Source organism: Vigna umbellata, chromosome 3 (genome assembly GCF_029865625.1).
Source record: "Vigna umbellata cultivar VRB3 chromosome 3, Vumbellata_1.0, whole genome shotgun sequence".
NCBI classification, from domain to species: Eukaryota; Viridiplantae; Streptophyta; class Magnoliopsida; order Fabales; family Fabaceae; genus Vigna; species Vigna umbellata.
The window spans coordinates 4,375,617-4,436,564 of NC_142167.1; the positions used below are offsets into that span (position 1 = coordinate 4,375,617).

At 30.4% G+C, this 60,948-nt stretch overlaps 3 protein-coding genes across 3 annotated transcripts; 1 reads left to right on the forward strand and 2 right to left on the reverse strand.

Annotated features, from left to right (window-relative positions):
* Nucleotides 1-3,470: 3,470 nt before the first annotated feature.
* On the forward strand, nt 3,471-5,709 carry ASML2 (activator of spomin::LUC2). Its single transcript, XM_047300297.2, has 4 exons — nt 3,471-3,941; nt 4,289-4,426; nt 4,548-4,706; nt 5,170-5,709. The coding sequence occupies exons 1-4, from the start codon at nt 3,513-3,515 to the stop codon at nt 5,251-5,253; spliced, it is 810 nt and encodes a 269-aa protein (XP_047156253.1). The 5' UTR covers nt 3,471-3,512; the 3' UTR covers nt 5,254-5,709.
* Nucleotides 5,710-23,014: 17,305 nt separating this feature from the next.
* LOC124827275 (LOB domain-containing protein 4-like) lies at nt 23,015-27,498 on the reverse strand. Its single transcript, XM_047300299.2, has 2 exons — nt 27,159-27,498; nt 23,015-23,673 (listed from the first exon to the last, which is right to left on the reverse strand). Exons 1-2 carry the CDS (start codon nt 27,333-27,335, stop codon nt 23,302-23,304), a joined length of 549 nt encoding a protein of 182 aa, XP_047156255.1. The 5' UTR covers nt 27,336-27,498; the 3' UTR covers nt 23,015-23,301.
* Nucleotides 27,499-51,588: 24,090 nt separating this feature from the next.
* Nucleotides 51,589-60,379, reverse strand: LOC124827276 (defective in cullin neddylation protein). The gene is made up of 11 exons (XM_047300300.2): nt 60,181-60,379; nt 59,890-59,951; nt 59,307-59,443; nt 58,740-58,798; nt 58,571-58,594; nt 57,719-57,801; nt 57,570-57,634; nt 57,248-57,297; nt 53,745-53,846; nt 53,548-53,607; nt 51,589-52,170 (listed from the first exon to the last, which is right to left on the reverse strand). Exons 1-11 carry the CDS (start codon nt 60,181-60,183, stop codon nt 52,036-52,038), a joined length of 780 nt encoding a protein of 259 aa, XP_047156256.1. The 5' UTR covers nt 60,184-60,379; the 3' UTR covers nt 51,589-52,035.
* Nucleotides 60,380-60,948: the final 569 nt, after the last annotated feature.

Here is a 60,948-nt window from a genome sequence, read left to right on the forward strand (position 1 = left end):
TCAACGATTGATTGGATATGTTGATAACAAATTGTTCGTACTGTTGGAAAATCACTCAATCAAGGACGTTGAAAGTTAAAAAAGAAAAACAATTATAAAACTAGTACTTTGATTTCTTCGTGAAACTAGTTTTTTTTATTTTTTTTTTATTTTTTATTTTTACATATATAAAACAATATCATATGGTTAAGCCATTGGGCACTTTATTAACATAAGAATTTTCCATTTTGACTATAAAGCTCACAATTTGTTACCTTTATCTATTACTGGACATATACGTGTTTCCGCATATACAAAGAGTTAATAATCTTGTTTTGTTATGTGTGTGTGTGAGATAAAAGAGGAACATGTAAAACGATGTATTGCTGAAGAAACAAGTTGAGTGGTGGGTGAACAGACAAGGAATCGTACTATTGCACATTTATGCTTTTCTAACATTTATGCATGAAAAGTATAAGGAAAACATTATACAATTTCTGTTTAATCATCGACAATGGGTAAGTATTTTGATAATTAAGAAATTTATATTTAATCATTAACTTTATATTTAAAAGACCAACTTTAACCATCAAATAAATAACATCTTCTTCCCACATTCATACATGTTCTACAATTTTTTTATGGGTGAAAAAGAATAAAATAAGTAAAACAGTTACAGACACTTACAGTATTCTAATTCATATACAGAATTGCAGTATGACATCAAATACATATTTTACTGTAGAAATTAAGTTCATCTGGTTAAAGTACAATAAAAAAAATTATTAAATAAGAATCAATTTTAAAAATAAATAGTAATTAATTTTTTTATTGACTAATTTAGATATTATTTTATAAATTAAAAATTATTTATATTTAAAATAGTCTTTATAATAAATAAAAATTATAATTAATTTGTAAATTAGAGTTTAACTTAGTCTTTATTATTACGTACCAAGGTTTTAACTATTTAATAAATTAGTGTCTAAATTAATATCTAATTATTAGAGATTAATTTAGACTAAATAACTTTAAGCAAAACCTTTTGATAGTTAATGTTACAAACTAATTTAAATTATAATTCACAAACCAATTTAGATTATAATTCACAAGTTAATTATAATTTTTTATTCATAATAAAAATTATTTTAGATATAGTAAAATACTTTTTAGATTAAAATTATTTTAGATATAATAAAAAATACTTTTTAGTAAAAGGGTATTTAATTTTATCAATATAGTGACTAATTATTTTATTTTTTAAAATTATCATTTAATGATTTCTTAGTTATGTTTCACTTCAACTAGAAAATGATAAGTTCAAATACACTCTAGACATCTGGAATCTATCACAAACAATTTAGTTACGACATAACTTTAATATGTTTAGGGACAGAATAATGTATATTGAATTGGAGTTAATTGATAGAATTTTTTCTTACCAAAGTAGGTAAAAGCTCTCCACAAAGCCCTTGAACCCTAGCCCTACATTAATTCTTGTCCGTGTCTAATTGGAAGCACTTTAAATACAACTTTAAGATTAACATTTTTTGTTTAAATGATTATTGATCCTTCTTTTACTGAATTACAATTTTATTAAAAAAATATATTACTGAATTAATTATTAAGAAACGAGTTTTAAGTCTCTGATTTATAGAATGAAAATGCAACTTATTTATAAAATGAAATTTACATTTATTATTTATTATTTATTTATTTATATATATTATGAATTGATCTCATTTTTAATTAATGTATTAGTTTCAATATTAATATTCCGTATCAAAATCTGTTACTAGCGTCAAATATATCGTAAAACATTGTATTAGAAGAATTATTATTAAGATACTACCAAAAAGGTACGAGTATATTAATTAAAAAGATTAGATAAGTTGATCGAATAGAGTATAAGGTTGTAAATTTATTATGTTGTATTTGTCCAATATTCGGTCAAATAGTAATGAAAATCCAAATTGAAACAGCATGAAAGTATTTTATGTCATTTTGTTCATAAAAAGATAAGAAGATATTAACCCTTATAACATATGGACCGAAATCCTACAAATTTTGAAAAGGGTATGTTAGCGTGACAGGTTCAGAATATGATTGAAAATGAAAAGAGAGATGAAAATTAAAGTACGTAAGTACATAGAGAGATTTTAAAGATCTCGGGTTACACGTTTCGAAAATTCGAGAGCATGATCCTAAATTAGGGGGTTGCTTATTGAAACTGCATACCCTTTTAAGTACACACAAAACAAAAATAAAAAACAACAATACAATTGTACATGACATTCAATGGATATCAATTCAATATATATATATATTACAAAATTATAATATTCTAGTCAATCTTCCAACAAACAAGTAATAATATAATTCAAAATTCTTCAATACCAAATCGGTTAAGTAATATCGTGATGCTAGAGTTAATTATTATATTTAAAATATTGTTTGATTTAGAATCTTAAATTTTGTTATGGTTTTATCCTTGAGGAATTGGAAAAAAAAATTATTTAAACTTATTTTAATATTGATTTCTAGCGGGAATATCAAAATAAAAATTATAAAAAAAAGTATTCATTAATAGAATAAGATAAATTTGTTTTAACTGTTTTATAAAACGAAAATTATGTTTATTTGACTTAAGTGTATTGTGATTAAAATTATTATATTTTGTTAGGTCTGATATTCTTTATAAAAATTTTACATACTTGAATCGTCTGTAAAACTTATAGGTACATAAAAGGGTTGGAATTAAATGTTAGATTTGAACTAAAAAATTGAAGTCACCACACTTTAAATCTAAAGCCTTCTAGTTATATATTATCTATCTTACCAATTTCAACTCAACATAAATTAAAAAAAAAGAAAAAGTAATTGTTTTTCTTATATAAATTGATCCATTAATTTCATCGATCTAATAAACTCATTTTTAAATCATTTGAAGAGAGAGTCAATCCGAATAAACATAAACATTAAATCAAAAATAGTTTCAAATTTTCAAAAATGATATTGAAAGTTTCACAACAACTTGTGTTATCGACTTAACGTTTGCACAACAAGACGCTTTGGTAAAATCTTCACCTGTTTTTAGTATTATTTCAAAAGGTTTCTTTATTAATAAAAATATAAATTCACTTCTATATCTTATTTTATTTAACGTGAAACTATGTTTATATCTTAAGAACTTGTATTACAACGTTTGTAGTCGAAAAATGATTGTATGTGGTGATAAAAGGAAGAAAGAAATACGAGCTTTGTTATGATGAGCAGAACGCTTACGCGTTTACAGTTGCACAAGTTAGAAGATGAGAAAGTAGAGAGAAACAGTTTAATTAGTTTGTTTTGATATCCATATTCTTAGCTGCCTAATTCCCTATTATAGTCTTGTCCACTTGCTTTGACAACTTGCCTCAACCCACTCTCTTGCACTATCACAATAGCCTATATATTTCAACCCACAAAAGAAGAAACACCAACCAAAAACACAACACAAAACACAAAACACACATCAATTCATTTCCTTCTCTATGCCCCTCTCTCCCTCTTCCATGGCCTCAATCCCACACTTGTATCCAAACTACACCTTCACTACTCACGATCTTTCCGACTTCCCTACCCCACACATCACTGCCAACGCTTCACTCATGGACAATTCCATGTGGGCTGCTCAAGATAGCTTCATTCCTGTGCTTGATATCAACAATGGTGCACTTGATCATATTGTCTCACTGGATTGTGATACCATGGCTTGTGCCAATTGGATGCCTTCCTTCTCTGACCAAGTTGGGGGGCTCTCGGACTTGGCCATTTCAGACTGCAAAATGGGCTTCTATGGCGGCTTTCAGAATTTCAACGCCAGATATCAGCCACATATTGGGGACTTTGGAGAAGAATGTTGTGCTTTTCTCGAGGATGTTAAGCCACCTCCATATCCTAATGCTGCAAGAGAAAACTGGGTATACTTTTCTTCTTCCATTATTCCTCTTAATGTTTCATCCTGTATCGTAGGTCGATACAAGTCTGATTAAAAATAAGATCAATTTAAAATGTATATTAAAATGTATAAATGAGTGTATAAGTAAGTTTTGTGAGGTTTAATTAAGTTTAAAGTATTAGACCATCGTCAATTCCTTTCTTAAAGTTTCATCAACCCTTCTCGTATAAGGTGATTCTTTCTTTGTTTCTTATGTCAAACTTTCATCAAAAGTTGAAAGCCTAATAACAAAGTTTTCACTGCCTGCTTAAGAAAATAACAGATACGTGGTTTCGTTTTATTGAATGTTGGTTTGGAAATTGATGACAGGGACTTCAAGGTAATCAAATACAAGCAGTTGAAGAGCCAAACATAAAGGTGGGAAGGTACTCAGAAGAAGAGAGGAAAGAAAGAATTCTGCGATATTTGAAGAAAAGAAATCAAAGAAACTTTAACAAAACCATCAAGGTCTTTTTCTATATTCTTTCTTTCACTCACAGACACACTTATACATGACTCTCTTTTTTTATTGTATCTTTCTGCATAATCTGGAATATGAAATTCACTTTCCATTGACCTATTTCCACAGTACGCATGTCGGAAAACCTTAGCCGATAGGCGAGTCAGAGTTAGGGGAAGGTTTGCTAGAAACAATGAGCTTTGTGATGAAGACATGACATCAAAAAAACACGAGAATCATCATCACCACAAAGAAGATTTCTACGGTGGTGATTCAATCCAGTTCCAGGTAACTTTCCTTCTCTACTGTTAAGATGGATATCAAGAAATCAGAATCCATAGCTCATCACTATCAAAATGCTGTACACACTTTTAACCATAACCTAACAAACTAAATAATTTAACCAGTACACTTTTTATACTATACATGTTTCTAGTCCTTTTAACACTACAAAATATTGAACAAAAAACAATTTTATTTACTTTATTTTAAAACATAAAAAACACCCAAGTATATAAAATGTGAAAAATTAGAGTTTGGATTTTTCAATGGTTTTTTTAATGTTGTCCTTCTTAAACACTGAAAAGTCATAAGAGAATCTGGTTTCAAAAACCAAATGGGAGTGTTAATTAATATTATATTTTGAATATCTCCTAGGTTTCTTTTAATCAAATTTATGAATATCTGCCATGGTTAAGGCCAAAACAAAATTTTTACATCTATAATTGATTGTTCTTATATATGCATGCAGTTAAAGAATGATGAGGAAGATTGGCTGCAAGAGGCTATGGCAAGTCTAGTTTATTTATCTCACTCTTCACCAGAGGATATGTAAGATAGCATGAATGATTATTCCACATGGGAAGCTGTTGTTATAAGCAGATGTGGAAGGTGAATAGGAGGAAAAGGAGAAGAGAGAGTTTAATTAATTTGTAATTGTATGCTAATTTGTTTTGTTTAAGGATTAATCACGTAGATGTAAACTCTAATTGCATGGGGGTGTAACAAAGCAGAGGAGATGTAGATTGTTGATGTTAATTTTATAGGCATCTTTGTTAAGGAATTGGATGGGCCTAGTTTGACTGGATACTTGGGTTGATTGAAGGTATAATATTCCATACAAGGGACTTTATGTTTGAGAAGACACAAATATTCCGATAAAAATAGCTTATGAGTCACTGTCTCTCGAACTGTTTGGAGTCAATTATATCCATTCATGTGATTGTCATCGTCATGATTACTGAAAGCCACTAATCGCAAATTCTAGTTCCCATATATTGATGGACATTGGCCTCTCTAAAGGGACCTTTTAGATTTACATTTACTTTCGTTACTTTCAACTTTTCAACGTATTAAAAACTATACATAAAACCAATTTATAATATATATATATATATATATATATATATATATATATATATATATATATATATATATATATAAATAGATGCAAATTTTACTTTACAAATCAAAATTTTATAGAATTTTATAGAATTGAGTTAAAGTTAAAGTCTGTCACTTAATATAATATCAGTCTTATTTCTTTTTTTCGTATAAATCTTAAAAGCTCAATAATATAATACTTTATAAACAAAAAGTTATTATTTGTTTATATGTTCCTCTATTATATTAATATAATTAAAAGAATTTTATTTATTTATTTAAATTACAACATTTGTCATATTATTAATTACTTTGTATTGACTTGAAGTTCGCTGTACACATTACAAAAAATTCTGTCAATCGAGTATATTTTGTATACAGAAGGAGATTGCACTGAAATTGAATTTTATGTACATGTTACCCAAAATATACATAACTAAGTTAAATAAAAAGAAAATACAAAAGGAAAAATTTGACTGAAATTTTAGGTGGCTGTTCATATACCGTTTGATGTTTTGTTTTTAGTAAGGAAAAGTATATAATATATTAAAAATATTATGGGTGTCTTAATTCTTATATAAAAATCTACTGTTAATTACATAAAAATAATATAATCATTCTTTTCATTTCCTATCAAGATGTACTTTATCAAATTAATTTTTCTCAAATTTGATAAAAGAAGTTAATGCCAAATATATTCATCACTCATTGACCGAAAAATATGTTATACAAATTTAATTTGCCTAATTCATATACAAATTTTAAGTTTAATAGGGTTGCCATAAAATATTTTTTAGAGTATAAACATTATTATTGGTGTAAAATGATGCTTTCATACATTAGTTTCTATAATTGCATGAAAAGGTAAAATTAAATCATAAGTGAAATAAAAGAAAAACCACTAATATATATATATATATATATGTATATATATATGTATGTATATATATATATATGTATGTATATATATATATATATATGTATGTATATATATATATGTATGTATATATATATATATATGTGTGTGTGTGTCTTTTTCTTTATAAATAATTTCCTTTTGATAGATATTCTCACCTTGAAGTTTGGACATCATGGTGGAAATGATAATTATTAGCTTTTCTGTTTACTTCTGGATGCCAATCTTGTGTATGGGAAAGACGAAAAAGAAATTATTCTTGTGGAATATAATGTAAGAAAATTTAAAAGACAAACACCTACGAATATTAAAGGACAGAAAAGAAAAAAAACGAAGAAAATAGACATTTTATGTACTACCACACACTGATTTAGGTCATGGAAACCCTACTACGTTTAAGGAACATTAATGATTTAGAACAAAATCATAGACATATAGGTTAATTATGACTTGGTTGGTGTAAATATGAGATTCGAAATATAGCTATACTTAGTTTATAGTTCAACTAATTCAAAGCAATCCACTAAACTTCTTATGTTGTGTTTTAGAAATTTGTTCATAAAATTTCCATTAAGAACTTAACAGCATATATCCCAGAAAGTAGACTTCAACGGACATTATGAATCCATATTAATAATTTAAAACGATATCTTCTGATAAACGAAACCCTAGTTTGGAAAGCACCCAATATTTTTGTCCCACAATTTTCTGATTAAAGCTTAAAAGTGAAAAGTGTAAAACAATTCCCAACGTTTTCAATTGTATATTAGTTGCATTTCATTTTATTCCCCGTCCCTTTACCAATCCAATCACAGTAAAGCTTGAGAACTTTTCCCAGTTGAAAAATAATAAAACGAGAGCTTTGGAGTTTATCTATCTCTATTTTTATTTTATTTTTTACTTTTATTCGTACTTATGACATGGTCTATGTTCTGTTTTTTTTATAGTTAATTAGTTTTTTTAGTGAGAAAGAATTTTAATTAAACGAAGCTTTTATTTCATAGTTAATTTGATTTGGGCAGGTTGGAGAAAAATTATGCATTATCCTTTTATTGTCGTTAGTGTGGATGTATAAAAAAATAGGTTGTTCGTCCAAATGATCTATGGAATTCAATTCCAATTCCTTGAAGGCCACGATGCCATGGCAAGAACATATATGCTCCTCTGGACCAAGCAAGCATCTACAAAATAGTAAGAACGAACTTTATGATATTTTTCGAAGTTTTGTATAGTTTAATATTATATAAGTTATACAATATTAAAAAAATATTTAGAAATTAATTGAAATTTTGTTATGGTTTAAATGTATGTTATCCTTTGACATTAATTCACATTAAGAGGTGGTTTAAAACTTTTTAAATTCATTAATTTCGTGGAACAATACAAGACTAAATGAAAGAATTAATTATATATAAGCTTTTGTCACTTTCATGATAAGGACTGTTACCAATAACATAATACTATATCTTCTCCCTCTTTCTAATGTACAAAATCACAATTCTGAATGTTAATTATGTGATAAGTAGGTCACATAGCTCCAGATGACAGCACTGTTACAAAAAATGTTGGAGAGTGGGCCCCACCTTCTTGAAATCTCACGTTCTTCAATCACCCATTTCTTTGTATCATATTGCTTTTCTAGGAACTATTAACTCCTATTCTTCTTATAGTGGTGTCATTATCATAGTTATCTTGCTCTCTCCTTTGTCATCATGTTCAATCAAGACTTTTCTGACATACACAACTTAGTTGGATATTTAGCGTAGAAATTCTGTATTAATATTCACAGAGTGTAATATGTATCAAGAAAAGAGAAATGTGTACCTAGTAAATTTTAAGTAAAGTGAAGTTTCTAAGAATGACATGTCACAAACATCTCGTTGGTTAAAGCAACATATGTATAATGTTTGGTGACATGATAGAATTTTGCTTGGAGTTTTGATGTTTTGCATACTGTGGTGGATTCCTAGATTAATCAGTCACAACTCAAAAGTAAATAACTTCTCGGATTTTAACTTGGTGGAGCCTGCCCTCTACTACTACAACCAAAAGCTTTGTAGTCAATAATGGATTGATTACTAAGCTATATGAGCACACTTTATGTGATTGAAAGTGGTATATGAAATGGTCCTTTTCAGATTCTACCTACAAGGATCCATGTTCCTTCTAGATCTTCACCCTATAATCTATATATATATTACTATATCATGTTATGTGTGAATATTTTTGTATTACTTTTTCGCATAGTAGTATTGCGTTCAACTTTTTATGTTAATGTTATTGGCAAGAAAATTATATCAAGGAGTTACATCCACTGTAAACTGTATTGAGATTGACAAAATTATCGATAGAGAAAAGTATCAACGGAAAACTGTATTAAAAAGGGAAAAAGCATATATGTAAGAGCAGCGTGAAAAAGAAGTTATTAGTAAAATTTGTATTAAGAGATAACTTTAGAACCCTATAGAATCAATGGTTTGGTACGATTCTCTTATGGTAGTCTTCGGTCCCTAGTTTTCGATCCTCTTCTTGGGTCCTTGATTTTGTTTAGCATCTAATCCTGTTTATGCTTGTTTAAGCAATACTTATGCATTCATTAGGTTGGCGGTGGTGGTATCAATGTGAATCAATTTAAGGTGTTGCTCCCTACATCACCACTCCTTACTCCCTTCACCTCTCCATTACTATTTTGCCCTTCAATAAAATTTTATTTTTAGAGTTAATATTTTTGAATTTTTACCCACTCCCAACCCATTTCAGTGACATATACCTGGTACCCTACATGTAGTGGTTCTTTCTTTTTAACGTTGAACTTCTTCCTCTCATTCGTTGTGATGTGTGAGACTGTAGTAGAATTTCATTACGTGGTGTGCGTGGGAGGTTGCAAAGGTTGGTGGTGGTGGAAGGAATTGATCTAGTGCCAAGAGTCAGTCTTGGTGGTGTGGTAGTGCTCGAAGGTTGTAGTGTTGCTTCGTCCAGGTGCGTAATCAAATAAACCCTAAAATAAAGACTTAAACTTTAAATGGATGTCATCCTTCAGCGGATGACGGACATCCGTTGAAGGCCAAACGGATATCCCACATTCGTTTTGGCCTTCGCGGCTATGAGAGACAGCCAAGCACAACAACAACACATGATAAACATATATACAAATTTAAACTAACCTGGGATGGAGATGAAAACCAGATCCATCGCTAGATCTAAGCTCCTCCTCTATGCTTCTCCACACCAAGAATCAACACCAACAATGGAAGGAAGCAAAGGGAAAGGGAAGTGGGGAAGTGAAGGTTGAAAGAAAAAGAAAGAGAAGGAAGAAGAAAACCTTGAATGGAGATGGGAAGAGAAGAAGAGTGAAAGATGTGGTGTGGTGGTGGGGTGCAGCTACCGTGGGAGTGAAAGTGATAAGTAAATTAGGGTTTTGAAATATGTTAGAAAATCCCAAAAGATAAAAAGTAAAAAGTTAAAACAGAAGGGTAGTTTTGAAAATAAGATAAATTGGGGAGGTGGAGGGAGTAAGGGGTGGTGGTGGAGGGAGTAACACCCTCAATCTAAATGTTGGTTTATCACGTGTTTGAACTATTATCTCAACCTAGTTCACTTTTTGACGAGTTAAAAATTTTGTAACTCAACTTGATTCATGAGTTGGTGGATTAGTTGGTTAGTTCGCTTGCAAATGTTTTAATTTTATAATTTATTTTATATATTTACTATAATATAATAAAAGTGGATTGACTTGATTTATTTATTTTATATTAATGGAATCAAAGTGTTCACTTAATTTTTCAAATATTTTTATAGATAGTAATTGAAAATTAAAGTATTAAAATATATACCTTTACAAACAAATAAATTAAACATCCAAACTATTCAAATATTATTGAACAACATTCTAGTATTTAAAAATATTAAATTGTGAACCTATATAATTAAAAGTAGTGAAAATTGTAATAAAAGAGTTATAAAAAAGTGGTAAAAGAACTAACAAAATGTTGTTATTAGAAGGGTATATACTAACCCACCTTCAACCCGGCTCGAACCCATTTAACCCATGAGTTAACTAAGTTCAGTTTAGTTTAACCCACACAACTTGACTAGAACCTGTGGTGATCAAGTTGGCTCACGGGTTAAAACTCATTTTGATATCTCTAGTATTAACTTCATTTTGACATCTCTAGTATTAACTGAAACACTACGCACGAAGAGGTTGAGAATGATCATGAGCCAAGAGGTTATTGGCTTGATTGAAATTGTGCCAAGGTGTCACGTAATCGTGTAGTACACTAACCTTTTAGGCTTGAGAAAGTAAGAAGAGTCTTGAAAGAAAAACATCACTTTTTGCTAAGGTATTGTCAATGTTGTATGGTATACTGTGATAACAAACACTCTAGCCACGATCTAGCACATTCAAGAAGAGTAGGCTTTTGTCGAAGGTGGGCCCAAGCTCTTATGCTCGTGGTCCATAGTGAGCTTTTAGAAGAATAGGTTTCTTTGAGCTTTGTATTATGGGCCTAGTAGTATAGATTTTTCTTTTGGGTCTTGTATTTGGGCCTTGGGTATTGTGTAGGGTTTTGGGCCTTAAGGAGACACATGGGTCTAGGCTTTTTACCTTAGCTTGGGGTGCAAATCTCCTAGAACAAGGTCCTCTTTATACGTATATGAGAGGAGAGTTGTTAATACAAAATCATCTATTCGCCTAAATACTCTCATGCTTTGAAGTTTAATCAAATAACAATAAAATGGGATAATAATCTGAAAACAACTTAAAGCGAAAACACAATATCTAAAACCAGAATCCACAACATAGAAAAGCTTCGGAAAACACTTAAGACCTTAGGTAATAGAAACAATCTAGCTTAAAACACCCAGACGTAGGGCTAAACGCTATTATTCCTAAAGCGTCTAAGAGAGTTAATGTTAAACGCTTAATGCTTATCATACCTGAAAGAGGTATTCAACATAACTCTCGAAAACAAAACATTGTTTTCTACATACATTATTAAAGCGTTTTTTTAGAAACACTTGTATTAGGATCTTACTTTCACTTGTAGGCTTTTAAAAGTCTTGCAACTTACTTTTTAATATAGTTTACTTTCGGCAATAATCAATTACCACAAGGGATAATCAATTATCATAGGTAGAATTAAAAAAGGACATCAATTCGACAATAATCGATTATCACTAAGGATAATCGATTATCACTAAAAGCTATAATTATCCAAGGTTTGGCAATAATCGATTATCACTTTTTTAATACTTTATAACGGCAAAAAAGAATCGATTATCACTTTTGGTAATCGATTATTACTAGCAGTTAGGAACTGCCTTTTCAGTTTCTAACCCTGGCCTATAAATAGAAGTCTCAATAACCTTGAGAAGGTTACCTAAACTATCACAGAGTACATAATTGGTTCTGAGGAAGCTCTAAGTGTTTAAGTTTTTCTTGATCTTGTGCTTGAAGAAGGAGAAACTTATCTTAGTGTGTCTAAGGTGGAAGTGGTTATCTACCAAGTTGTTTCAAGTTGTTCTTCATTCCATCGTGTGTTGAAGGAAGGTGTTGTTGTCATCTCTTATCGGTTAAGAGAGGTGTTTTCTACTTCACTTTGTTCATTACTTATCTTGTATCATTAAATCATTTTTAGTGAAAATTTAATCACTTATTCTAAAGTGATTAACAACTAGACATAGAATTGTTTGATTTGAACCAGTGTAAAAATCATCTGTGTAATTTTCTCTATTCATTCACCTCTTTACTTTACTTTGTCCGAAGAAAATTTTCAAAGGTAAAGACAAAAATTTTAATAGAACCAATTCACCCCTCGCCTCTTGGTTTTGTGTCTAAACACGCTCTTAAACATTCCGTTACGCGATAACAATTTCTACAAAGGTAACATTTCATCAAAGTCATCTTTATATAGCACAATCTCACATTAAAGTTAAGATATCTTGTTCTAGTAAGAATGTGTATGTTGATTTAATGACACATGTTGTGAGCCACCCTTCTACTCAATTTTATTTCTTATTTTATTTTCCAAATTTGTTGCGCCTTCTATATTTTTAAAATCAAAAAACATCTATCTTTTTTTCTATATTAGTATTCTATATAAAAGTGTAACATCCCAAAAATATAGTATAACTATATTATAGAGTCATCACATATCATGATAAAATAGAACAGTCATCTATTAAGTAATAAAGTATTAACAGTACAATTATCCAAAAATAACCATAAAATTAAAACTTTACAAAATTCTGCCTAAAGAACAAAACTATAAACACAACCGATTGATCCCTACAAAATCTCCACCTCGGTACTAATCTAAGCAACCGAGTCCTCTCCATCTAGCGTCTGCTCCACCGAACACTCACCATCCTCTGCTCACATCCACCGGATGATCATTGCAAAGGAGAAATGTCGAACGGGCAACATGACAAGACAAAAAGAAGGGTAAGCTAGTGTAATTTAATAGTCATGTAAAAATACAATCCAAACACACCGAACAAATAAAATAATTAAACACAAGAAGGAAAACATATAATACATATTGACCGACCACTTTAACCGACCGTCCGGACTAGTATGAATATGTAGCTTTGGCCGTTCGTGCACTTGTGGGTGTAGTAACTGGAAACCCATCAGCTGCCACACGAGGTTAACCCGTTATCACTCACCGTAGGACCCCCCCCCCTCGGCTAGGGCCTCCTGCTATTCTCACGACATGACTTACTCATCTCTACTTGAGACTTGGTAATCATTAGAATGTTAGGATGAACGCCGTAGATTTCGCTATCCATATTCATACTATACCACCACCTTGATTAACCGATCACTGAGACATTCCTCCTTGGAATTCTCTTTCATACCAATTGGAACATCATACTTCATTTGAATTTTAATACAATTGCTCATACAAGATAGATCAATACAACTCTAATAATTAATCCAAACCAAACAATGAAATCAACATTTAAAGACCGAATAACATTTCGTAGAAGAAAACCGAACAGATGACAACACAACCTCTGGATACAACCGAACGGGAAAAATCATCATAACCAATGAATGAGACCGAACGGAAAAACACTCACAACACGTGAACATGACCGAATGATCCTTAATAGGTAAGTTCTATAAAAGGCTGAACACAGTTAAAACCGAACACCAGTACCAGACAACTCTATAGTTATGAATAAACCGAAGACTACTAAAATTGAACGTTAATACAACATCGAACCCTACTCAAACCGAATACTAATACAACACCAAACACTTCTAAGACCAAACGCGAATACAAAATCGAACACTGCTAAGACCGAACGGGAATACAAAAGCTAACACTTATATGAAACCTAGCACTACTAAATCAAACGCTAATACAGAATCGAGTACTACTAATAACGAACGCTAATATCAAATCGAATAATACTAAGGCTGAAAACGAACTGTTAAGACCGAACGTCAGTACTAAACCGAGCCACACTAAGTCTACTACTACGAAACCAAATACCGCTAAGACTGAACACTATTGCGAGACTAAGTACTACTAGACATGGCCGAGCGGTCAACAACAAACGCTCGATTTTCTGCATAATTCTGCAGAACTTATGCAGAGCGAAATACACACTAGAATTTAACAAAACTGAATATTTTGCTCAACCCAGAATTCACTCCAAAGTCTGCATAATCTACAAATCAATAATCACAGCATTTAACATGTCACACAAACAATGTCGAACACCCAAACATTAAATTTCACCCACATGCATAACCATCAAACAAAGTTTTCATACATCATCAACCAAACAATTAAATTAACTAGCTTCCCTTACCTCTTAACCAAACGGGAAAATCTTCTACCCTTCCAGAATTTGCTCACACTTCCAGAAAATCCTAAGAACTCCTATAGCTCACTGATTGGTGAGAAGAGACCAACCAAAGTACCAAAAGTGAAGTTAGAAAGTAGAAGAGAAGGCTGATGAACACATGCAGACAGCAAAGCTTACTTGCATGTGTCAGAAATTCTAGAAATTTACCAGAATTAAAGGAACGAAACTTACCAGCTCTAACCACTACATCGATCGGCGAAACAGAGAGCTCTTGCCTCCCAGATTGCTTAGGCACGGTCTGATCGTTAAACAGATGAAGTGAGATTGAAGAACTTTAGAGAGAAGGAGGAGAAAAGAAGAGAGTAGAAGAAATTGGAGAAATAAAGTTGTATTCAGATAATGAGACGAGACTTTTGAAACTTTTCATTTATATATCAATCCTATTTCAATCTAAACTGCTCGATCTCATCCTTTGCTTACACCTGTCTACTTCAAACTCTTCTAAACCTCTCGGTTCTTACAAAAAGTACATTTCTTGATTTTAATTTTAAAACTAACCACCATATTTATATGCTTTAATTCAATATTTTATCCTTACTTTCTTTATCTTTTGGCTAAGTATCTCCTCCCTTATATTTCAAAAATCAAAAAGCCTAAAATCCCTTTTTTTATCCTATATTATTATACCTAAATAAAACTACATTTCTCAATTTTAATTTTAAAATTAACTTTAAAATTAACTAACTTAAATACAACTTATTCAAATATTTTCCTCAACTTATTTATTTTTTATTTGTTTTTCCTTAAATGTTTATTCCCAAAATTTTTAAAGTCAAAAAGGAAATAGGAAACGTAGATTAAAATTCGATTTCTGAAAACCAAAATCCAACTAACATTTTGACAAGATTGCAAGTAATAAAAAGTTAGAATTTTCTTCCCGAAAGATCAAATTCTAGGTTAAAAAAAATCATGTTACTACATGCATCAACAACCTTGATGTTGGACTGAAATGTTATTTGTCACATTAGATAAATTTTAACGCAGTTGAAAATTAAAAACCTAAAACTTCAGATATAAACATATTTATTCCAAATATTTTTCCAGCAAACTACACATGGAAGTTATATTATACTCCTTAATAAAACTTTGTTTGTCGTAGAAAATATCCATTTACCGGAAAGAATATTTTACATGACTTATATAAAATACGAAGACAAATTAAAAATAGAACTTCAATTTTTAAAGTAATTTTCGAAGAAAAATATATTAAAGTATCCATAGGAAAGTCAAACTAGGAAAGAAAAGGATATACAAAAATGGTCAATATTCGGTGCTATAAAGTCAGATGAGAGTTCACATACAAGTCCAACTAGAACATCACTGAAGGAAATTAACGCAAACTAGCTAGCTTGTTTTTATCAACTTTTCTCTAAGTATAGAGTCTGAGCAGAGAGAAAACAAATAAAAAAAAATTATTGAAAAGAAAGATTAAAGCAAATGGGGATCACAAGCAAGCATTCTTACAATCGTAAGAAAGCACTAATACACCATAGTGACTCAAACATTCTCTTTTCTCTCTAAGTTGACCTGTTGGCATTATCATTTATAATGGTTTTCCATCTCAGTGCCACGTGTAAAACCTTAGGCTTTGTATTCATACCTAGGAATTGGAGTTTGCCCAAAAACATCATTTAGAATAACCCAATAAATTAATAAGAAATTAAATCACATTATTTTTCTAAGAAATCGACAACCACAAAACATTGCATGGTTATTATTATTTTTAGCTATGTTGCATGGCTATTGCAATCGCATTAAAATACAAATGCATAACGCATCAATCAAAAATGCAAATGTGAGTGTAATTAATGGTAACAGGAAAACTTTTATAAAACAAATAATAAGTTTTTAAGTTGTCATTAGCGAATTTGAGTTTGGAACATGAATCGGTTAAGGAGTCAACTTTAAGTTTACCTATAAGGTAAGGTTTGCACTCATTTATATATTATAAATTGATTTTGTCTCTAGTCGATGTGGGACTTCCAAGATGGTTTGATATAGTGACCCGATAACGGGTGGAACAATAAACCCAACAAACAACAAATATGCTAGAATAGACTTTAACCAGAACTTTGATACCGTGTTAAGAAATGAACTTTAATCCTAACTTACCTTCACAAAACCAGTTTGTAAGATGAGGACTCACTTATATATTATAAATTGATCTTATCTTTAGTTGATGTGAGACTTCGAACGAGATTTTGAAAAAATACAAGTGGGGTCCTTTGTAAGAAAGATATTCATTGAGCTCATTGTCTCTTCACGGCAAGGGAAGGCAAGATCATAGTGAAGTTGAAACAATTGCATAACTGTTGATGAATTTGAAAACATTTTTCAATTGTTGTCTTTATGTGTGTTTGAGACTAAACCCATACACTATCGAAATCACAATAATGAAGGAGTAGTTTGTTGTAAGTGGCAAGTGCATGTCGTATCATATATACGCCTCCAACTTTGCTCAACAAAACCTCAAGAAGAGAAGATAGCCATACCCACTGGCCCCATTGGATTTGGCAAGGAAAAAATAATTATAATTGGTTGACTATTATTTTTTATATTTTTTTAATAAAGTTACTCAAACCCAAAATATGAGGACTACGTTGTTATCAATTTAGAATGTTGTTTGGGTGACCACATATGTTTACACCTCGAGCACTGAACTTCAAAAGAAAAAAAGAAGAACAATGTTGTATAGTACAAGCAAGCATATCAATGTTGTAATCATAGCTATGTATATGGGGCCAAAAGTCTAGCACTTTGTCATCAAGTAACATGGGATAAAGCGTCTACCACACCAAGATTCTTACAATCCCTGACCAGAAAAATATCACAAAATTTTCATCCTAGTTCTTCAAATTTATATTGTTAAGTATTTTGTTCGTAACCTATGTTTATTTTTGTTGGAGATTTTACATCATCTTAAACACTTGAATCATTCAAACTTAAATACTCCCAATGTTTTGATATTTTGTTGAACAAATCAGTATATTGTTGAAATCATCAAATACATAGTACATATAATCCATACACACCATCATTTAAAAATAAATTGTTATAATTTGAAACTAATATTATTTTATCAAAACATGTACATGTGCTATACTTTATATAATAAGTAGATTTAGAGATTAAATTAAACTTATAAATATAAATTAAATTCTTATAATTTATATGTAAAGTAAATACGTTCAAAGATTAAAATTAATTTTATGAATATAAATTAAATTTTAAAGTACGTAGTTATCTTTTTTATTTTTTATTACACAAAAATAACTCAACCTAAAGTTTAGATGGAAGCTAAAAATAATAACTTGTTTGCAGAGTCCAACCACACGTCATATTTTTTTTTGCTGTCAAATATTAAGAGACTATTCATATTGATTATAATTGGAATGTCTGAAGATTGAAGGTATTGAATTGAAAAGTTAAATATGTTTTCTTTAATTTTAACTTTAAATAGAAAATTAGAATTAGTAACTGAAATTTTAGTCATCCTAGATTTAGATATTTTAATCAAATTTTGATATATTTATTTAATATTTCATAATAATATTGAAGTTATTTTATGATAAAATTTAAAATTAAGAAACTAAATTAAATAAAAAATTTAATTTTAATTTAAATTAAAGAAAAAAAATATTTAATTCTTGAATTTTAAACATAAGAGAGAAAATGATAGATAAAAATAAAGTTTTAGAGTAGGGGAAATAAAAAGGATAAGAAATATTATAGTCTTAAAAAAAGAATAGAGGTGAGTGAAAACAGATAATTGGGTAAGGGTAGGCTTTTGCTTACTGCACCCCATGATTATTATTTGTACTCCCATATTGATTACTTTATTTTGTTACACCACCTTCTGCCTCTATTATATTGTAATTATTGTTTCCACTGTCTCTTCTTCTTTATAACATTTCTTATTACATTATGATTTTCTTTTTATGAGGAAAACGAGAAAAAATAAAAAATAATGATAAGAGGACATTTATATTCAATTGTTATAAAGATAAAATAATTATAAAATAATAAACATTTATAATTTTTAAAAAATAATAATAAAAGATAATAGCATTAAATAAATGTAAATGATTTGTGTATATCAAAGGATTATTTTTGAAAAAAAAGTATCATTTATTGAAAAAGAAAATAAAATGCTGAATTCGGTTAAAAACTTGTTTTGGAAAACTCCCTTTTAAAAACATGTGGTATGTTTTAGAAAACTTTTTCCAAAAATGTTGTTCAGAAATTTTATTTCGGAAAACATTTCATATGTTTAGGAAAACTTGTTCTAATCAACTTGTTTTAGAAAGTTAGTTCTATAAAGTATCTAGTATATTCTAAAAATCTTATTTTAGAAATTTGTTTTGGAAGGTACATTCTAAAAGATTTTTGGAATAAATAATCTGAAAGTCACGATTGAAATATTAAAGAATAAAATATCATTTAAAAAGGATGAATAGTGTATAACAAGTGTTAATACAATAAAAAGAATAATAGTTTAAATTAACAATAAGAAATGAACCTGGAAGGATTTAAAATTTGCAAAACCAAAGGTACAAGATCAAAGTTAATTATATATTAATATTGTTTTTCCTCTAAAATACATACATTACAATTGTTAACAACCAAACTCATGCTCAATTATCTCAATTATTAACATAATTCACAAAAAAATATTTAACACAATTAAAATTTTTGCACTAATTATCATTTTTTCGTTATACTAAAAACAAAATAAATGAATTATTTATCTTTTAAAACTTACAAGAGTGCAAATAGTAATTATGGGAGTGCTGGAAGGAAAACCGGAGAGAATAACATTGTGGAAGTGCTGGAAGAAAAACCCGAGAAGAACACGGGCTTTTCTGTATATCGCGTTTTTGCTATTTACAGTCACATAAATATACGTTTACAATTCCTTTTATTGGTATGACCAAGTATACCCTTTATCAAGAAACAAATATGACCGTCAAACCCTTTCCTTTCAATTCTTTAAATTTTCTGTATGTTTTTCTTATTAAAGGATTTTACCTTAATTCCTCTCATTGAATTTTTCATCAATCTAGTTATAAAATATTTTGATCATGTTTTTAATTTGTGTGTAAACAAACTTGATGTATATTTTTGTTATTTTCATCATTTCAGAAAAATAATCTTTGGAGAATTCCGAAAACTAATTTTTGAAAATGTTTCTTAAATTACTTTTTCTAAAAGTGTTCTTATAAATTGTCTTTAAATTTAAAATGAAAAAAAAAGATAGACTTAAACCTGTGGTTGATTTTTCATTATTACTTAATTGCATTACTATTTGTGTTCAATTAATGAAAAAGATAAATGGAAGAAACGAGATAAAGACAAAATAGGATAAGTTTGTCTGACAAATTTTATCCCACACCAAAGCATGTTATTTCACCAAGTCAAAGCCTATCAGGTTATCCAAAAATCACATTTGACAAGGACAATTAAACATAATTTTAAATAACTTTATAACCATCAAAATAATTTTTTAAATTTAATTCAACAATATTTATTCAATTTGATCAAGTTTCACTGTAAAAAAAATTGAAACTAATTTAAATTAAAACGAAGAATAAAATTGATGTTTAGACCATATATATATATAAAGATGGATGAGTTGGCAAGAATAAATGGTCTACAAGTACCTTTTGGTTTTGGATGTGTTGTTGGTCCACTACAATTCCAAGAAATAAGTCCAAATTCTAGTTTAAACCCAGCAATAGAAATAACAAAACAAATTAAAAATCTTAAATGAAAATTGGAAAAACAAATATCACAAAAAGATAAACTATTATTAGAAAACCCTACATCATATGCTTGGATTGTAGTCTAGTATAAAAGTAACATAAAACAATTAGAAAACAAGTTTCTTGACTTAATTACTAAGTTTACTTTGAATTTTAACCTAATCTCCATTGAGGTTTTAAGGTCTATAGACTTCTTTAATCCTTTCAAAAGTCTCCATGTAGCACTCAGAATTGTTAATGGTCAGTCTTTAGATCTAGTGATCTTGACAGTAAAGCCTTAGAGTAAAAAAATATGAAGTATACAAACAATATAAATTCTGGTCAACACATAAAGATGCATATCATAGAGTATAGTTATCCGAAAACTAAGAATAACAAAATTATTAATATTTTAATACAATCACTTTTAGACCAACACATTAAAAATGAATATAACTTTATTCACTTATGATTAATTCAAGTGGTAAAGCCAAACTACAAATTAGTAATAAATAGTCCAAATATTAAGGGATAAAATATTTAAAAAGTTTAATAATTCGATAATTGCAATATTAAAAAATAAATTACATAATGATTATGCTTTCTTTAACTGTTATCCTAATTTTTCTATGAACATAAAAATGATAAAACAAGTAATGCTATAAAATTATACGTACAAATTCCAGATGAAATTATAGATGAATTATTAGGTCAATACAACTATAAAGTTTATTATAAAGTTACATAGATTATAATTATAGAGCTATAAGATCTTCATCAATAAATGAAAGAATATACTGGTAGAAAGGAGAGATTGGTATTTTAAAACATTCACAAAACAACAAACAAAACTTTAGAGAAGAATTTTATAATTACCTTAAGACAAAATGAAATAAATTTATACTTCTGGTATTCAAATTAAAGTAAAAACAATAACTTAGAATATCCCTTTTAGTATCAATAAATCTATATGTGCACTAAACAAGATATCCAATAATTGAACAACAAATAATGAAATAATAGAATCAGAATATCCTCAACAACAAGGAATTATAATATATCCCACAAAAGATATAGAAATAGAAGCTAACCCTTATAGAAATGTTAAAAGCGAAGACAAGCCTCTACAAATGAAAGATATTAAAAAATTGCATCTCCAACTTAATTATTCAAATACAATATTAGATATTATGTCAAAACAATTAACCATAATTGAAAATAAGACACAAAAAGAAATTTCTAGCAGTTCAAAAGAACCTATAAAATCAATATTTAAGTTATTCAACGTACCACAACAAAATTGGATTCATTAATATTAAAAAGCGATACAGATTTAAAAATAGAATAATTAAACTAAAAATTGGATTAGCTAAACAAAACATCAGTAAATACATTAGAAATCAATAAGTTAAAAACATATCCAAAGCTTAGAAATTATTATCCTCGATCTACAACTACTGATGTGTAGTTTGACGAGAGAGGAGAAATGATACAAATTGCTTTCTCTATAAATGAAATAACTAAATGAAATTAAGATGGAATGAGTGAATAAGATAGTTTAGATCTGACTTCTCAAATGACAATGGCAACTATTGCCCATAAAACTAAAGGTTGTAGTGTCAAATCTGCTGCTGTTGTAGAAGGATTCACTGGCTAATTGAAAGGTTGATGGGATAATCTTTGTACAGAACAAGATAAATTAGCAATTTTCAATAGTGTAGAAACTACAATAAATCAAGAAGATGTAGTCTCGACATTAATTTACTCAATAATTCAAAACTTTGTAGGAGATCCAAGTATCTTTAAAGAAAGGTTCGCAAATCAATTAGCAAACCTTTACTGCCAACAATATCAGATTATAGATGGTATAAAGATAATTTTTTGAAAGCAAATGGACCAAATAGAAACAAAGTTTTGAATATGATCATTTACAAATTTTCGTAATACTTCATAGACCAAAACATATTTAACTCAAAATAAAACAATATATTTTACTAATACCAGCAGACCCAATACAATAGGTACAATTCAAAATCGAACCTATAATTAAAAACAATCATAAAATGCGTACACATTTTAAAAAATATATATATATATATATATATCTAGAGAAAACAGTAGACCAACTTGAATTTTAAAATGCAAAAAGTTGGTGTTGGTATATGACAAAGAGCAAGGAAAGGAACAGCGGTGCCGAGAAAACCAAGAGCAATAAAGAAAATGAACAATAACGACATAGAAAAAAAATGCACCTTTACCTCATAGATGGAAATATATGGGATTCTTTTAAGTCATCATCGTACGGATTAGTCCTTCAATTATTTAATACCAATATACTAGTAGACTACATCAACAACTGGTATATTTTAACAAAAAATTCTTAGACCAGGATCAATCTAAATTTGTACGGTTATCTACCATTCCTTCCATCCATTCATCAAGTAAAATTAAATTCATTTACATTTATCTTGACAAAGTTAATTAAAATATTAATATATCCAACATTATTTTCCCGAGTGACTAACCCACGAGACACTTTTTTGCTACTTCATCGTAGCAAGACCCGTCAAGCTTTATCAATAGTTTTTATACTTTGATTTTCGTTCTCTCTAGCACACGAAAATGATGATGTTTGGAACAAAAGGGTGACATAGATAGTGAAGAAGAGGAAGTGAAAAAGTATAGTCAACTTAATACTAATTATATGATTACTCATAATTACAAGTTTAGACATTTACACTAGGACTAACTAATCATCATGATCATCTCTTGGTAATGCAGAGAGATAGATGGATGTCCTTTGAGTCATGAGAAGAGACTAAGGTAAAGATATATGATAGTGAGGGAAACAAAGCAGAGAAAAAGTGGTAACGAGGCAGACAATAAAGCAAGCCCGTGATAATGTAATAATGACAACAGGAAAATGAAGAAAGTGAAGGCATGCATGCCATGAGAGAAGCTAGTATGACCACAAAGATTGCCCCATGATGGTCTGGTCAACGACCATGTCCATGCCAAAAAAAGACTTGCTTTGTGAAGACAAGACCCTGCTAGATTGGAACATGTTTTCTGATGATGAATTGGAGGGTTCATGAGGCATTAGGGAGGCTTGATGGTGGTGGTGTTGATCCGATGATGGTGGTGAGAATTGGCTCATTCTCATGTGAACAACCTCTGCTTGTGCCAGTGCCAATTGGGTTTGGAGCTCATCAACTTGTTGTTGGAGAGAGGAAATGGCTCCCACACATCCATACACAGGGTCCCTCACTCTTGCATTTGCTTCATACACCATTGAACTTACTGCATCACTTCTTTGGTGCTCAGGTAATTCCTACAATTTTTCAAAATTTAAATATTAAAAGAGTGCTAATAGATATATATATCACTACAATTGCATATTTATTTAAACTTTAACCTACCATTGTATCAATTTAACCAAAATATTGCATTGGTTTAATCAAACATTTGTTATCTTGAAAAATAATTTAGGATGCCATGTGTCTCTATCATAGCTAAGTGATAATTAATTTTTCACGTCATTAGAAGGTTTGTGATGATTATAGGGTTTCAGAAGGTCTTTTCATGTTTATGTGATGATGTGTTATATAATTGATATATTGTTTTAAATATGAATAAAGTAACAATTATACCAATTAATCTAACCAAAATATTATACTAGTTTAACCAACATATGTTATAGTGTAATAATAGGTGCGCCCCACATGTAATATGTTTATCACTTTTTTCTACTATAGCACCCATTAGATCGATGTAATCATCCAACACATGTAACATTTTATTTAATTTTCATAACAAACTTTACTTTACTTTTCCGTCTCTATATATTATTTATTCAACCATATATACATTAAAAATAGTGTAAGAAATTAAATAGGAAGAAACATATATAAATGATCGAATCTCAATTATATAAAGTGAATTATCATATTACATGACATCTCATAATTATGTGGCGTGTATGTGACTTTTAGGGTAATGATTGTTTGCTCATAGGGAGTTTAGACCGTTGAGCAAAAGAAAAGGTTTTATATGTGGCTTGCACTAGTGTGTCCGCATGTTAATGCTATAAAATTTGAGGGAAAAAGCCTTTACGTACCTAAACATATCACTAGGAAAAAATAAAAATAAATATGCTTGTGAATTTTTGACCAAAGATGCATGAACTAGCTTTTTGAATTTGTAGAGATCGAGGGATATGATGTAAACCAAATGGGTTGTTTGGGAATAAACTGATCAAATGCTTTGTCAAAAAAGGGATGATAAGGTGCACGTTGAAGTTCGTTCCTTTGGAGTGGAAAAGAAAAATATCAAACAGTTGACTATAGAGACAATAATATTATGTGTAACGATTTCAGAATCATAATACTTTGAAATACAATATACTTCTTAACAACCACCGAAAAAGGCAACCCTGAGATTGGTTTGTATGCTAGAATTAGGGAAAGTAAAAGGTAATCCTGTAAAATTTTGACTTTCAAATCGTGCAAGTTTATAGGTAAACAGATGAATATTCAAGGTTGATTAATCATACATTCTTGTGATCATGCTCAATGGATTCAACTCTCTTACCATTCTTTTATTTAGACATATATATATGTCAATATGTCATGAAGGTATCATGCTTACAAAATAATTCACTTGAAATAATAATTTATTGACAGGTTGAAACATCTTTATCTGGGAATCAACATCACTTTTGGACATATTTCTAATGTCTCTTTCGATGTAACCCTGATTTTAGAGACAAAAGGAAAAGATGAGCATACTAAAACTTTCTTTTTTACGGAATTATCATTGCCCAAGGAGTCCAAGACAAAAAGCCAAACCCTAGCGGTGGTCATAAAGATAGATGCTGAACAAATTGGGTTACATATAACCACCAGTAATGATGCAATTAGCAACATCTTTTTCACTTTATCCTCTTCACACTCCTTCAACTGGTAAACCTAATTTATATATCTCTCATCCTTTGGTGGGTGTTACTGCTATAGTAATACTTTACTTTAACAAAGAATGAGAATTGGAAACAGTTTATTTAAAAGGACCTTCCTCAACTGTAATTATAACCACTATAACGGTAGTAAATATGGGAGAAACAAAAACAATTTTTCACTGTTCTTGGACAACTACTTTCAATTTAAGAAATCAAAACTTTTGGAGTTGTTTGTGGCAACCTCTGCAATTATTAGAAACATATGGAGAGGTCACTGATGTACGTTGCTTTAGTAATTTAATGTACGGTTTCAAAGGATGGCAGTTAAAATAGGATTGGTTACTCAGGAACTAGGGTTAGTTTCATTCCCAAAGTGAAATTATAGGCCAAGTTGTTAGATGTAAAATCAATCACTTTCGTTCACCTAATAACTAAAAAGTTTGCAAATAATTTGTTCATGTTGAGTTTAAAGCATGCTGTTTGTGTTCTCTCACTCTTCTATGAGGCGCTTGCATCACTTCTAAAACTAATATAAACTTTTTAAAGATAAACTAGACCTGTATGTTAAAGTTATTTTGTAATGAATGTTAATTTTAAACTGATCATTTTAAACTAATCTATTTTTAAGGTTGTTTCAAATAATACGAAAGAAAAAAAAACATAAATTGTTATCAATAGAGTGAATGAATGATCCCTATAACTGTTTTTTGATAGGTAAATTATCTACATATCTATTAAATCACTTCTAATCTACTTGGATAAGGACTGGGAAAATGAAAAAGGACCAGGGCAAGAAAAAAAACATATAAAGACTAACATATAATTCTTTCTAAGAATTAGTTTTATTTCAAATTACATTTTTTTCCCCATGAAAATACGTAAAAGATATTTAGATAATTTCTGTAAAAAGATTAGGTAAATTAGTTACCAAAAACACTCGTTATATAAAATCTAAAACTACCTTCCGTAAAGAATCAATATATATATATATATATATATATATATATATATATATATATATATATATATATATATATTCTCCATAATTTAAGGTTAATTATAGTTACTTACAAAAATTTTTGATAGGAAGTCGTATATATGCTATAATTTGAGTATATATAGATTCACCACACACAGATAAATGCCATGTCTCTTGATCTCCGATGCTACTCTAATATGGTTCTTCTCATATGTGGAGTAACCTTTACTTAGTATATTAGATATGAGAGCTTGCAATTTGACACCAATACTTCCATTTGACGATCAAATACATTAATATTTTATTATAATATAATATTTTATCAAGAAAAATAAGTGTCAAATGGGAGTTATTGTGAATAGTGGTGTTAACATAACTTTTTCCATTATAGGTGGTTTTGCACACAGTGGTACACCTTTGGTGCTCTATTTAACCAATTATGTTAAGATGGGAAAAATAATTTAATTAAAAAAGCAACTAGGCACAAGATATGTCATTAAGTTGTCGTATGAGTGTATACTATTTCACTAATTAATTCATTTATCAGAAAAATAATTCTTAAAAGTAGAAAAATATAATTATTAAAATCCTTGTTTGTTTTTACCTATTCAAGAATTTCATAAAATATATTCACGTTTTTTAATTGGCACGGCAGTAAGAGAGGAAATTATCTATAAAAGTGACCTAATGCAGGCACCAGTATGATTCCAAACCGTAATTTAACCTAGAAATATTTTTCTACAACTGTGCATTTGATTCAATGTATAGAAAAAGTTGAATTGGACCTAAAACAGTATTCTACTAGCGTATTTTGATGAAAACGACAGAAATATTATGCGTGGATACGATGATAGAGAAAGGGGAGGTGCATAAGAATTTGTACCTGTAGCATTTTGTTCACATTGCTAGCCCCGAAAACCTTGTGCACACTACCAAACTTCTGGGGTTCATCAGCAGGAAAATAAGGAGCAAACACACAATCCCTCGTGCACCTCCTTCGAAGAAGCTTGCATGCCGCACATGGCGACATGGTACCTTGTTTTCTACCATTCTCTTTCATGTTCTTATGGGAAAACAAGACAATGTGCTAGCCCTCTGAGGTATTAAGGTTGTTTCAGAAACCTAGCTAGAAGCAAATTAATGAAGATGGAATAATGAGGGTGAAAATGAAGATAGGAAAAGGAGAGAAAAGAGAGGTAGAGAGAGGAGAAGGTAGACTTAAGAGGGGATTAGAGGTGATGTTGTTATATAGAGAAACTATGTGACAGCAAATCTTTAAGGGTCCCACAAAAGAAGAGGAAATAGATTGTGCGGACAAAATCATCTGTCTTGATAAGATTTTGACCCCACCATGAAAAATATATTTTGTCTCACTGTTTTATTTTATTATTTTTGTGGCACGCTATCGGAAGCTTTGTTGCCTTCACCATTTGAATGTTCTTGGTTTATTTGAGAGAGCTTGGTTCAGAACAAGTCATTCTATTCATTGTGTTTGCTGTCAATAAAATTTTTGGCATTTTGGGTTGTTGGTGTTGTTCATTTCATAGTCAAGTACATTGGTAAGTGTTCTTATGCTGCACTTTTTCTTTTTGATCCAAAAGTGACACATGAATTTTCCTTTTCTTCAATTTGTTTCTCTTTGAGCTTTACAAGGTGACAGATGATATTAGATCAGTTTGTATAGTACTTAGGGTACTAAAGGGATTCAGAGGAAAGAAATTAAAGGGAACAGTGTAAGCACCCGAGGTGAAAGAAAACAAATTAATTACTTTGAGTTTTGTCCACTCTATAACCCAATAGCTATCTACTAAAATACTAAAAGCGGAATATAATAATTAAAAATTAAATATATTATTTTTATTTTATATTTCTTTCTTATCTTTAGTTAATTTATTATTATATTTTATTTGTATTTTGGGTTTAATTTATATTTTTTTATTATGAATAAAAAATTTCATATGTATATTCAATACAAGGGAGATTAATTTCACATATAATTTTCACTATATTCAACATGGTATCAGAGTAATGGTTAAAGTCTTTCTTAGCAATATTTGTTGTTTGTTGTGCATATTGTTCCACCCGCTATCGGATCATCCATTAATGTCTAGTCTCACGCTCGAAATGTATATACCTCGGCGTGAGGGAGGTGTGTTGGAAGTTCCACATCGACTAGAGATAACCCCACTTAATTTAGAGTATATAAGTGGGTGCAAACATCACCTCACAAGATGGTTTTGTAAGATTGAATTAAGTTTAAAGTCCACTTATTAACATGGTATCAGAGCCTAAGGTTCTTTTGAGGAAAAAAAATTCTATTACCTCAGCCACTACGCCCACCACTGCTGGCAGCACCATCATCTACCATCATTGTCTACTGCAGCCACTACCGAAGTTCTAGTTTTGACCGACGATCACGTGGTTTTGATCGTCTCAGCCAAGCGACCACCATGTCATCACAACGCCTTCATCGAAGCTCCTACGCGTTCTCAACTCCTTTTGAAGTTGTGGATTTGCTCCCTTTTCTATCGTGCATGGTGGCATGTTTAGTAGCAATTCAGAGTGTCGAGTCGCTCGTTTTCCTTTTTGGAGCATCGAGCGTTGGAGAAAGAGTGTCTCCTCTCAAGTAGTTATTTAGAGCATCGAGGTTGCTCTTTTTCCTTTTTTCGATGCCTTGATAGGAGAATCTTGATTTTGTATGGTTTCTCTCTCTTATTCATCCATGGCTTCTTCCATTGCTGTTTCTTCTAACCTCATTTTTTTGACACCATTGTATTTGACCCATCCATATATGTTTTTTCTCCCATGGAAAAGATGGTTTTTGTTAGCTTAATAGTCGTGGTGACTCTTCAACAATGACCTCTTTATCTACTAGATATCAACAATGCATTCTTCAACGACGATTTGCAAGAAGATATTTACATGGATTAACCTCCCAGATTTGTTGCTCAGGGAGAGTCTTTTGGGTGGTATTTTGTCCTCTATGTTGTCTTGCAAATCATTAGCAATTTGGTGTCACTCGAGTGTAGAAGCAGATATTTTCACTAAGTTTTTATGGATTATATTAATAACAAACTTGATACATATGATTTGTATGCACTAGCTTGAGGAGAGTGTTAGATATATTATCTTTATTTTATATTTATCTTTTATCTTTAGTTAGTTTGTTATTATTTCTTATTTGTATTTCGGGCTTAGCCCATATTTCTTCTATTATAAATAGAGGACCCCATGTGTATATTCAACACAAGAGAAATTAATCTCATACATAATTTTCACTATATTCAACAAATCCTAACAACATTAGTATAAAAAATTGTTTTTATAGAGAATTATTATACTAGTTCATTATATACATGAAATATAACAAGTGATGCAAATTTCTAAATCTGAGAACTTTTTCTATATTGGTTGGTGGTAAAATTGGTATAGAGAGTGGTGTGTTCAAAATTGTAATAATTTAAATGTCTTTCTATATCAGTTATGGATAGAATTAGTATAGAATAAGGCACGATGACAAATTTGTAATTATTTATAAATGCTTTTTTAGTCTTCTTTGTTTGTGTTTATCTTGTTTGCACTCTTGAAATACCATTTGCCTTAGCCTCCATTTTCACTTCCTTCATTTGCATTTGCATTTACCTCTTGACCTCCCTGCATCCACATTTAACATTTTTGTTTCATAGTGGTGGTTCTCCTTGGCTGGTTCACGGTGGTGGTTCGTAGTAGTGGTTCATGGTGGTTGGTTCACGGTGGTAGTTCTTGGTGGAGATTCGCGGTGGTTAGTTCGTGGTGATGGTTCGAAGTGGCTGGTTCGCGATGGTGGTTTGTAGTAGTAGTTCACAATGGTGATTCATGCTCGTAGTTTCGCGTTATAGATACGCCTTGGTTAGTTCGTGTTGTTGTTCTCTAATATTACATTATTTATATTTTTTTCTCTTTAAGGCTATTTCATTCAATTATCTCTCTAACTATGTAATATTTTAATATAATTTTGTAGTACTGAATCTTTGTGTGTTTGTGTTAATTGAATTGGGTGTTGGAAATGGTGGTTCAGGGATTGGGCATGGGTTTACCTGATTTAAGAACGAAGATAAAGGGAAAGCAAAAGGCTTCAAAAGACAACCACATGATGGAGGCGTTAAAGAAGATGAGGGAGGCTACTTTCTATATCGATTATTGGCTTAACAACTATAAACATTTTGAAACAGGTATAAAAGTATAAACTTTTTGTATCTATACCAGTTCTAGAACCAATATAAAAAAGCTTTTTTTTAACCAGTATGAAAAGGTTTTTCTACACTAGTGCAAATTAATAACATCAAATTATACAACACATGTAAAAATGTAATCTTCAAATGAATTATGATTATAATTTGCTACAACAATAATATGGTTTAAAGCAACAACAAATTGTTACACCTACTATTGCACCTGGTAGAAGAAAATTTACTATATATGAAATGTTGGTTCACGTTGCTTTAGAAGGGAGGATAAATAAAACCTATAGACATTTTATAATTGTTTTGCACAAACATACTATATTGTAAATAAAATAATATAGAGTAAGACAAAGAAGAATCCATCCAAGGATTTATACTAGTTAACCTCCCTAAAGGCTACATCCAGTCTTTTAAGTCATTTGCTTAAGAAATTCACAAATCAAATTTCTTGATTAGCATGTGTAATACCCCTGATGGAATGTCACATGTATAATTTTTTTTTCAACACCAAGTTTATAAAACATTCTCTTTATATATTCAAAATCTTTATTTAAGTATATCGCGGAAGCATACCACAACTATAACAACGTCCATACAAAAAGTGAGAACTCAAAATGTAACTTTTAAAGAACGCACCAAGTCTGAAAATTATAATGAAATATAAATATAACAATTCCCGGAATTAAAATTTTCCTTCTCTCGTCAGCTACTCCAATCCAGCATTATTTGCAAAATCATCTATACTCGTACAAGTACGATTATCACAAGTGGAAACCACAACCACAAACATGCAAGAGTGAGCAACCAAAAAATATCATATCATGTAATGGAGTATAACCACATTAAATGCAAATTATAACAAATCATAGCATCATATCTCAACGAAAAAAAATAATATTACGACCAAACTATCAGACCCGAGAATAAATGTAATAAATAGGAAATTAAATGATTTGAGTTTTGAATGTTATTGTTGGCAATTGGTGTGAAGTTTAGGTATTTTTTAGAATTATAATTACTATGTTAATTTTTTCATGATATTATTATTAAAATGCAACATATTATTGGTATGTTGGTAATTGGGTGATTTATGTGTGTGTGCGTGATACTATTAATGTCATGTGTTGGCTTGTTAATGGAAGGGTGGTTTAGGATTGAATGAGTGTGGGTTCAATTCTAAGGAGAAAGAGAGTTAAGGAAAAACTTTTGTTTTATTTATATTTTGCCTAGGGGTAAAATGGTCTTTTACTTTTATTTAATTGGTGTAGAAATTAAATAAGTAGGTGTAGGAAGTAAAAAAGTTTGAATTAAATAAAATATAAATAAAAGACTAGAAAACATGAGATAGAATTAAAGATTTAGATAGATTTGTTTTTAAAAATATATTATAATAAGAGATAAAATATTAAAGATAAAGTTGAGTTGATTTATAAATATTAAGATATAGAGAAAGGGGAGAAGTGTGTTTAGAAACCATAGAAACTCAAAATCAAAGAGAAAGAGCAACATAAAACCCTTAGTGCAAAAGAAGATTGGCGGTATTTTGGAGTTGTAGATAAAGCCTTAGGATTGGTCAACGTATGGGGAAACTTACCTTTGTTTTATTGTTTTGATGAATGTGGATATATTCTTGATTTTCTTTAGGAGTATGATGAATGTTTTAATTTGAATGTTTCATCACCACTAAAAATTTATTTTCATTATTCACATCAAGAAACCTGATGTGTGGAGCATGTGACATCAACTCAATTTTAGCATCATCAGGTGCATTAGGATAGTAAAGAGGATCATCAATAATCATCATAATCTCATCTTGTGAGAAGAAGTCAACACCTAAAGTAGTTGACTTTGTTGCTTCATCATTAACAAGTTCAACAACATCTTTAGTAAAATTTGTATGTGCATAGTAGACATATTAATGTGATGTGATTCTATAGTTGGTTGTTGATTTGATCTTTGAATCTTGATGTTGTTCACATCAGCTATCCGATTTTGCAACCTCTGATCAATGTCCTCTCTCATTTTCTTACATTTAATATATTGCTCAACCATTATCTTCTAAAAGAAATCTAACTCGACCTCCCTAGCTTTGTCATTCATTAGTTGACTTAAATCATCAGACATTTATATTGCTCTAATAGTCAAGTTTAGAAGTACATCTTTTATGTCGTAATGAAGTGCTCTAAACTCTATAGTATCAGGAAATCTCGGATAAGAGTGGATGGTGGAATTAACACTTAGAAGTAATTCTCAAAAATTGTTGTTACTTGCGTCCTCCATCATGTTGCATACCATTTTTTCATTTTCATACCACTCATACACAATATTTTTTCATCGTTGATCAACTCGCAACCTTTCATCTATAACTTCTATAACTCGCAAATTTTCAAAATGTCATATCTCAACCAACTTCAAAGTGTAATATAAGGCCTATTTGCTTGATTAGCCTCGAACGCCTACAAAGGATAGAAGCACAAGATTAAGGAGAAAAAACATGTTTAGTAGGAAAGGTTTTTCATCTTCCTTCTCTTTTTAGGGTTAGTTTTATGTTGACTTTTATTTTGTTGACTTAAGTTGAGTTTACCTTATTGACTTGGCTTGAGTTAAATTTTTGACGTTTGACCTTGGGCTTTTGTTTTGTAGGTCATGCTAGTGTCAACTTCGAGGAGGAGAACACCACTTGGAGTTGAGAATAGCCTTTGAAGTACTTGAAAACACTAGAAAAGGGGTTGAATAGTGTTTTTGAAAAACGTTTTTTGCAACCCTTCTAATGTAGCACTTTGTCGAGTGTGTAAAATATTCTTTAAAAAGCTTAGACGCTCGACTTGAAATATATGCGTTAATAAGATCGTTGTGCTATTCAGAATATTTTTACTACAATGTTTGTAAGAACGTCCTTTAAAAGTAAAGGATCGTTTAGTCTAGAAGTTCTTATATTTTCAAATATAATACTCAACTGCAGGTTTTCTAATTGTTTAGTAAAAAGAAGAGAGAATAACACAAGAGATTTTATACTGGTTTGCTCCAAATTTCTTCACTTTTTCATGCTATGCTTGAATTGACTTCTTGTGGTCTTGATTATTTGTTATTTTTGGATTTATCTTTAAGGTGCCATGAAACTTTAACCAATTTATTTTTCACACCTCTATGAGCTCAACTTAGTTGTAGTTACACTAGTAGCACACCTCAAAATATCCAAAGAGCATTTATGCAACTAAAAAACTATTTTTATCATGTTTTTGTATCTCATGCTCAATAAACCTAATTATAACAATTTCTAATTAAAATATACTATTAAAGTACAAAAATGAATATTGAGTAATGATTTGATGTATAGTAAATTAGTAATAGTGTAGTAGTAAATGGGTAGTGAAATTCAATCTCAACACGCTCATTTTCATCAAATTAGTTAACTTTATTTATCTTTTATATTTTATTCATCTTATGCAACCAAAACATTGTTTCATCACAAATCTAAATATATTTAAGATTACTAAGAAATCTGAGCAAATTCCTGTGGATATGACCTTGTTTTTTACTACAATTGAACTAGTGCACTTGTGAAAATTTAACAAATAGAATAAAAATATTGAACTATACTCTAAAAACGATATCTTGAATATGTTTATTACATTTATGTTTCATACCTATAGTTTTATCACCATAAAAAAAGGGCGATTGTTGAAACCAGACGATACATGATAACTGTATAGATAAAATGTCCAAGTATTTTGTATGATAACAAAACATTATATAATATGAAAAAGTATGTTATTAATTTTGATGATAACAAACACCATGTGAAAATGAAGATATATGTGGTTATTCATATAATATGTTTAGTCTTGCATATATTAGCTCCTTAGTTGTTAAACAGTAGACTCTATTAAAGCAATGACTAGATGAAGTAAAACTAGATTAAGTAACCATTAGACTTTATACTAATTTGATGACACACTAATTAGATGTTGTATAAGTTGTCACTATACATTTGATTATTGAACGTGTGTTCATTAGTTAGTAAGCCTTACCAAAACCATAATAATGCATAATAGACGAAATATAAAGATTAAATTAAACAAGTCTAAAAGTGAAGAGTAGACGAGTTCAGTCAAAAATGTTGGCCATACGTCTTACTTTAAACGAGTATACATGAAAATGAAATAGAAAGAAACACCAGACCATTACATGCATTAGACAAGTCTAAAAGAGCTTCACCATTTTGGCTAAGTCATTTATTTCCTTTAATTATGGATTGAATATTTGAATTAATATTTTCATCTCATTATTTGGAATTAAAATTATTGAAGTAGTGACAACGTTTAAAATTATCTCTTTATAATAAAATTTGAATTAAAGGATTTCATAAAAGAAATTGTATTTGAAATTAAAATAATTGTAAAACGGTGAACGAAATATTTTATAAATGACCACCACTATTTTGGTTATATGTTTTGGTTAGTTTTTCTCTTGTTAATGATACATTCATTAAAGGTATCATTTGATAGTTCTTGAAATTACTTCAAAACACTACTTTTTACTCAACAAAAGGATGGCTTGTATAGCGAGTGCAATTGTCAAACAAATACATTGTCTATTGGGTACACCATCTTATGAGTGCTTCCTGAAGCAAGCACTTCATCAAACAAGTACTCATCTAAAGAGTATTCGACTACTTAAATCTTAACACTTGTGAGTGTATTAGTTTGATATTATTGACTTCTACCTATCTTAAATTTGTAATTTAAATTGATCTCATCTTAAAAGAATTACCTTTTAGCCAAATAATTTCAAACTCACTTGACTCCCCATGTCTATTTTAATATTTTTATTTGTATTCTTAAGTTCTTAAAGGTCACTTACAATTTTAAAAGCTTACTTATAATATAACCATTTGACTCAGTTGTCATACTTCAGAATCCAACTTCTTCCATTCCACTCAAAACCTCATACAACACCATATTTTGACAGGAATCACTCAACATCCAATTCATCACCTATCAATAACCATATAATATAGTATTTCAATGAATGAATCATACACCAAAATGCTCGAACTAGATAACTTTTCATCAATAACAAAACATAATATTTTAATGAATTAGTCATATAATCAATAGACAACATAAACAAATTACATAAATTGGGCGAAAATGACAAATGCATAATAACTTATAGTCCAACATCAACATGTAGCTCATACCATGACATCAACTACTCATAATTAAAAGTAACTAGTTCAATTCCCTTACATGTTCTTAAGGATTCATTCCTTTTGATTTATACTGCAAGCACTCTTGTAACTATACTTAACTACACACAAAGAAAACTTTAAATCAACTATCTGAACATGACTTAAAGATATTTTTTATACAGAGACTCATATTAAACTTGATGGAGTCACATGCAAGCATGGTTCACCCATATATAAACACGTCGAGAAATGGACTCGAAAAGAAAGGTTAAAGATGAACTTACTCAATTTAAACTTCTAATTGATTTAAAAGATAAGTTCTAACACCAAAACTCCTATGGTGTCTTAGGATTTTAAACCAACAAAGCAAATACACCTAGATTTTTAGATAAAAGCAAGACAAAGATAAAAAAGTGTATTTTAAAGAAATATTAGGGTTTATAAAATAAACTTGATCACAAAGCTATTCTTTTATTGATCATACCATTTTAAAATAGTAAGATAATATTAAGATAATCAAGTTTCACATTATAAATATCTATTTTCCCTTATACACACTATTCATCTACTCCAACACATTCTATCTTATTCATGCACGCAAACATTCATTGTTTTTACTACATCATCTACATATATATTGTTTATTCCTCTCACAGCATCTGCTAAAGCATCTACAACGCTTACCCTCACCTAGCCTCTGTTATGTAGTTACACAAAGTCTACCCTATGCACTTACACATAGTGTCTACCTAGTGTAACTGCATTAGATTGTCATCATTTTTTAAATTTTTACTTTTTAAAATGGTTGTTACACAACAGTTGTCATTAAAAAGTTGTATTTATTTACAAAATTTTATGTAGGCCTTTCTTCAAAACGGTTAATCGTCAATAAAAATGAATCTTGAAAAACATAATGATTTGGCAGCTTTTCAAATAATTATTATATCTCTTTCAACTTTAGTAAAAAAAATCATATTAAATTTAAATATGAAGAACTAATTTTTTACGTTCAGGAAAATTTAAAGATTATTTTTTCAATGAAAATTAAAAAGAAAATACACCGTACTTAACAAACGGAAAAGTACATAAACTAAAGGACATTTTTCTTTGTATATAAGTTGTTGACAAGTAGTGTACCGGTGCTATGTACTTACCCATGACAAAGAGTGATAGTTAAGTTAATCAAGTTTAATTAGAAAAAACCAAACTTTGATGACTGTCTAATGGTCTTAACCACATAAGTATACATAATTATGGTTGATCACGTGCACATGACATCATTAAAATCTCTAACATATTGCATGCTGTTTCTTTTTACCTATTCTAACAAGGGATTAAGATGTATATACAACAGATTTTTAACTTTTTATGTTATTTTCTTCTTTGTGCAGCTTAACTTGATCCTTAAGCGACACTGTTGGGCCTAATATCCACCTATATGCCTTTTATTTATCAACTCCAGATTTTTCTGTTGACTCATGAGATCTTTATACGAACTTTATACGCAGAGACAAGGATATCTGAATGTTACAACCTAATAAAGAAACCAGATTTCATATTGTAACTTCCAAGTAAGAAGAAATAACATAGGAGACATCACTGATTAGAGGGAAAAGTTCCACGACAACAAAGATTTCTATGCCAGGTTAGATAATTGATATGAAGTGACTTTTGGAGGCAAATAAAAGTATAATATTAGAGATCCAATTACAAATCAATTATTTATATGTTAAAATATGATTTTAAACTTATTTTATTCCAACAAATCTAACTTGTAATTAATTTTTGTTATCTATTTATAAAATAAAAGACAATATATTAATAATTATTGGAGTAATTCATTATTAAATTAATTTTAACTCATAATTTTAATACAATATTAAAAAATAGATTTTAAGTTTTATTTTATTTTATAAAATAAATTTATAAAATAAAATTTTGATTCATTTATATATTATAAATTATGTATAATTGATGTGAATTTGAAAAAAAAATTAACCCAACGTTATACAATGGTTTTACATTAGCCCTTTATCCCATGATGACTTTTGTCTCACGGAATCAAACTTCTTATGTACATATATATATTACAATTGATAATTTCCTTTTATATGTACATATATATTACAATTAGTGTTTTTTATTTCGATTTGAAAAATAAAAGCATAGTTTTGAATTTTATTTTGAAGCTAGCAGTACTAAAGTACTGTGAATGACAGTAATCTCATTGTGGATGAAAATGTTTCTCGTGGATGAATGAGGTGCAATTATTAGCTAGCACATCATCAATTTTGTTCATTCATTTGCTTTTTTCTTGGCTAGGATAGGAGTCAGGAATTAATATAAAAATTACTTAAACTCCTCAATGATTTGGATGTGCAATTAGATTACCATGTTTCATGTACCATAAAAGAAATAGAATAATATGGCTTGTTAAATAATAAACTTTAAACATAATTTAGTTCAATAAAACTCAAGGTGAGATTTTTGCTAAGAATTGTTATTAAATCATTAACAAATGTTTAATCTCATAATCAAGATTCTCATTTATTAGTATGACGGTTGTGTTAGAAATCTCACAAGTAGTATGACAAAACCTACTTTACAAACTTCAAACACAAAAACTAAGGGTTGAATTCTATTTTAAAACTTTTGCGAAGATGCATGTAGTTAAAGAGGTGAAGTTTGCTTTGAGTGGGCTTCTATAATACATTCATGTACTTCACGCTCGCAATAGTAAGAGCAATCATCCATAGTCCAAACCCCTACACCTAAACCATCCCAACCTATCCAAAACTACACAAGATGTTAAAGACAAAAATCAACACCCTAAATTTTTTTATTAAAGTCAAACACAACCAAACTTAGAGTTTGAAAACATGAAGAAATTGCATCTGATAAACGCTGATCAATCAAATATCTCTTATAATTCGAGCTAAACTTGAAATATCAGTTAAATTTATTTGACGTAAGCATGTCAACACTAGCTAAGTTATGTACATAGTATGGTGAGCACTTTTATCATGCAAAGAAGTAAAAAAATAAATATACAATATAAGGAGATAAGTACTGCCATTATCATAGTAGTTTCACAAAGTTGAGAAGAGAAACTAATGAGTCATGGAGTGCATTAAATGTTTCTCTACATCAAAATTCGACAGGCAAAAAAGAATAGCACAAAGAAAACAAAGACATTAAGTGAGTTTAAAGTTTTCAACATATAGAAAGGGCTTTATAACAATCATCTCTTCTCAAACATATATAAAGACTCTTTTAGAAGAAGAAAAAATAAAAGAGCCATTATTTGTAAGTGCAAAAATTAGGCTAAATTTTTTTTGTGTCCTAAAGCTTTGTAAGAAAAATATGTGTGGTCACATCGGTAAACTAGTTGAGAGAGTTTAACTATTATATACGTTGAAGGACTCTACCCTCTCCAGTTAACTAAAATCATGATTTGTTTATCATTTAAACCTTATGTTTGTATAAGGTAGAAGTAACTTGTAAAAAGAATACTTAGTTTATCTTGGTTTTGGAGATATGGTCTTGGAGCAAATTGCTAAAGAAGTTTATCTTCCTAATTTGAAGGAGAGGAAAAATTATTTTCATAGACATACTTTGTTAACGAAGGGGATAAACCTCTCACGCATTTAAATCTTCGTAAAAACTTGTTGTAGCCTAGAAATATTTAAGCCAATGGAAAGTAATTCCTTTTGGCTGAATTTACTTTTTCTTTGCCCGTAGATATGAGAAGGGTTTTAACGATTCAAGTTTGAAATTTGTCTCTAAAATACTTTGTGTTGTAGCTTGGACTAAAGATTTTTTTCGAGCTTCTATGAAGCTCACAAAAACCCATTGTTGGGTGCGTATACATAGCCTTCCTTTGGAATATTGGTAGTCAAAGACAATTTTATCAATTGTATGTGGCATTGGCACACCCTTATCTTTAGATTATTATGATAAGAATAAGTCTTGAGGTTTCTTTGAAGGTGTCTTGGTTGATATTGATTTGTTATTTGATTTGTCTAATCAAATTATGGTGGAAAGACCACAATTTTTGTTTTCTACAACATCACATAAAAGTCACTGGCTTGGTAATCCAAACTATTTTACAAGATATTTCAAACAATTTTCACAAAACAAATTTGTTTTCTACACATCACAATCATTACTAATTTACATTAATAATCAAGATAGTTAGAACATAATGTTTTCTGCCAAATCTATGTGGATACGACACTTGTTATGCTATAAACTATGTAACATACTTGCTGGTATACTTGGGTTGTTGCGTGATAACCCAACAACCACCTCTAGTTAACATGCAACACACTAAATTTTGCGTTATGTAAAAGGTTGTCCTGGCTTTAGAATTTTCTTTCACAGTAAGTCAATTCTTTATCTTTGATTGGGCAACGTGCCCCGACATTTGCAAATCTATCACATGTTTTTCCATTTTTTGGGTGACTCTCTTATCTCTTGGAGATCAAAGAAACAACAAATCGTTTCTTAAAGTTCATCTGAGGCTAAATATCGAGCCCTTGAAATCACCACTTACGAGCTTTAATAGTTGACCTTTCTTCAAGAATTTCAAGTGTCTCTTCAAACTCCTTATTTTCTTTATTGTGACAATCAATTAGCAGTTCAAATAGCCTCAAACCCGATTTTTCACGAATGCACTAAGCACATTGAGATAGATTGCCACATTGTACGTGATAAAGTCATCAATGGCTTCCTCAAATTACCTTCCATATCAACCACCCTTCAAATTGTTGGCATCTTTACAAAATCTCTACACCATACAAATTTTCATGGTCTTTGTTCCAAGTTGGACATGTGTAATATATATGTCCAACCTTAGGGGCTTATATACTCGACCACACAACTTAACACAACTCAGCAGCAAAGTTCGACAACACATTTCATCACAACTTGACAACACAATTCGACAACATATTGTTCAGAGCTTTTATAGTTGTTATCCTCACTTTTCCATTTATGTTGTTTGATTTTTTCTTTCCATTCTATATAAATTCACATAGTATCAGACTCTACATGCACATATACTCTTTTAATTCTTTTCAATGATGCAAGTTTTCTGCTTTGTCTTTTTTTTTTCCTTTTTCCTTCACTTTTCATTTTGCCATGACAATCTAGTACCTCATGAAAATTTCTAAAAAATTTCAATTTTTTTTCTTGGATATTTAATAAATATATCAATTTAATTGTGATAAAAACTTTTTAACTGAACAATATTCACAGTAACTAGTTTAATTAAATATTTCTAGTTGTATTAGCATGTAGTGGAGTCAAAATCGTATAGTATAACTAATTTAGAAAGAATAACATAATATTATAATTAATATATATTTATTAAATGTTAAAGAATAAAATTGAAATAGCATAAATTATTTAATCTAATTTTGTTTTTATTCTTTGATGTGATTTGGTTAGAATAAAACATCTTTTACCCAATCAACCACGATACTCGCACTTGGCACATGGAGTGCAGCATCATCAACTATGAAAGACTATTTTATTCCATTTACTAACTGTTTCTAATTTTTCTTGTGTAAGTTTTTATTTTTTGGTTTTGGTTTTTTCCTCACTTTGGCCAAGTCTATATGCAGTGAAAGAGACAAAATGAAGAGAATAATACGTTACGTATCCCATAAGGAAATATAAAAGGCTTGGCTTTATGATTTGGTAGCTACTTTCATCTTTCAAAACATGTGTCAAAGACAATAGAATTGACCATAAAACAAGCCTACTATTTAGTGGTCCAACCTCATTTTGCATAATCTAGTATTCATACGTAAACCAGCGTTGCTGTGTTACCTATCTAATGTACGTGCATGGGTAACTTCTAATAAAATATTTTATTACACAGCGTTTCAAAGCAATGTTTTGACTTGTGCAAAAGCTTCTTTTTTTTAAATTCAGCTATTAATTAAAGACTTTTGATTTGTTATTTGTCTATCTCTTTCTCTCTATATAAAACAAGATTCAAGTAATTGCAAGAGTTTTAGAAGAATTATTTTTACATTTTTATTCCATCTGTTTTCCTATTTTTTCCTTAATGTAACAGATCAAATTATTAGAATTATTAAATTAAGAGAAATTGAAAGGTGAATATATGAAATAAATGTTGTGCACCAAACCTTGAATTTGACTAGTAAAAGAGTTATATAGAGTAAATTATAAAGTACACGAAATGAAGACCAATAGCAAAGAATAAACATCTATAGATAAAAATAAATAAAATTGACTTGTGTATTACACAAAATAAATATAACGTTCATCTCTTATCTCTTATGTGGTACACAATATTCTATTACCCCATACAAAACTTCCTTATAAACGACACAAAAATAACGATTATTATAATCACCAAACAATCTATTCTTCTTTTCAATAAATCATATGCTCGTTCATATAATTAGACCATCTACTAATTAGACTAGAAACACCTAAGTTTAAAAATGTGACCATGGTACGGCTAAAAGGCAGTGAATTAAAGTAGCAAGTTTTTTGTCTCAAAAGAGACAACATTGTGCAATCATATTTTACATTTCACATGGCAAAAATGGGATAAGATGATAAGTTCATAGAAGTAAGCTAGTTTTGTATAAATGACAGTGTATAAATCCTTATTCTATGTTGTGGAGATGTCCACCATTTCTATCTACCAAATAGATTAGTTTAGAAAAATGATAACTAATATTAAGAATATATGAGATAAAAGGCTAAAACGTTTTTTCTTAGACAAAATTTCTAAACTAAACATTCTCAACTTTGGAAAAATTGTCTACTCATACTACAATTTAAACAAACCAATAAAAAAAATTGTTCAAGAAGAAGATAAGTAAGACTAACGCTTTAATGTATGGAGTGAAATGGTGAGGTGGTAATCTATTATGGGTATATTTTGTTAGTTAAGCCCTTGTGTTGTCAGATTTTTTTATGCTTTAGGGTTCAAAAAGTCCATACAACTTTGATTGGTTTAGGATCACACTCATTGTGTACATAAATCTAAGAAAATGAGTTATTTGTTAAATACAATAATTTTACTATAGTAAATATGAAGACACATTAGACATATCTTTACCATACACCTCCAATGCACAAAAAACGACAATGTAAAATGGGACATTACATTCATTTCCAAATACTTGAAATTCCCACTATATGTCTATTGGTCTTTCAATTCAACTTAGGAAATGTGTTTACAAAGTCTTGAAAGAGGATCATCCCCTACTTTTATCATTTCGTCATCTTTATCAATATTAGGGTCTTGCACCTTCGTTTAACAATAGGGGAATTGAAATAAATATATGAAAAAGTTTAGCTTATGTATCTATAAATTATAAAAAAGGTATATGTTAAAGAGTACTTTCTATTTGTGCAACTAATGGAATTGTTAATCTTCTAGACCAAACAACAAATGTTCATAAGACCTCTCCTACAAATTCCTAAGTATAGACATAAGCTTTTCTTAAAACTTCTACTATAGAGATGTATTTATTTGACTCATTCTTTGTTCTAAATTTTCTTCAATATGCATCTCTATCTTTTTCAAGGCATCCTGACTTAAGAATTCAATAATCTATTATGGTAGACCAGAGTAATCTCGAAGTCCGCATAACTAGTAGTGTCCTGTACACGAACTAGGTGCTTAAGTCTTCCAATGGTCACATTAAGTATGTCGTAGAGGCCATTTGTAAGAAACAAACCCTGAGTGTCATGCTCAACTTAGGAATCCTATAAACACATATTCAAGTTTAATCATAAACATATTCATAATGAAATTTGATTTTGGGTTTAGGGTTTGTACTTCAAATTTTTTCAGCTATGACTTGAGAGAAATGTGAACTAATATGCCTATCATATACCAAATTTGACTGCCCTTCCACAACTTGTAGTGAAGAGGTGAATCTACTAGATTGGGAGATTTCAACCTTGTAGCCTATGCTTTAGACTTCCTAAAATGTTTCTCAAACAAGTGGGGGCATCATTAAGTCTTTTTCTTTGTTAGGATGATTCCCTTTTTTCCAACAACACAAAAGAACACAAGATAACGGTTAATAACAATGTATGATTTTAAAATTTGACTACATAAAACTGATTTGAGACCTCCTTGGTCATTTAGTACTTCAAGCATGAATTATGATTTCTTTCCTACCAAACACATATTATCATGTCAAGTCAGTCTTGAAGTCCTTCCAACACTTGACTAGGGCAGACAGGACCTTCTTGCGGATGACCTCAATGTTCAAATGAAGGTCGAAATTTTTTTGCAAAGAAAAAACTTAGGACATATTAATAACTTAAGTAAACATATGAAACATGTGATGTTAACATAAAATAGATAATTACCAAAATATATTGTCATAGCAAGTTCTCTTTTACCTCCTAAACCTCATCCCATGAGTTAATGAGAATAGAAACATGTTGTTTAGTTAACATACCAACATAGCTACTAAATTTAGTAGCATGTGGGCCAAACAGTTTACCACGTCAAGGATTTATCTCGATCGCACTATCAATTTGTCCAGTAGTGACTTCATGCACCTGAGTCATATATCCATTGGGTTCAATCTTCCCACTTCCTAATTTAGAGCCAAGTATACCTAAAAAATAACATTGTTAGTAAATCACTTTAAAAATCAATCATAACTTACACTATGATTATAAAAAAGGAAAATATAGTAATAAAATCAAGACCTACTAGGATGTTGCTATGTCCTCCCATATCATTTCATATATCATTATTACTCTAAATGGCATGCATGTTGTCAGCTATGCTATTGACATCCACTTGAGTTGTTATTGAAGAAAAGGACGTTGTCTCAATTATATCTAGACATCATCATGAGTTTCATGCATGCTTCTTCCTTCCAAGACAACTAATCATTTATGATTAGAGAGATTAGTGATATAGAATATTTGTCTTGTTTGGTATGTCATAACAAATGGTGCATTGTAACGCAACTTGTTAAGATCAACCAAAGTAAACCCAAACTCATTAGTCTTAATTAACACCCATATTGACATCAATTCATTTACACTAAAATACCAGACTTTAAATGTCACATAGTCAATTTCTCAAATGTCTTATATCATTCCAAAGTAACTCATAAATGTTATTATTGAAATTTTATCTTTTGAACTAAAAAATCCATAACATCATCTTGAATGGTAACCTCATTATTTTGAACTCTAATTTTATCATCTATTTTTAATAGAAATATAAGTTGTTTGAACCAAAATGAAAGTATGTTATTTTAAAAAAGTCTACTACATAGAAGAATTTAACGTTATAATAAATGCACAACAAAAGTGGAAGAAGCCAATAAAACCACTTCGCATGACTAAAACTACATGTTTAGTATGAGCACATAAAAATACTTTCATACCATAAATAAGTCAAATTGCTACACATGTGGTCATGACATTACATATCACAGAAGGAAGGACAAAGTCGTCACTTCTTACCTCTATTCAAGAAATATTCTTCAACCCTTATGTGTCTCCAACACCACAACACACGTTCAACTCCTTTTATGTTTTTTAAAATCTTTTGAAACATAGAATGAAAATCACTTGAATCAATTGTTACTAGTGAATTTTAAACACTATATTCTAGTAATATTATTCTTTTAACATTAATTTAGTTTTAATATCAAACTAGATATATCAAGAAAGCAAATTATATACACCAAAAATAAATGCAATATTTTGAGTCGTGATTGATTAATGTTAAGAAACAAAACTTTTAAAGATATAGTATATTTTCCTATTCAAAAATTTAAAAGAACAAGAAGAAAAAAAAAATATGTTGTGCATTCAGTTTTTATATCGATTCACTTTTCACAAAGTTGCATCCAATTTTCCAATCAACACTAGTTAAGCTTCTACTAAACTCAGTTTTACTAACATGTTGAACCAAGAAATAAACAAGGACACCTTCTTGCAACCTACATGAATTATTCTAACAAGTTGTTGATCCACTCTCGAAAACTTTATCCCAAAATAGCTAAACACACCAACAAACAAAGAAAACTAGAACAATCTACCTATTAACAAGGATTTCACACTATAGTAATTTATCACTTGTTGACTTTACACAACAACAAACTTTGACGAACGGTGCAAAGCAAAAATTAAGAACCATATTATGACATCTAAGCTTAAAGTCAGAAGATAATTTGTGTAAGAAGACTTAATCGATTCCATATACAAAACATGTATTTTTATAATTATAAATAATGATTTTATTACTTTTTTGTTATTAAAAAAATAAGCACACGTATACATGATGCATATGTTTTATGCAGTAAATATAAATCATATTCAATTATAATAGAAACTTAATACTAACTTACAATATTAGTAGATATATAAACTTTCAAAGCTAAAACATTTAGAGTTGGATATTATGAACTTTAAACCCGATGAGTTTATATAATTTTATCTTTAAAGCACATCCTAATAAGTTAAAAGAAAAAATAATTTATATATATATATATATATAAACAAATTTTAGTTCCTCTCTAAGTAATATTAAACTTTGGGCATATCAAAACAATCCTATCGTATTCTTTGTTTTGCTTCAAAATCAATTCTGATTTTCCAGGTTGAAAATAAAGCAACACTGCGTCGTTTCTACTTCATATGTCGCAACATAATTTGGATGATTCACCTAGTACCAACACACTTTCGTAGGATACAACCATGAAAAAAGACAACGTGTATTGTGTTTTAAACTCTTTGCTTGAATTGTTACTCACAAGTAACTAAACTTCAATTTTCTAATACAAACGCTTGACTCGCTTTTGAATCATCAAATCATAGTGACACATTTTCTTGGATGGTACCCATGAAAAATAACATCGCATGGCATTGTGCATCATGCTTCATCGCCAACTATGATGATAGTGAGTCATGACGAAGACTCTCAATCAGAATTTTCTAGGTCATGTTTTTTCTTCTTTTATTGTATTTTAAAACAAAAACAAAATAAATGAAACTTTCCCTCTTGTAACATTGCTTCTATATTCATCCCAACTTTTGTTTTTTTTTTATTTCCTTGCTTCACTATCTATTCTAAATTAACAATGGGTCTAGGTCACGCCTTAGATTATATAAATCGTGGATAAATATAACTTTAATTACTCGTTCTGGATATTAGAAATGACTAAATTTCGATTAACATTAACCTTAAATAATATTTTATTCTAATTAAGAGTGTTAAAAGGAGTCAATTCATTTCATATTAAACTAAATCATTACGATTTCATAAAAATGAACAAATCCAATTTGATTCAAGTGAATGAAAAATTCCATAACCCGACTTGATGGATCACAAATAAGTTATTTAGGTCAGTTGTCACATTTAATTATGTTTGTGTTTTTTCAATCTATTTTAAATATATATTAGTTTTAAACGGGTGTTTATCAATGGATTAGTGTTTTTCTGTGTTTGATTTATGTTAGTAAATATATATTATATTAAAAGATACCTAAAGGTTAGGAAAAGACATAGTAAATACTTTTAAGTTTATAATTAATTTTTTAGTAGAATCAAATGTGAAAATTAATTATAGATTTACAAAATTAGATGTTTAGTGAAAATTTTCAAAAAAGACCTTAAGTAACATATTAGCACAATTTTAAATCGGAGTCCTTCCAATAACTTGTCTTATCACCTCTTGCATGTCAACCAAGCTATCAATCCTACTTCCTTATCGAGAAGATAAATCTTTTGACTTTACCACCTTTTCAAAACCTATATGCTACATCAGTGCTTCTTTCCCAGAATATTTCGATTCTCAAGAAAAATAAAATCTTTTCTCGAATCTAAGTCATACAATGAGCATTAATAGATATGATAAATGATCACCAGCTATGACCAATACTCTTCCGTATTTAAGTTGAGTCGATCCCCCTAATCTCTTACATTTTCACTCTTTCGAGATCTCTCAATCCTCTTCTCTCTTGTAATCTCTCCAATACTCACTGACTCTTCAAGTTCTTAATCATCCAAACAAATGAAACCACATCCTAAACCTCTAGATAAACACAACCATTTTATCCTACTTCTGGATCAAGATGCATATGCCAACAAATGCTCCATCTTATCCAATATTCAAAACTTACTTGCCTTATGCGAGTAGTTCTCCTACCAAACCTACACCTTTCACAATTGGACCTTGCCTTACCACACCACTATTTCCTTCCTTTTTCCTTCAATCTCACCCACTTTTTTCACACAAATCCTTCCATGTCTTTCTCATCCATCACTCAACCCTTCCATTTCCATTTCCACCTTTTCTCTTTTAATCCTTCTCTTTTCCTCAACCTTCTCCTCCTCTAACCTTATCATCGCTAAGTTCTAATATGATCTAGCAGCTGAGATGATGATACCCTTCTTCTTCCCCGTCTTTAACTCCGACCGGGTGATGATGTTCTCTTTCTCCTTTGATATCTTTGATGTTTATCAAATAAGGGGGAGAAGAGATAGATGTCAACATCCCTAGGAGCATGTACTTAGGGGGAGTACACTAGATGATAGGCTAGAATAGGATAACATAAAATCAGATAGAGTCTTTAGGTTCGTAGAAGTCCTCATGCATAATATTGTATACATTTATGTCAATGTATTCTGATAAGTTTAAAGTGTTTGAATATATGTTTTTACATGTGTTTACCATTATTACTTATATATGCTATGATTACTTGTTATATATGCTCTGATTAATTATTACATATGCGTTGATTGATTATTATTGTTGATAGGGGAGCTAAACTTACCTCTTTATATCTTTGTTTTTTATGATGAACAGTAGAATGGTTTTATGGTTTCTTGCACAACAAATGACATAACAATTGTTTTATATTGATCATGTTTGTGCTTGATATGTGAATTAATTATTGATGAATCAATTATACTTAAAATAGATTGATAATCTCTTTTCTGGTTGAAATAATTGATTAAATATGGTATATAATATGTTAGATTTAACCAAATCACTTAGTAAGCTTAACAGGGGCAAATTGTTATGTAGTAATCGATTATACAGGGTATATAACCGATTAAAATAGAGTATAGGACATAATTTGTTTCAAAGTGAGATTTGTTTAGAATGAAAATTGGATAGACAATATGTTTAAGTGTTGGAATAATAGATTACATAAGTTTCCTAATCGATTAAATCAGAAAACAGAGTATAATCATTTGCATTTATAGCCTGATTTGTTATAACGGTCAAATGAATCAATAATTGGCTTAAGTGTTTAGATAATCGATTATATGCTCACGATAATCTGTTAAAACAAAAGCAAAAGCTTAACAGATTACATAAAAGTTCTAATCGATTATAATGCGTCAGGATTTGAAAAATCCTATATATGTGTGTCTTGAGACCTGTTTCAAAACAAGAATACGTTACCATTTTCAAATACTAATATTTTCATATTGAGTTGTGATTACAGGGGCTTTCAAGAAATTTTCTTGGAGAATCAAAGCTCCATTGGTTGATTACCCATCAAGATTCTATCAAGATTTTGTGCTAAAGTTGTTCTTATTCAATCTGCACTAGAGGACTGTGAGTGTTCTTGTATTGTAAGAGATTGAGGTTGTTCATTTCTTGGGTTGCTATATTGATTTTGAGTGGTGAGAGGAGAACATTGAGAGGGATGTCTCTATTGTTTTTGTACACTCAATCAATTATAGTGAATTCCCTTCAACTCAAGTTGTTGAAGGAGGACTGGATGTAAGCTTGTGACAGCCGAACCAGTATAGATTGTCTGTGTTAATCTTTCTCTACTCTTTCTCTTTTATTGATTCATTATTTTTTATTTATTGATTTCAAGAAAGCAAAAGAAATTACAAAGATTTCGAAAAGATCATTTAAAAGGGCTAATCCAATTCAACCCTCCTCTTGGCTTAAGATATAAGACCTTATTTTTCTTACAATTACATATGCTTTGATTGTTTGAAAACTAACCCTCATGCATATAAAACTTTGATAATGAATATAAACTAGAAAAGTGTTCAAACGATGTCTGAAAATCATGCTAAAAGCTTTTAAAATGATTTTGAAATACGAATGCACTTCTGCATTGACTGAAACTATATAGTTTATATGTGTATTTTTTAAACATTAAAGAGGGAGAGATTGTTAAGACAAGATCGTCTATAAGACTGAACTGTCTAAACGTCCTCATATGTTTTGAAGTTTAACAAACTACAATAAACAAACTGAGCATATGATAAAGTGTTATCTTTGGAAAATAATATATAATTGAAAGATAAGCGTTTTTAGAAAAAGCTTTATGGAATCTAAATGTGTTAAAGAAAAGCTTTTATAAACACATTAATACATGAGTAGACGCACAATCAAACAATTTCCTCACAAAATATGTCAATGAGATATATGAGAGTCTTACTAAACACACTTATGCTATACTTTCCTAAATAATGCTAGACAAGCTCTCACATAATGTATGTAAAAATGCTATAAATATTGTTCCAGAAACATGAGTTGAAAAACATCTCACTAAATGTGTTCTTGAACCAAACGAATAATCACTAGACAAGGTGTTGTTAGGAAAAGTATTGCAAAGGTTAAATGATACCTTGTGTTGAACGATGTTTTCATCCAACGATGAAACTTTCATGAACCGCTTGGTATCTCTAGTGGCATGCTTAAACGACAAAATCTTGCTCGAGCAGTAAAAAATATTAAAAGTTTATAGTTGTTTTGAACACGCATTAAAAAGCATTAAATGCACAACATTTCAAAATAGCAAAAGTGATAAGAAAATAGACATATCTGCCTACATGCATATCTACTCTACTCTATGTGGATTACCCATGTCAAGCATCCATGTGCTCTATCATATACAAGTCAGAAGTAGACATTAGAAACAAAGAAAAAAATCACGAAATGTTCTCTCTATCAAAAGTCGTGCCAAAAAGGTTTGAACTATCAACTTTTGATAAACTACTGAAAAAGCATATTTGTTCTGACAAGTTTACAACCTATAGCTGCTACCTACAGTAAGATAAAGCAAATCGAAAGATCAAAGCAAGTATAATCTAACAAACATTTTCTTGAAGCCTATAAATTAAATATTTCTAAAGAAAAGAGCAAAAGAACAAGTACATGCATACAAAAAAAATATGACAAGAAAAACAAACTCAAAAGAAAACGAAAATGCTCTCGAGCTTCATAACTTACTTTTGTAAAAAGAAAGAAAACTCAAAGAGTCTATAAGATCAAATTGTATTTTAAACATATCTCTTCTATGAGAGTAATTGTCTAAAGACTTGTAAGTGATCTATTTGACTACACATTCTGAAGAGAATACAAACACTTAACTTAGTAAAGTTAAACGGTAGTTAGATTAGTTTGTCTAGTGAAAAGCAGGAGTGAGTGAAACTCAACTAAACAGTGTATCAAGAAGATATCGAGACTGTCTAAGGATACTAAAAGTGGTAAAAAATACTATACAACCAAGAATAGGTAAAACTCACCTCTAATTAAAATAAAAATATTACTAAAATTGACTAAGTAATACCAAAAGTAATAAAAATACTCCGTTGTAATTTTATTAAAAATTATAGTAAAATCCTATAAGAAGTCTTAAAGAAAAACTAAACATAATTCAATACAATAAACCAATATAAAAATAACTGTATATTTGTTACTTTAATTTTACTAAACACAATCGCTTATTATCTTAATCATATATCAACACTCTTGTCATCAAACTCTATAATCGCTTATTATCTTAATCACCCAGAACAGTTTTAAATAACCAGATAAAGATAAACACACCGCAAGAGAGTATAAAAGAAATTATGCAAGAAACTGTTGCTGAATACTTCGAAGGAAAACAAGCCACACAACAGTTCCATTTCCCCATTCTGTATTTCATGAATGTTTTAATATCTTGGTGCCATATTTTACAAGATGAAAGTAGATCAGAAACAAGGATAGCCAATCACAATCACACAAGTCTCTTATATAACAAGACATCGTACAAGAATTAATTATTAAATAGAGAGACCAGAAACTATAACACCGAGGAATCAGTAGGCTCCCATTACTAATTCCACGATACTCCCAAGGAAATTCATATGCCATATCAACAAAATCTCAAACGACGCTACTACTTGTTAGCAAGAATGAGTTCGCTCTAGCAGCCAAGTCCTCTTTTGAATTATAGACCGAATCCCACTTAATAAATGAAGAGGAGTTTAATCACAGAATGGCACAACTCATCACAAGAGACCAATCAAATTCTCTTAAACAGCCATTTACTGAAATCTGAATGCATCATCGTTTTAGACTAGAATCATTGATGAGACCGTTTTGGATGACTCCATTCTCGTTCAGAAATTCCACAAATTCATCAATTAGATATGGCCAGGCACCTTCAGCATCATAATCAGATAAATTTGAACCAACAGTCTGCAAAGAACATGACAAATATTAGTGGGTATAAAACTGAACAACTTACTATGATAAAAGCACCAGCGTTGTAACTTCCAAAAACAGTACAAGCAAAAAGGAGTTCCTCTAAATCAAGTGGTGGGCGACCAGGAAAAATGAAGATAAAGTTTTAACACTTAAATGGCTTATAATAATACTAATTTCTCAGCAGTAAAAACTAAACTCAATAGTGGTCATTTATATTCTGCCTACTCTTTCAGGGCTGGGAGTAGAAAGAAGAAGCATTTGTAATACTATTGGAAACATATTTCTGCATATTGGAGTAGAAAAACTCACGTTTCACATTCAACATCTTTACTGAAGAAAACAGATTCCCCATGTATAACTTATCAGACACTAAGAAAAAACTGACATTTGACATTCATTATCTTTCTGTTTTTCAAAAAATTGCAGCAAAACCAAGGATCAACACCAGAAAAATAAAATTTCAACATCGTAGACTTCTTCATGTGGATATTACTACAGCAACAATTGATGTAAAATGCAATAAGATCAGGGTTTCGTTTGAAAAAGTATCGTGAGAACTTTTTGATTTGCCAGTAAAAGAGTTTAACCCTAATAATATTCATCGGAATATTTCATATTCCAGTTTACTTCCTGTTTGCCCCACATTTCCACTTTATTCCCAAAACAAATTAAAACAGGCAATAACCCTAGAATAAACCCCCGCAGTCACACTAGAAGAAATACCTTAATGATTCAAGGTAAAGTAGCTCGAATACTATGATGTCACCGGAAAATGATCAAACAGACCATGAGAAAGAAGTGCAAAAGACACACCAGATTTCCTTTTCCTTGCCATCATTCTAGATAATTAGTCTAGCTCAGGCAAGCATGATCAACAGTACACAAGTAGAGAGCATTCATTGATATATTCATGCGACAATAAATCCATATCAAGATAAGAAGTTGACATTCACATCATGAGAGCACCTTATAGGTATAACATTCTATTAGTTTACAGTTTACTTCCTGTTTGCCCCACATGTCCACTTTATTCCCAAAACAATTTAAAAAAAGCAATAACCCTAGAATAAACCCCAGCAGTCACACTTGAAGAAATAACTTAATGATTCAAGGTAAAGTAGCTCGAATACAATGATGTCACCGGAAAATGATCAAACAGACAATGAGAAAAAAGTGTAAAAGACACACCAGATTTCCTTTTCCTTGCTATCATTCTAGATAATTAGTCTAGCTCAGGCAAGCATGATTAACAGTACACAAGTAGAGAGCCTTCATTGATATATTCAGGCGACAATAAATCCATATCAAGATAGGAAGTTGACATTCACATCATGAGCACGGTATAGGTATAATAGTCTATTAGTTTACCTTAGCAAACTCCAAAAGCTGAGACCATGTGTCCCTAGATATTGCTTTGTTATGCCGAGCCTAAGTAGTATCAAAATTTTCAATTGAAGTAAATGAACAATTATTAGCAGATATTTGATCTACCATAAAAAAAAAAAAAGCTTCGAACATACTCAAAAAAGTTAAAATGGTGCATCCATAAAAATTAATTATATTACCTGCAAGAACTGGCACCAATGATCAACCAGTGGCCACTGCTTCTCAGCAAATAATAATTGCCACATACCAATAGCTGTATCCAATGCAAGAGACTTTTGACCCTGCATAAAGGTAACTCGAATATTACTGTTTCCCAGTATTACACATTCAAAAGGAAAGAATCAAAACAGTACTAAATTGAACATTGACTTTACACCCAACCCCGGATGCTCAAGTGTCAGTCATGGGTCTCACATTTGCCAAGGTATAGCAAAGATCATTGGAGGCAAATAGATCATTTGCATCCTACTTTAATGTCCCTTCCTTTCAAGAGTCAGAACATGATGAGATCCAGCCCATAATGAAAAAAGGAAATGCACAGAACACTAGTTGTTAGGCTTTCTGTAATCATAGAAGGAAAAAAGGGCTTTAATCGTCCGAGTTTGTTGGATTGCAAAAGAAAAACTTGTACACAGAGGAGTCTACTCCTTTCACACTGGGAATTGTCCAGTTTGATACTATTCAAAATCTTCCCTCCTTTCTAACAAAGGCCTAATTTAAGGGAGACAGATTACAAAACACTAACTAACTAACTATTACAGAAAACCTAACTGACATGTCAAGGGATTAAAAAAGGTTTAATTCCTATTTTTACCCCCTTCCTATAATACACTCTTTAAAGTTCTATTTGTATTCTGTTGTCTAACAATAGTTGTGAGGGAATTGACCTAGTTACAGGAAATAGAATATGTATACATGAGTTTGTTATAAGAGAGGAGATATTCATGTGGGGGTCAAGAGTATCATGCTCTAAACTTGCCTTTCAGCAATTCTCTTCTCAATTTGTGCTTGTAGTTACTATTTTTGTTCATTTATAGCTGAGACCTATTATTGATGCTTTCACTGAGAATTCTTGTGATTCCACATGCACACGGGGATGACAACATACCTCAGTACCTTGAATCCATGATCTATGTCATTGAAATCCCATGACCAGATTTTTAAGGACTACACCCAAATGTGCAATGTAGTACCTGGCATTGGTTACCTCCCAAAATCCGTGGTTGATCTGTGTTGAGATGCATGAAGGTTGTTAAAGTAGTGAAAACTAGGTGTAGGTTTAATTCCACTTGTGTAGAAAGAAAATACACATATGGGGATATATTTATAATGAAGAAAATATAGGCTAAGCCCATGTAGACATAATATTGTAACTAATGATATCTTAACAATATCTAACACTCCCCTCAAGCTGGTGCATATAAATTATATGTATCAAGCTTGTTACAAATATAATCAATCATAGGTCCCTGTAAAAACTTAGTAAAAATATTTGCTAACTCATCACTTGAGTTAACAAACTCAGATTTGCAAACAAACAAGATCTTTGGTAAAAGAAATAACACAATCAATGGAACGGGGTAGACAACTGATGGATAAGTTAAATGGAGGACATAAAAGAACATTATCAATGGACAAAGAAGGAAAAAGATTATCAGTACCAACACCACGGGATAAGACCTTAAATCCATCTGCCATGGTAACCGAAGGCAAATAACCCATAGAACATAGAGAAGAAAAAAGATTTATTACCCATAATATGATCGATGACACCTGAATCAAGAACCCAAGATCCAAGGATAGTAGTTTGATTTAGGCCAACAAAAGATGTACCTCTGTATGCAACAAAAGTAGTAGAACTAGGTTTCTAACGATCCTTATACCATTTGTGAAATTCAATGAGAATAGCAGAGTGTACTATAGATGAAATAGGATCCACATTGTTAGTTGAGAGCGAATCAACTTGGACCATGGTTATCAAACTCTTGAGTTAACTCGAGTTTACGTTCCCAGACATGGCTTTCGACTTAACTCGGAAGTAAACTCGTTCTCTATGTAAACTCGGTAGAATCGACTGTGAAATTGGTACGATCGTGTGGAATCGCGAGTTTGGAGCGATTCTACAAGCTTGAAAGGGAAAAAAATTAAGAAAAACGAGGTCGTTTGGGGTTTAGGGTTTCATAACTTGATTGTCACTATCTCTCCCCTCTGTCTCTCCATGGTCATCGCCATCGCCTCGCCTCCTTCAGGTCGCCATCGCCTCGCCTCCTTTAGGTCGTCATCGCCTCGCCTCCTTCAGGTCGTCGTCGCGTGCGCTAGATCGCACTCTATTCACGCTCCATCTGTGCTCCGTTCGTGGTTGTTGTCATGTCTGTTTCGAGCTCGTCGTTGGCCTACCGTCACGCGCACCGCCGTACATATTGGTCTCGCCTCCTTCCCACTACGTCACTCACTGTTGTGTGAAGTTTTGTTTTTCTGTTATTGGTAATCCAGACTACCAAGCTAATTAGGGGGAGCTTGCCTCTCATTTGACAACATTTCTTTTCCTATTTTGTGCAAGTTACTATTAATTTTTCATTCATTGATAACAGAGACCAATTAGAATACTAACCCAGTTTGCACCCTCACTTCCAAGATCTTGTACAATCAAGTAGAGAATGTTAACATCATTTCTATTATTGGTAGTGGATGAAATAAAAACCCCATGGTCCTCGAACTATTAAGTCATTAATATAGTCTATTCAACATGAAATACATTTTAGAACATGTATATTTCCAGGTAACTAAGCATTCAAAGTTCCTAATACTTGACACATTAAGTGGGTCCACCAAAAGAATGAAATGCAGCTATTAATCATAAACAATAATAATAATAATAAATACTTCAATATTAGTGAAGAACACCAAGCAACCCCAACATATCCACAAGAATTGGATAGGTTTTCATCACTAGTAAAAAAATTTCTGCTAATGAATATAACTAATTCCAGTCACCATAAAATGAGCAACGTTGAAAATTTAAATTCAAAATTAGACCTTGCATTTGATACACGATTTTTTTTGTTTTGGTCCCAATAATAAAAAATTCTACAATTCAGTTCTTACATGAGAATACATGTTTAAAAACCAGTCCTTTGTTAAAATTGTGACAGAAAAGATAGATGTGCTACTGGCTATTTATGTATGGCTCACATGAAAAAAACAATATAGTTTGGAGGGACCAAATTTTTATTTTAACAAAAAAAAAATCATGTACCAGAGACGCAGAAAATCTGAGGGGAAATCATAGAAATAAATATTAGACAGCATCTAAAACCTCAGAAGCAAGAAAGAATATCTAAAACCTCAGAAGCAAGAAAGAAGAAAAGGGATCACTAAATTAGTGTGGTTGACTACATAAGAAAGCCTCAAGCCGTGTTCCAAAACTTTGAATGCCATTCAACATACAGCATTTTTAAAAATCTAGACCACGAATTTTAATATAAAGGAACACAAAAAACCAATTTTGAACAACTCAAATTTGTTAATCAATGAATCAAATTTGTTAAAATTTGACTCAGTTTCCCAAGATCTTCCCTGTTTCATTACAGTGGTTATCTTAAGTATGATATTGTATTTCGCCCAAAAGCAATTAAGCTAGATTACAGAGTAGAAGAGGGGCCAAGAACACGTCAATCCATACCTTCTCTTTTGCCCATCCAAAAGCAAAGTTATAGATCTCACGGAATTTCTCTGGACAGTGAAAAACAGTGATAATATTTCAGAGACCTTTTAAAAATTGCTGGAGATAATTTCTAGTGACAAATGAATTATAAATTATATGACTAAAACCAGTTTTGAAGGGTAAGTTATAGATCTGACAAAATTTCTCTGGAAAGTGAAAAACAGTGATAATATTTCAGGGACTTTTTAAAAATTGCTGGAGATAATTCCTAGTGACAAATGAATTATAAATTATGACTAAAACCAGTTTTGAACGGTGATAAGAATACTATTGCCCATACGTTCATCTTTCAGCTCTGAGCGCATATATGGTATCTTTTCTTGGAACTTCTCCAGAGAATCAATCCTGCAACAAATTTTTAAGGTCTTCAACTGAGACAGGTCTCTTCAGAAAAAAAAAAATCATTACAAAATCATAAAACATACATACCCCAAAGATTGTAATCCTTCAATAAACTCCTTCTTCGAAAACTCACACATGGTGCCAGCCTTCATGTGCCATGAAAGAACTAACTGAAAATTTTCAACATTCCTAGTTACCTAACGCATTCTCAAACCATCTACATACACTCATTGTGCAACCAAGTTTGCTTTAACACATTTAATTCTATTTTCAATAAGTATTCATTTAATTATAAAATTTTCATTTACATGTATTGTATATTTAGTTTCCATCGTACAGGAACCAATCATCACCCAGTTACACAGATCAGCCAGCATTATTATTCTTTGCTTTCTTTCCTTGAAACAGTCTTAACTTGTTCTAGCTAATATTTGTCAGCTCTTAAATTTAGAGCTTTTACATGATGGAAAATAACTGATGGTGAAACAAAACGTAGACATCTCTGCAGAATTTGGATTCTCCTGTGTTTTTGGTGTTGTTCCTCTGTTGTGCCTTCAAAATACACTGATGTACATTGAATTTGATATTTTAAAATATATTAAAAACATTTTTTTATATACTAAACAAAATCTTGATGGGGCAGCAGAGGGACGGCGTCCAAAAACCAGTAGAGAATCTATACTCCATCTCTGCATTCCATCTATCATAACTTATTAGCCACACACATATAACTAGCAAGAAAATAAAGGCAACCTTGAATAACCATAATTACTTCCAATATTTTCACAATAATCATCCTCATTAAATGAGTGTTTGTAATTTCGATAATCACTCACTATTTAAATAGCAGTCTTTTACAGTTTACATTCGATTACAGGAAAGAAACCCAAACAATAAGCATGATGCAGAAATGAAATAATGTTTGAATCATATCCATACCATTACTATATCTTGAGGATCCACCTGCAAAGGAAAATTAGACTCAAATATCAATTAGACTTCAAACAAAAACTATCTTAACCTTGTGAATGAATCAAAACTCATGAACGCTGGAAATTGATAAATCAAGACATTGATAAAAATTAATGTGCATTCAGAGGCAGATAACCTGGATATCATTGCACAGGAGAGTGATGCCATCTACCAAAATCATATCAACATATGGATCTGTACAGAAATTAGTGCAGTAAAGGATTAGAAGACAGGCATAATATACAATGCTCTAATAATTGGTAACCATATGCATTTTGGCCAAAATATAAACTGTGTTGACCAAATTCTTTAATGTAAGCTCACGTGCAAAATTTATTGGATCTCATATCCAACATACTTTATGCTCAGGTAAGGGAACAGCAACATTGGGCAATTGACTCTAATTTCCATGATATAATCTTTGAATGCTTCCAAGTTTAATTAAAAACAAGTAATTAACTTTAAATAGGGAGGAAACATTCATGCTTCTCAAAATAACAACAAACTATGTAGCCTAATTTACTTGTTACTCACTAGGTGAAACCTCAAGTAAGAGAAAAATTCTTCATGTTTGATAAGAATTTTATACAAAATACACCATTTTTAGTCAGCTTTCATGTTTCCAAACCAAAGGTTGTTGTGCTCTACCAGACTATTTAAAAGCTATCAATGTCTCAAATTTATTTCCAGGTCCATTACTAACCTTTATATCTATTGTATAGCTCCTCTAAGTGTCTAGAATCAGTAAATGTTTTAAGCTGGGGTTGGCTATAAAAGAAATCAAATGCTCCTTCAATATGCCAATCACTAGCCTTCAGAGCCTGCAATGCTGTTTTCTCACTGAAAATGAAAAAGAAAATAGTTCTCAAATATGTTAGAAGTTAGGGATGCAATTGACTTGCATCATATAAATTCAAAAAACAATGCCCACAAAAAAAAAAAAAAGTTCAGCTGAAGCAAGAAACAAATATCAAGTATAATTGATATAAAACTATGCCCAGAATGATCACAGCTTCCCTGTCAACATCAGAGAAAGTAATCAAGCCAAAGAACTTCAAACATTTTCAGATCAAAAACAGAAACATATAAGTATGTCTCTGTTTTTTATCTAGACATGTTTTAGGTTCCTTGGATTGAAAAACCATCACCTACTCCCTAAGGACACGTGATATTAAAAGAAGCATAGTTCAATTACACACTAATTCTAAAATCACATCCCAATTGCAATTTAAAACCTTTGAATGAAATAAAAAAAATAAAAAACTGATTGGCAGTTCTAAGATCACCTGGCTCCAGTTATTGTTATGAACTGCTGGAGTTTGTCGCGATGACCTCTCCCCAATTTGTGCTGTAGTTCAAATAAGAACAACAAATTAGCCTATATTATCATGACCCATATCACAATACACATCATAAACAAGTTCAAATCTAATATCTAAAAGGCAAGAAACAATTTCTACATGAATATATAACCAAAAATAATCATAAACCATGGATAGAGAATTTGTGTAACTATATAGCTAAAAACAAATTGAGACGCGAAAAAACAGAAATCGGAGAAGATAAGGAAAATAGACCATTGCCGATGGTGGAGAAAATCCCAAAACGAAAAGATCTCAGAGCCCCGAGAGAGAAGAAATTAGGGTTTTGGTGGAATTGAAATTTGGTTCAGAATGGGATTTGAAAGAGATGAATGTCAAACGTGAGTTTTGGTTCTCCCTCAGTCAGGAGTGGACCCTACTAACCCCGCGGAGGAGAGAGAATAATGTTGCTAATTGGTGTCCACGGGGTTCCTTCTGAATACAAAGTTTGGAAAATTTTACCCACATAATACCTTTTCCTAGAAAATTTATATGAAAATACTTGCAGTTATTACCATTTACCTATAATAGAAATTTACCATTTAAAGTATCAACCATTAGTAATCAGAATTTATCATCTATAATAATTAATAATGAAAATTTAAATTTGGAATTATTGTTTGGAATAAAAAATTATCTTCTTTTTACTTTTATATTTATTAATTAAACTTTTAGTTTTTATTACATTAAAAAAAACTACCTAGCAAAATAAAAAGTGTTGTTCATAAGATTTAATAATATAAATAGAATAATTTAACTATTGTTTGATGGACATGTTTTTTACTTTCTTTTACTGTTTTGTGCATTTTTTTATTTTTTAACAAACACTTTTTATTATTTAAAAAGCCTACCTTAAAAATTTGGAAGTGCTTTTGTTAAATAGTTATAATCATGGTATGTAAAACAAAATATAAATTATTTATAACTAATATATCATAACTTTATAATTTATTTTGATAAAAATTTATAAATGTTACTATAACA

Coding starts and splice junctions, on each gene's coding strand:
- ASML2 (XM_047300297.2), top strand. CDS start 3,513: ATGCCCCTCTCTCCCTCTTCCATGGCCTCAATCCCACACTTGTATCCA. Junction 3,942..4,288: donor ATGCTGCAAGAGAAAACTGG/GTATACTTTTCT, acceptor AATTGATGACAG/GGACTTCAAGGTAATCAAAT. Junction 4,707..5,169: donor GTGATTCAATCCAGTTCCAG/GTAACTTTCCTT, acceptor ATATGCATGCAG/TTAAAGAATGATGAGGAAGA.
- LOC124827275 (XM_047300299.2), bottom strand. CDS start 27,335: ATGAAAGAGAATGGTAGAAAACAAGGTACCATGTCGCCATGTGCGGCA. Junction 23,674..27,158: donor ATGTGAACAAAATGCTACAG/GTACAAATTCTT, acceptor GAAAAATTGTAG/GAATTACCTGAGCACCAAAG.
- LOC124827276 (XM_047300300.2), bottom strand. Junction 58,595..58,739: donor TCCTGTGCAATGATATCCAG/GTTATCTGCCTC, acceptor TTTCCTTTGCAG/GTGGATCCTCAAGATATAGT. Junction 57,298..57,569: donor CTCAGAGCTGAAAGATGAAC/GTATGGGCAATA, acceptor TTCACTGTCCAG/AGAAATTCCGTGAGATCTAT.